This window comes from Lactuca sativa, chromosome 1 (assembly GCF_002870075.4).
Source record: "Lactuca sativa cultivar Salinas chromosome 1, Lsat_Salinas_v11, whole genome shotgun sequence".
NCBI classification, from domain to species: domain Eukaryota; kingdom Viridiplantae; phylum Streptophyta; class Magnoliopsida; order Asterales; family Asteraceae; genus Lactuca; species Lactuca sativa.
Genome location: NC_056623.2, coordinates 195,578,282 through 195,650,370, shown reverse-complemented (window position 1 = coordinate 195,650,370; position 72,089 = coordinate 195,578,282). Strand labels below are relative to the sequence as shown.

At 37.1% G+C, this 72,089-nt stretch overlaps 1 protein-coding gene and 1 pseudogene across 1 annotated transcript; one reads left to right on the top strand and one right to left on the bottom strand.

Annotated features, from left to right (window-relative positions):
- Positions 1-28,916: 28,916 nt before the first annotated feature.
- On the bottom strand, positions 28,917-30,914 carry LOC111891903 (GDSL esterase/lipase At1g28570). The gene is made up of 5 exons (XM_023887963.3): positions 30,644-30,914; positions 30,090-30,317; positions 29,852-30,000; positions 29,480-29,756; positions 28,917-29,290 (listed from the first exon to the last, which is right to left on the bottom strand). Exons 1-5 carry the CDS (start codon positions 30,912-30,914, stop codon positions 29,058-29,060), a joined length of 1,158 nt encoding a protein of 385 aa, XP_023743731.1. The 3' UTR covers positions 28,917-29,057.
- Positions 30,915-58,095: 27,181 nt separating this feature from the next.
- Positions 58,096-61,339, top strand: LOC111891902 (uncharacterized; annotated as a pseudogene).
- The last annotated feature ends 10,750 nt before the right edge of the window (positions 61,340-72,089 follow it).

Below are 72,089 nucleotides of genomic sequence, written 5' to 3'. Positions count from 1 at the left end.
TATAACTGCAATATTTCAGGAACCGATCGGCAATCGTAGCTCTTTCAAGGTCTCTCGGAACTGAGAAGATGTTGATACGCCTTTTAAGATAAGTGATCATATAATCCTCTGTTCTAGATATCAGCCGGACAATTACATGGAACAATGTCTTACTTATTGTCCAGTAGTTTGTTTCCCGATTCCCGATTCGTTTGACAAAGAACTTAATTGAACACATCAACTTAGTTCTGACCGGGCCCGGTACATAGGTCAAAACAAAATCATCGAGGGGCCCAGATATCAGCTTCTAATCCAAGAAGGAATAGATAAACTTCGACTCATATGTTTGTTCTACTACTAGTTGAATCATACACAAAAGCACGTTTTATAACATCGAGTTACCAATGCGTTTTCGTACAATCAATTCATAATCAATTCATTGGCAACAAATCATATCTCTAGGTTTGAAGACTTATATGATATTACCGTCTCACGATCACTCGAGATAAAATTCCATGAAGTGATTCCAGTGAGCGTCGGTTGATTCCAATACTCAGAACTTATGAGCACTCATGATTGTTGTAGCCATGTCCAACACTTTAGACCTCTGCAACCAATCATGACAGTCTTGATTCATACCTACTTCTGACATATGATCGACTGTGGAGGTTCGAATAATGTGATATACCAAACATAATTATTCTGGAAGTCAAAACATGCAAAAGAAATATAGTAAACGATTGACAAAAGATAGTAACACTTTACTCATAAATAAACAAACCTTTAATTCTTCATCAAATGTCAATTACACTTTACAAATTTCATAATTTATCTAACTACTAAAACTTATATCGTCCTTCAGCCCTATGCTCCGAGCATGCTGGAGATGCTTAACCCTACTCATTCCCTTCGTGAGGGCATCTGCTGGGTTCTCATCTGATGATACCCTCTTTGCCACGAGGATTCCTTCTTCTATGCGATGTCTAATAAAATGATATTTTCTGTTGATGTGTCTGGATCTCTCGTGATCCCTTGGTTCCTTGGCTAAGGCAAAAACACTTTCACTATCACAGAAAATTTCCATGGGCTCCTTTATAGCTGGTACTACTCCAAGGTCTCCTATGAAGTTCTTCAGCTATATAGCCTCCTTTGCTACCTCGCTCGCTACTATATACTCTGATTCACAAGTGGAATCAGCCACTATCTCCTGCTTGGAACTCTTCCAAGTGATTGCTCCTCCGTTTAGGGTGAAGACCCAGCCCGACTGAGAGCGGAAATTATCCCTATCAGTCTGGAAGCCAGCATCCAAAACCCTACAACTCTCAAATCATCACTTCCACCGAGGGTAAGGACCCAGTCCTTAGTCCTCCGTAGGTACTTGAGGATATTCTTTACTGTAGTCTACTGAGCCTCACCTGGGTTCCCCTGATACCTGCTAACCATGCTCAAGGCAAAGGCTACATCAGGTCGAGTACAAATCATAGCATACATGATCGAGCCTACTGCCGAAGCATAAGGCACTCGACTCATTTCTGTTATCTCAGCCTCAGTACTAGGGCTTTGTGTCTTACTCAATCTGGCGTTAATCTGGATGGGTAACTCTCCTTTCTTGGAGTTCTGCATGCTGAATCACTTCAACACCTTGTCCAAGTAGGTACTTTTACTAAGTCCAATTAGTCTTTTACTCCGGTCTCTCAAATCCTTATCCCTAGAATATAGGCAGCTTCTCCTAAGTCCTTCATAGAGAAACACATCCCAAGCCAGGACTTAACTTCCTGCAGAGTTAGGATGTCATTTCCTATGAGTAGTATGTCATCCACATACAATACCAAAAAGCTAACTATACTCCCACTAGCCTTGACATACACACAAGATTCATCTTCACTCCTAGAAAAGCCAAATTCCTTGACTTTCTCATCAGAGCAAAGATTCCATCTGCGAGGTGCTTGCTTTAATCCATAAATGGATTTCTCAAGCTAACACACTCTATTAGGGTACTCGTTACTGACAAAACCTTCTGGCTAACACATGTAAACATCTTCAGTCAACTTTCCATTAAGGAAAGCGGTTTTGACATCCATTTGCCATATTTCATAGTCATGAAATGCAGCTATGGCTAACATAACCCTAATAGACTTAATCTTGGCTACTGGAGAAAAAGTCTCATCATAATCCACTCCAGGAGTTTCAGAGAAGCCCTTTGCAACCAGTCGCGCCTTTTAAGTGTGTACATTACTATCCATGTCGGTCTTCTTCTTGAAGATCCATTTGCACCCTACAGTCTTACGACCTGGTACATTCTCAACCAAGTTCCAAACTTGATTGTCATAAATGGATTGTATCTCGCTATCCATAGCCTCTTTCCATTTAGCAGACTCAGGGCCTACCATGGCTTCTGCATAGCTGTTAGGTTCATCCAAACCTACTAGTGTCTCATCACTAATAAGTGTCTCACCTTCCGCAGTAATATGGAAACCATAGTAATCCTCAGGTGCATTCCTAACTCTCGTGGAACGCCTCGGAGGTTCAGACTCGTCAATTGGCTCAACAGGAGTTTCCTCCTCAAGTTGAGGGCTAGGGTTTGAAGTTCCTTCACCACTTGACTCTTGAAGTTCTTCAAGGTCAATTTTCCTCCCACTGTCTCCTTGGCTTATAAACACACACACACACTCTCTCTCTCTCTCTCTCTCTCTCTCAATACTCCTCTTCTTGCTATAAAGTCTACATTATCACTAGGTCTGTAGAAGAGGTAACCAAAGGATCTTTGTTGGTAGCCGATGAAAATACACCTCTCGCTTCGGGGTTCTAACTTATCATGAGACTCGCGCCTCACAAAAGCCTCGCAACCCCAAATCTTGATGTGGTCTAGTTTGGGTACTTTACCAGTCCACATCTCATGAGGAGTTTTAGCAAATTTCTTTGTAAGGACTAGATTAAGGATATGGGCGGCAGTCTCTAAGGCATACCCCCATAATGAGATTGGTAGCGAAGCTCGACTCATCATGGAACGAACCATATCCAAAAAGTTTCGATTTTGCCTCTCAGCCACACCATTCAACTGCGGTGTCCTGGGAGGTGTCAATTGTGAGTCAATCCCACATTCCCTAAGATAGTCAAGGAACTCTGAACTAAGATACTCACCACCTCGATCGGATCGAAGCATCTTAATGTTCCTGCCCAATTGATTCTCGACTTCCTGTTTAAATTCCTTAAACCTTTCGAAAGTATCTGACTTATGCTTGATTAAGTAGACATATCCATATCTACTGTAATCATCAGTAAAAGTCAAATAATAACGATTAGCATCCCTTGTGGCATGCTTGAATGGTCCACACACATCGGTGTGTACAAGATCCAACAAACCTTCACCCTTCTCACAAGAACCTGTGAAGGGTGACTTTGTCATTTTTCCAAGTAAGCATGATTCGAAACTATCATCTGACTTTAGGTCAAATGACTCCAAGACTCCATCCTTTTGGAGTTGGCCTATGCGTTTCTTGCTTATGTGTCCAAGACGACAATGCCATAATGATGCTTTATCCAAGTTATTATTATTAAGAGAATCAATACACAAAACATTATTTCCTAAGTTATCAACCACATATACAGTTTCATACACACCATCACAAGGTAATGCTTTAAAATAAAGAATATTATTAAAGAAACCATTAATCGAACCAACTTCATTATCAAACGAAAAGATAAAACCTTGTTTATACAATGAATGAAAGGAAATAATATTTCTTGCCATTTCTGGCAAATAACAACATTTATTCAAATATAAACTACACCCACTACTTAGCGATAAAGTATAAACTCCAATCTTGGTGACAGGTGAAGCTTTCCTGTTTCCCATGATCAAGTTTATTCTTCCTTGCTCCACATTCTCACTTCTTCTTAGTCCTTGCCAATCAGAACAGATATGAATACCACAATCGGTATCAAGGACCCATGAGTTAGAATGGGGTGAGTTATTAGATAAGATAGTGTAAATACCTGCATGGTTGGGTTTGACTTTCCCATCCTTCACATCTTGCTGATACTTTAGGAAGTTCCGCTACCAATGTGCCTTTTCATGGCAATAGAAGCATTCAGCCTCTTTTTGGTCAGAAGAAGGAGTGATGAAACCTTTCTTGGTTCCACTTTAAGATTCCTTGAAATTTTCTGAGAGTAACCTCTTCCTTGTTCATGTGGTATGTCATACGGAATTGATCATAAGATGAAGGTAAGGAGTGCAAAATGATATCTATTGGAAGCTCCTCGGGGAAGTTCACATTAAGCTTCAGCAAGCGGTCCACAAACCTTTGCATTTTCTACATGTGGCCCGTGATGGGTTCACCATCCTTCATTCGGGTTGTTATCATGGAGGAGATGATTTCATACCTCTCTTGTCTTGCACTTTGATGGTATCTTTCCATCAAATCTTGGTGCATTTCAAAAGGGTATGCCACCTTGGTGGCATCCCTTTCATGTGCCCTAAAGTCAGCGATCTCTTGAGGAGTAGCAACTGTCTCATGAATCTCCTTAAGCTCCTTATCGAGGACATATTCTTTGTCCTCGCAGAGGGTAATCATTCGGATGTTTCTGATCTATTCATTAAAGTTGGATCCCTCAAAAGTGACTTTCCCACACAAGTACATTAGAGAAAATGAGCCATTAGGATTAGAGCCAGAAGCAACAGTGTTTGCAGACATCTGAAAAGAAGAAAAGTTTAGTTTAGAAATAGAGATAGCCCTTAATAAAACACCCAAATGTAGTATTAAGGCTAGGACCCAATCACAATATATTATACTTAGAAGAGGTATGTCGTAATCTAAGTAATAACATATTTGAAAGGTAGGTGAATGACGATTTAGCAATTTCCACCAAAGACGAAATATTAAAAATATTTAATTTGGTTCTTAGAAACACCTAGATTCTTTTGAGATTCAATAAACTTTTAAAAGGCATGTTTGAATCTCGAGTGTGCCCTCCAAGTTCTGTGACTGGGATGCCGAGGATCACAAAACGAGGTGTGAAGTAACCATGCAAATTACTTGGTACCCTTAATGTATTACCCCTCAATCGATGTGCCGGTTAACCACACACGCTCCATCGATACTATGATAAACATTAAGTCACCCTTTACCTACCTTGTTAAGTTCAAGTTAGTGTGCCGGTTAACCACACACGGTCCACTAATGACTTAGACAAAGTGTAAATTGTTATTTCATGGATTAGCACCTTATTCACATTTTTCCTAAAGTAACTAAGATTGGGAATTTAATAAAACATTTAGTTACTTTATAATTATCATTATACTTTTAATGAGAATTTATAAGTCCTTGTCCTACCCATTCGGCTAACGACCCTCCACCAGTCAAGCAAGCAGTGGGTGAGAGTGGACACCCATTAAGTTGCCATTTTATAGGCAACAACCTTATATCCACCATATAGACTGGCTTCATGAATGAGGCGTACTAGCGGTAAGACGACTTTGATCTTATACACATATATATTATTATTAACTTATAATATTATAAGTATAAGGGTTGAATTTTAACTTTTAAAATTCTAAGGGTTGGAACTAAAGTTTTAATATGACTTTACTTGTTCCAAAACTTGAGGGCAAGTTTTGTAAACTTTCAAAACTTTTCATTTCTTGTAACTTATGAGTTAATTAGAGTATTAAAAATGAAGACTCTTCATTTTTATAACCCATGTGTTCTTTTAATGGTTTTAAAAACAAAGTGACTTTTGGTTTTCCATAAATTGAGGACAAGTTATGGACTCCATTAAAACACATAATGATCATGAATTAATCTACCACATAGGTTACAAATAATTCCTATGATCATCTAAACATCATAAGATCAAGAACATGAATATGAACACTTTCATGAATCAAAAATTACACTTAAAAACTTGTAATTTTGATAATTTGTCATTGTAAATGGATTAAAGTGAACATTACACTAACTAAAACAAGTTTTAAAATACCAAAACAGTTTAGGGTAATGTTCCTAGTCCATTTCTAGCAACAAAAATCGAAATTCTGAAAACTGCAGCCTTTATTCGTCGAGTGCAAGAACAGACTCGATGAGTAGGTTGCATTTGGTCATGGACTCGTCGAGTCCCCCCATGGACTCGGCGAGTTCATACAGGCAGAAAGCAGAAAACTCGATTTTTCAAGTAGTTTGCACAAAAATCAAACAAGCAAGCCTAGGCTCTGATATCACTGATGGGTTTTGAGCATTCTAACACTTCCTAAGTGTATATGCAACCCTAATAACCTTGGATTTATGTTTGTCTAATAATCATGCAAAGTTGTTTTCCAAGGTTATGAACCTATCTAGCATACATGGGGTACAATTTTCTTTGTATAAAAGATAGAACTACATACCTTGTTGTTGAAAGTGTTCCTTGAAACCTTGTAAGCCTGGCACCTCAAGTGTGTTGCCTCAAATGCTTCACACAACACCAAAGGCAAAGAATAAACTTGAGAGAATACTCTAACACATACAAAATCGGCCAAGCCCTCTAGTTTCTTAGTGTAGCCGATTTCGAGGAGAGTTACATTGCTTATATAGTGTGTTGCATTAGGTAAAACCTAATGTAACATGACTCTTCATTTCTTGATCCATGGGTTAACTCCATGGAGCATCCTATGGGTGGAACCCAACTTGATAATCCATGGAGCCTCTTAGCCCACTATATAAGATATGGAAGATTTACATAATCTACCCATATATCTAATTAGTTATTTTTTGATCACTTAATTAATTCCAAATTAATTCTTGATCAAAACTAATTAAATAATATTATTAATATATTAGAACTTATACTATATTAATAACCATATGTGTTATTTCTCTCATTTAGTTTATCCAATTGCATGGTGCCATGCAACCCAAATGGACCATGCCGGGTCAGGTCAAGTACTTACAAGAAATAGTTATGGACTTAGACACCTTATCCAATAGATAGTGCTTCAGAAGACAGAGTATATACAACAGGTTAGACAGAGGTTGTTGACCGCTCAGAGTCGCCAGAAAAGTTATGCAGATAGGCGACGATCCGAACTCAAGTTCAGGTCGGTGATTTCATGCTCCTGAAGGTATCTCCTTGGAAAGGAGTGATCCGATTTAAGAAGAGGCGCAAGCTAGGACCCCGGTATATTGGGCCGTTTAGAGTGATCGCGAGGGTGGGAAAGGTAGTGTATCGCTTGGAGCTACCTACAGAATTGGACTAGATTCATGATACCTTCCACGTGTCTCAGTTGAGGAAGTGTATAGCCGACGAGTCGGCAGTAGTGTCGCAGGAGGATATTAAGGTGGATGCGGGCCTGAATTATGCTGAGAAACCAATTGCGATTCGGGATAGTAAGATCAAGGTTCTGAGGAACAAGGAGACACCGTTGGTGCAGGTTCAGTGGAAGCATCGGAGAGGGTCCGAGCAGACCTGTGAGCCAGAGTCGGAGATGTGAGAGAAGCATCCGGAGTTGTTCACAGCATGAGACTTCGAGGGCGAAGTCTGGTTCTAGTGGGGGAGAATTGTAACACTCGAAATCCAGGTTAGCTTTATGACCCTTCTATTTTGGAGAGTTGGCAAATTAGTCCCTTAAAGTGGAAAGGTGGATTGGTGAGTATGCTGGGCGTACTGGGGTGTACGTTGCGCGTACTCACGCGCTTAATTTGTCCGCAGGTTCATCCGGGTACGCTGGGCGTACCCAAGGTTACGCCGGGCGTAACCGGCCCAGATGCAAAACCCTAATTCCATGCTTTTGCACTATAAAAGGATCATGTAGTCCTTTTCCCTAGCCACCATATCCCCTTGAGTGAGTCCTTAGAGAGCTGAGATCCGTGCTTTAGCTTGTTTGTGTGTTTTTGAGCTTGAAGTTATCTTTTCAAGGTGAAGAAGGAGAAGAAGGAGACATTGTTGGAGCTAGAAGTTGAATAACAAGTGTAGATTCGAGTTCTACAATGGTTGGAGAACCTTTCTGAGGTAAAAAGCTCAAAGCTTTCCTTGTTCTTCATAAGTTTTGTTTTTTGGACCATTTCTAGGGTTTTTGGTTCAAAGTTGGAGACTTTGTGTGCAAGGAGTCTCCATGAGCTTAGATCTGACCTTTTCTAGTATATATTGTGTTGAGGATTCATAAAAATCTAGTCTTGGATGTGGATCTTGTGTCATGCATGAGTTATTGTCTCATTATGCAAAAAGGATAGGTGTTTTGAGCACAAAGTGACCTTTACAGCCATGCAAAGGCATAAAGGTTTCAACTTTATGGATTAAGTCATATTACAGGAGTCAGATCTGAAGTTTGGATGCAAGTCTTAACCGATTAAGACCTGAATGTGTTGGATAAAGAAACTGGGCATTATGCTGGGCGTAATCCCAGTACGCCCCGCATAGGGGTCGCGTTCCTTGTTTCTGGAGTGCAAGGGTACACCCCGCGTACAGGAGCTGGTACGCCCCGCGTACTGCTTGCTGTTGACTTTTGTTGACTTTTAGGGTTTTAGTCAACATGTGGACTTTTGAGTCAGGGAGGGGTAAAATGGTCTTTTACCCTTTTGTGGAATTTTAGAAAGGAATATAGTATAGCCTTGAGAGCCGTTAATGATTTGGAATAATTACTTGATGTGATTAGGCGAGGCTAGGTCATTGTTGCGAGATTCAAAGATATCGAGCACGTGAGACTCTAGATATCATACCAGGTGAGTCTTCTCACTATATTGTACCTGGGAGGGTACCTATGCGTGACTGGAAGGTCTGGTATGTTTTAATATATATGCATGGTATGTTATTAGTTGCCTGTTTTGTATGCGTTATGTATGTTATGCTTGATATGGGCCGGAAGGCATTATGTTATGGGCCGGAAGGCATTATGATGTAGACCAGAAGGTCAGGGAGTTATGGATCGGAAGGTCGACACGGGTAGAACCGAAAGGTTTACCGGATTCGGAGACACATGGACCGGAAGATCATGGCCAGGAAGGGTGTATGTGTGTAAGTGGTATATTGCGGAACCCATTAAGCATTTATGCTTACAGTTGTGGTGTTATGTGTTTCAGGTACTAGCGAGGACAGTGGGAAGGCGCCGACATGACTCGTACACACCCCCGTAGGCGGATTTGGATATAGTTGATCTTGGGATTTGACATGTTTTGTATTATGACTACGTTACATTGGATTTTTATGGTTTGTTTTTGAAGGAAATTATGTTTTAAAGAAATGAAAAAAATTGTTTTGAAAAATTACGTTGTTATAGCCGATAGCCTCCCTAAATGCAACAAGTGCAATTTTCACCACACCAGAAATTGCCAAGAAATGCAGTGCCGTAACTGCAACAGGAAAGGGCATACTGCCCGATTCTGTAGAACACCACCTTAACCACGTAACCAAGTATCTGTTGTTGGAGTAGGTCAAGCATGCTACCAATGTGGTGATGTGGGGCATTTCAAGAGAGATTGTCCAAAAGCTGGAAATGTCGGTGGGGTTGGGAGAATTTTAGCACTAGGTCACGAAGAAGCAGTGGTAGACCCTGCAGTGGTCACATGTACATTCCTTCTCAACCATACTTATGCATGCATTCTATTTGTTTATGGTGCTGAGAGGAGCTTTGTGAGCCATAATAATTTTAAACATCTACTAAATCAAAACTCCTAACCACTAAATGAAAATTTTACAGTAGAAATGGCTAACGGGAAATCTGAATCCACCAACGATATATACATAGGATGTACCCTTACCTTGAATGACTTGTCGTTCCCAATAGACCTTATGTCGGTCTCTATCAAAAATTTAGACGTCATAATAGGTATGGATTGGTTGTGCCCCAACCATGCTGACATCCTATGCTATGAAAGAGCTATTCACTTGAACTTGCCAACTAAAGTAACTCTTATTATTTACGACGACAAACCCGGAATGAACCTTCAGATCATTTCTTGCATCAAGGCACAGAAATACCTTCGCAGGGAGTATTATGCATTCTTAGCTCACGTGGTAGACGAAAAGCAAGAAGTAAAAGACATTGCGAGCATTCTTGAGGTCTGCAACTTTCCCGATGTATTTCTCGATGATCTTCCAGGGGTACCTACCGAACGACAAGTTGAATTCCGAATTGACTTAATCCCTGGAGCTACCCCTGTAGCCAAATCCCCCTATCGTCTTGCACCTTCTGAAATGCAGGAATTATCTAGCCAGCTTAACGAACTCCTAAGCAAAGGTTTCATAAGACCAATCTTCTCACCCTGGGGAGCACCGGTTTTGTTCGTAAAGAAGAAGGATGGGTCATTCTGCATGTGCATAGACTACTACGAACTGAATAAACTTACCATCAAGAATCGATATCCTCTGCCTCGCATTGACGATCTATTCGACCAACTTCATGGTGCGAACTACTTCTCGAAGATAGACTTAAGATCTAGGTATCACAAGTTATGAATTTTGGAGGAAGACATTCCCAAACCGCATTCAGAACTCGTTATGGTCATTACTAGTTTATAGTGATGCCATTCGGATTGACGAATGCACCTGCTGTGTTCATGGAACTAAGGAACAGAGGGTGTCATCCATTCCTGGACAAATTCGTCATAGTCTTCATTGACGACATCCTTATCTACTCAAAAAGCAAAGAGGAACATGACCAACATCTTCGTTAAATATTACAAACTCTTAGATCAGAGAAGCTCTATGAGAAGTTTTCAAAGTTTGAATTTTGGATCAGGAAGGTTGATTTCCTAGGTCACGTGGTCAGTTCAAAAGGAATACACGTTGAACCTTCCAAAATAAAGGCAATTGAAAACTGGTCAGCACCCAAAACACCTACAGAAATCCGTCAATTCTTAGGCCTTGCTGGGTATTATTGCAGATTCATTCAAAATTTCTCTCGAATAGATAAGCCTCTTACTACCTTGACCCAAAAGGGTGAAACATTCAGCTGGGGAGAATAGAAAGAATCAACGTTCCAAACGCTGAAGCGAGCTTTGTGTAGTGCACCGATCCTGTCTCTCCCTGAAGAGACATAGGATTTCGTAGTGTACTGTGATGCTTCTAATCAAGGGCTTGGATGTGTTCTTATGCAAAGAGGAAAGGTTATATCCTATGCCTCAAGACAGCTAAAGACACATGAAGTCAACTATATAACACATGACCTTGATCTAGGAGCAGTGGTGTTTGCTCTGAAGATATGGAGATATTACTTATATGGCACGAAATGCAAAATATTCACGGAGCATAAAAGTCTCCAGCACATCTTCGATCAGAAAGAGCTGAACATGAGACAACAACGATGGGTGGAGCTACTGAACGATTACAAATGTGAGATTATTTATCACCCTGGTAAAGCAAACGTAGTAGCTGACGCCCTTAGTAGAAAAGAATACTAGGGACGTCGGGTAAAGTCGTTGAACATGACAATCCATTCGCATCTGTCCACGCAGATCAAAGAAGCTCAACTTCAAGCCTTAAAACCCGAAAACATGATAGGTGAAACCCTGAGAGGAATGGATAAGAACTTCAAAATCAAGGATGATGGAGTCTATTATTTCATGAACCGGATCTGGACACCAAAGTTCGGTGGTTACAAAGATGTGGTTATGAATGAAGCACACAAAACCCGACACTCCATCCATCCAGGTTCAGATAAGATGTATCTGGACCTTAAGAAACTATATTGGTGGCCTAACATGAAGTCCGAAATCGGTACCTTTGTGGGCAAGTGCCTTAGTTGTGCCAAAGTTTAGGTAGAATACCAGAAACCTTCAACTTTATTACAACAACCTGAAATCCATGAATGGAAGTGGGAGCGGATTACAATGGATTGCATAACCAAGTTACCCAAGACATCGGGTGGTTATGATACTATTTGGGTAATCATCCACAGATTAACCAAATCCACACACTTCCAATCAAAGAGACCGACAAGATGGAGAAGCTAACAAGAACTTACCTCAAGGAGATTTTTAGACTGCATGGTGTGCCAATATCTATTATTTCGGACAGAGATAGTAGATTCACCTCTCTTTTTTGGCAGTCATTACAAAACTCTCTGGGAACTAGGCTGGACATGAGTACAGCCTACCATCCATAAACCGACGGACAAAGTGAGAGGATGATTCAAACATTAGAAGACATGTTACGAGCTTGCGTGATAGACTTTTGAAAGGCATGAGATATTCATTTACCCCTTGTTGAATTCTCTTATAACAACAATTATCACACTAACATAAAGGCTGCTCAATTCGAAGCCCTCTATGGCCACAAGTGCAGATCCCCTATGTGCTAGGCTGAAGTGGGTGACACGTAGCTAGATAGAGGTTAAACTCCTGACAGTGCTCTCACTGGTCCGAAAATTATTCAAGAAACGACCAAGAGAATCGTACAAATCCGGGAGCAACTTAAAGCTTCCAGAGATAGACAGAAAAGCTACGCTAACAAAATGAGAAAATGGTTGGAATTCCAAGTTGGTGACCACGTCTTGTTAAAGGTCTCACCCTGGAAGGGTATGATACGCTTTGGAAAGCATGGAAATCTAAATCCAAGGTACATAGGACCATTTGAGATTCTTGCCAGAATCGGTCCTGTAGCTTACAAACTTCGATTACCCCAAGAACTAAGTAACATTCATCCTACCTTCCACGTTTCGAACTTGAAAAAGTGTCTATCCGACAAGACTCTTGTGATACCACTCGAGGAGATCGAGTTAAATGAGAAACTCAATTTTGTGGAAGAACCAGTAGAGATTCTGGATAGGGAAGTTAAGAAAACCAAACAAAGCCGTATCCGATAGAGATGGTTCGCTGGAATGCAAAACGGGGACCTGAATTCACTTGGGAGCGGGAGGATCAAATGCAACAGAAATATCCACATCTTTTTCCCTAGTCTATCTGTAATGTTAATTTCGGGATGAAATTCTCTCTAATGGGGGGATAATGTAACAAACCGTTATTTCAAACCTATGTAATAATGTAGGTTAATTTGTAGTTCTTTTTAAAATAGTAAAGAGAAATTTTAACATACTGTGTATATTTACATAATTGACCCTCAAAACTAAAGTATTAAACAATCTCGATTTGGATGAGCAAAGTGGTAGAGATTGTAACAAGGTTTCCAAAAAGATAAAGAACACTAAAATCCGAGTTATAACGAAGAAGTTATGACCAATCGAAGATCTGTGACAAAACCGACAAAACACTGTTTAGTGTAAAAACTGAATTTTCAATAAAAGGCTTTTTAGCCATAACAATCTAAATGAAAGTTGTAGATTATGTTAAACCGAGAACTTTCATAAAAAGAACGCCAAAATCTGACTTCGTATGAGTAAGTTATGATTTTTTAAGTTTCAATATAGCAGTATATAGCTAAAAACTCGAAATAAAGATGGAGTGATCTTTAGCTGACACTACCTAAACGTGAATTGAAGGTTTTGTCAACAGTAGTACAACGGTAAAAAGACAGACAAAAACGGATGTCGGATGAAGAAGTTATGAATTTTTAACAGATTTTCTTGTCCCAGACTGTTAGAAACAATAATATTAAAAATAAATTCAAATTTAGCCGATGAAGTCTATACAAACAATTTTGACTCTATCTCCTGGCAGTATCCGTATAAAACTACGTTAGATCTTTCCTGAAACATAACCTAGAATCATATCTTCATTATCTAAACGAACCCGGAACATCCCGTTGGGAAGCGATTCAGTAATTAAACCTTCATGAATCCATTTTTGTTCTTTCATTACAAGAAACCCCTTGAAGTATCAACTAGTGGAAGAAGAACCCTATTAGACAACCCACCCCTACTCTTTTCTTTTTCACAAATAAGAAGTTTCGTATTGAATTCGGATATTAGAAGGATTACCATATCTAACACAAAATTTCTCTGCCTATTCTTTCTAGTCGAGCCTCTCGGTCTGTCATTATACCCTGAGAGGTAGAAAGAATTACAATCCCCATCCCACCTAAAATTCTAGGAATTCTTTGATAGTAAGAATAGATTCGTAGACCCGGCCGACTGATCCGTTTTCAATTTAAAAGATTTCTATACGTCCTTTTCCTATTCCGTCTATGTCGTAGGGTTAAAACCAAAAAAGATTTGTTGTTTTCTCGATGTTTTCTCACGTTTTCAATAAAACCCTCTCGTAAAAGTATTTTAACAATACTTTGGCTGATATTAGTAGATGCTACTCGAACCACACTTTTTCTATACATATCGGCATTTCGTATAGAGGTTATTATGTCAGCAATAGTATTACTACCCATGATTAATTAAAATTATTCGTGGCTCCAAGTTTGGATATAATCAACATGTTTTTCTTTTTTTTTACGTATTTGTTTATGAATATTAATTTTGAAAGGTATATACGTGAGACAAAATCTACTAAATGAATATTAATATATTTCTTTTTTTTTTAAATACCCTACTATAACCATATCATGCTCTGATTTTATAATACCTATAATACCTTACGGGCTAATGAAACTATTTTAGTAAAATTGAACTGTCTCAATTCTTGAGCAATCGCACCAAAAACTCGCGTTCCTTTTGGATTACCTTCTTGATCAATCATAACTGCGGCATTGTCATCGTAGAGTATAATTTTACCTACGCGTGCATATAAAGAATATCAAAAACGGAGATCGTATGCAAAAGTTATAAATTTTAGAAGTTTTTGGCTAAAATACCGAGAAATTATGGAAAACCGTGAAAAATTGCATGGTCATCCTTCGGCCACATCACCTCGCATGCCATGCCTCCCTGTGTCAGACACGTGTTCGCTTCTGATTGGACCGAAGTTACTCGTGGCAGCTTCTGATTGGACCGAAGTTCGGCCCTCTACTGATCCAACGCACGCCTCGCACTGGTGGCGCCTTCCGAACCTCGCATCAATGTCTCCGATTTCAGCCTCGTGGCCTTTGCTGCTGATGATGCGTGGCTGCTGACTCACCCTTCGGACCGCACTCTCGCAACCCTATATAAAGGGTGTGAGACTTCTCAGATTTTTCACACATTTCACCCCATTTTCCATTTGTTTCCAATTTTTTCATTTCCACAAACTTATATACAACCCCTAAAGCCCCGATATCAAGTCTAAAACCTTAAGCAAGCCTCAAATGCCCGAGATTCCCGAGAAAAACAACCTCTCTCCAGTCAAAACGTTGTCCAATTAAATCCGGTTTTTCACCAAATAAACTCCTTTCCAGAAAACGAAACGCTATCCAAATCACCACTTATCAAGTGAGTTCATACCCCTGTGTTTTCATAATTTTTTCAATTTTAAGGGGGGGGGGGGGGGGGGGGGGGAATACAAGTATAACATAAGAACTTTGTGTTACAAATAAAAGATTCCAAATCATGATTAAAAGACATTAATTCATCAAAAATACTCAAAATATTTAACTCTTTTATAAACTTATATTTTTCCCCAAAATTCATATTTGTAGATATATATATATATATATATATATATATATATATATATATATATATATATATATATATATATATATATATATATATAAGGTTTAAAAGGCTTAGGACTAATAACTCATTCTAGGTCCTTTTCCTTGTTTGGATGTGGACTTACAGTACCGGTTATTTGTCTGAATGTCATTTAAATTTTACTTATATATAAAATTGTATATGTATGTAAATATAAAAGTTATTTCATCAGTTTAATTACCCTTTGTAACATGTTGAGCAAAGGGTTACATGCAAAAATAGTTAAATAACAATTCATAAAGTACATATAAATTATAATAGGTATAATTTATGATACATAGAACAACAATTCATGATTCAAGTATACTAGAATACACCGTTTTACAAGAAACAAGGGCCTGATTCAAAACAAATCAAGGGTTTATAGTTTTCAAATACATGTTAATTCATGGGTATAAAATCAATCATTTATTTCAGAATGATTGGGTTTTCATTATACATGTAACGTTTATATGCTTTTTATGAGACATTCAATTCAGGTTGTTTAATTCATTTAGACAACCAAGGTAAAATATTGATATTATAACCAGAGTCTCCAGTCAGGGGATCAAAACAAGTTGTGTGTAGATCTATATCGGGATTGACAACATCGCACTCAGGCTTCTAGCTGCAGTCAGTCATACACGCCAATGAGTGGTAATTGTTATCAACAGTTTAAACGCCCACAAAGCATTTGTTTCAGGCCATCATGTCTTAGTATGGTTATAATAACTCATTAAAAAGATCTTAACGATAATCAAATAAACATAATTACACCTTCAAAGTACCAGTTTACAGAATACAAACTACAATAGTACAATACAGTTTTCAATAACATCTGGTGGAACTAGGCACACTCTCAGTTACAAGTTTTACATAAAGGAATACAAATACAAAACATTGATTTACAAATAGAATGGTTTTATGGAAATAAAACTACTTTTCGTATACAATAGAAAATATAGGATTTTCTGGAACAATTTACATATGCAAGATATAGAGACATCCTTTCAAAGATAAACACTTATACACTCACTCAACTTTATGTTGATACTCTCTTTTCAAATTACTTGTATTCTCAGGGAAACAATAAACTGGTACTCCTCGAGCTTTTTGAGAAGATGGAGCTATTTTGAGTCATATCTTCTTCTTTTGTATAACTATTTTGGTTTCAATGTACAATGATTGAACACATGTAAATACTTATACTTTTAAATACAATGGTTGTTTGTATTTTGATTACTATGATTCATGTGTTGTGATACTAAAAATGAAGTCCTCCACCCCTGGACATTTCTGCCGTCTAGTTTGGGGGTGTGATAGAGAGAGAGAGAGAGAGAGAGAGAGAACCTTAATGATAAAGAAATTATGGTGCGGAATTTTAAGTTAATCTCGTGGACCTGAACAAAGCTCAGCAATAATAAGTTAATAGAATTATAAAGAAAATATAGCAATAAATACATCAATAAATATAAGCAAGTTAAGAAGATATTTGTTGAATCATAACTTGGCTTGCAATCAAACACATGTTATTAACTGACGAACAACTAAGTATATGTGACATCCCCAATTTCACGGCCAGAAAAGACCAATTTGTTTATGCTTTATTTGAAAATCAGAGTATATACTTTTGAAGAAATATGTTGCGGAATTTCTTCCCAAAATATGATAAAGAATTTATCAAAGCATTTCCAAAGAAATGTATTTTCATTATATTAAAAACCTTGGGATGTCATTGTCAATACATATCAAAAGCTTAAATGGAAACAACATAGACCTTAGAATATTCTATTTATTTCTACTGGCCTATAATCCATAATCTCTTATCTGATCATCACATCTATGCTCTTGTACCGATACCTGTAATAAGAGAAACTGAGTTGGTCAGGCTTCGAAGCCTGGTTAGCACATAGGGTTTTCAACCCACAATAATTAAGTTTATAAATTTCATCAGATCAATCAACCCGATTACCCATTCCCATTATCCTCACTTTTTGTCCCTAAAGCATCTAAATTAAGGGACCTAGCCTAAGGATCATTGGGATGACAATATATCTTAGGGGATTCCTCCGAAATATATGTCAGTAAGGCAACCATGAGGGGGATTTAGTACACCAATGAACACATCGTTAAGAAACACCTACAGGTTGTGAGCCTGTTAGCGTTCCACTAGACTGTCTAGATTAGTCAATAGTCATCATCTATACTCCGCCAGATGACTAAGTCAGCTTGAACATTGAGGCCTATCATCATTTACTTCATTATCTATATCATCTTTCCCATCTTTACCAATCACCATTATAAGTACAAAATACATATACAGTTTAAATCAAGTAATACATGTATATTTTGTTCATCCAACATAAATATCAAGTACATGGATAATATGAGCACATAGCACATAATTTATATTATATACATCATATCTATGTGTAAGATGAAAGTAACTATGCAATCACTTGTCAAAGTGATGATTCAAAATTCGGGCAACACTTCACTTCTAATAATTCTATTTTCCCTCGGCGAAACCTAGTATCATTACCTCTAGATTTTAGTCTAATATTTATTGTGACTATTTACGAGTGATATTGTTTTATAAGTGTTAAACAATACTTTTTAACCACTATGTACAGACAGGGGGTAGACATGAAACACCGGAGGGCATGACCATTATGACATTATAGCACTTCTGAAATCCAACAACCCTATGCGACCCTTCAAACCAGATTCCCCGTACCGCGAGTAGTTAAAAGATATTATAATAACACTTTTTTATATTATATTTTATAATACATATATATTTTATAGGTTCATAATAACGATATTAAACTTAAAAATAAGCTATACTTAAAGTAGGGTAAGCATAACTCACTTACTAGGAGGTTTGGCTAGGAACCAGGATCTGCGGGGGCAAAACTTCTGAGCTGAAAGCTCTTCTTCTTAGAGCCTTCTAGCACTTCGGGACTCACCTATAGCACTTAGGAAGTACTATGGAAGGGGAGGAAAAGTTTTGGAGTGTTGAGAGAGAACGAAAGGTGAAGGTGTGAAGAAATAAGGAGAACCTCACACCTATTTATAGGAGTACTAGAAAAACAGCCTTTTACGACGCTCATTCCGCGTCGTAAAACGCTCAGACGACGCGCAAATGCGCGTCAAGGAAGGCCATGTCATAACGACGCGGATTTATGACACGCAATGCGTATCATTAAAACCCCTGTCAAGGAGTCATGTCATAAATGAAGATGACACACATTTTTGCATATCGTAAATTTAAATATTTAAAAAAAAATATATTTATATATTTATTAATTTTTAAATTAAATTTGCATTTCATGTCTCATAATAGAAATAAAATACCATATACAAAAAATACAATCCATTGCATAAAAGAAAATAAAATTTCATACACAAAAAATAAAATAAATTGCACAAATTATAACATGTCATACAAATAATCATCCAAATGTTAAACAAAAATAATACATTGCTAACATGGGTTAGATTCCTATAAAACTAACAAATAATCATCCAACTCTGTTGTTTCTTACTGGAATATGTGTGTAATTGTCTCCTTCATCAACCTCCATGTCCAAAGTCGGATCTATCTTCCTAATTTGTATGTATAAAAAAGAAACATAAATATATTGTGAATTTGTGATCTGATCTGAAATATAAATATTGAATGTTGGTTGTACATTGTGCTTAATTTCAGTAGCCAAAATAGCATCTTGCCTTAAGAAAACTACTAGGCCACAATTTTTAGAAATGTAATTCTTTTAAAGTAAAAAGCTGAAACTACCAGACCATAAAAGAAATGTATAATTGTTTCAATATATTACTAAAGGGGTAGAATAGTCTTTTTGTCTGTTATTATCCTTGTCCCAATCCCTAAAAGTCATGTAATATATTAACTTCACTAAATGAGCATCTTACCCTTACTTTCCAAAAGCTCATCCAAGGTCATATAAGTAGGCATATAAACAAAGTTGACTTTTTTTCATCAAGAAAGATATGACCATCAACAACAGATAGTTAAGTATTAAGTCCCTGTTTGTTTTTTTACCTGATTTGTGCAGCATGTCAGTGCAACACCTCCACCTCCACCTGCAGCCACCTGCATACTAGAAGGTGATGTGGTATCAGCAGGAGCACCAGTTATTTTCTTAGCTTTAGAAAGAACCTGAAACAAAAAGCTTATGTTCCATATTAATACTAAAAGAAAAAAAGGCTTTGATTATTTGAAGGGAAATGCATACCTCAACATCTTTAGCTTCAGATGCTTTCTTACAATCCTGCAATGGGGAGTCCCTATATGCTTGGTGAAAGTTCAACATACAGAGAAAAAAGATAAATGAATTGCATGGGTTTATAAGCATCTGATATGACAAAACACAAAAGATCAGATATGAACAATTATGTTAGGATTTAGAAATCCTAAGTTATGATTCATTTGAATCATTTGAATTGATGAAGCTGGAGAAAACACATTGTACTTGGTACCAAAGAACATAATGTAAGCAATTCAATATGTAATAATTTTAGTATCACCCAATGCAAAAGACCTGACCATTGCTCAGGATAATCAACATGTATGATTGTCTTGAGACACTCGCCCAACTGTGCCCTGTAAAGTGTAAAAAGAATATGATGATTTGTTGATAAAGAACAAAAGAAGCAGTATCTAAAGTAATTGACTTTACCTCAACAATGTAGGGACTTGTTCTACAAAAACAAGGATGTTCTGCCTCACCAAATCCTTATCACTTGGCAAAATCTTGGATTGTTCATCTATGTTAGCAAAGAATGTATTAAAGGATATTTAGAAGTTGGTAGGCTTTCAAGCTAAATTTTCTCCAAAACAGGAGGCATTAAGTTGTATGGATGCAGTTCAGTAGGATCAAATTAAAGTGTATTAGAGAAAACATTTACCTAGATCATGAGGTGACTAGTTTTCTGCTATGAAGTTCTTAAAATGAATGCTTGCAACCTGCCTCATTGCCAAATCACAAGTTCCATCTACTATTATCTGCAACAGCCTCACCAAATGCTGAGGAGTATACTGATACTGAAAAGGAAAATTATTTCCAAATTAACATAGTAAACTCGCACAAAACAAACGGAAAACTAAAATTACATGACTCCTTCACTATAACAAACTGTTCAATTCATCGTGAAAGTAAGATTCCATCCACAAACACAAATTTCGTGATATTTGGCCAAAAATCGAGTTGGAAAACAAAATTGAGATTCACAGATAAGTAACACAATGAAATAGTGTACATCACTACATAATCAAAACTAACGAAACAACAAACACTTGTATGCAAGAGAAAGGGAGTAGATGAACTTATTATTACATAGTATACCATGACAAGAGATCTAGAGAAGAGAACAAACTTGAGAATCATGCTGATTGAAGCCACTAAATTGAGGAGCAAAATGAGCAAGCTTGGACTTGAATGTTCGTGGTGGTACAGATTGAAGCCACCTGCATTTCACGAAGCTCTGTTGGCCTGAAAAAGAAATCAAGAGAAGAAAAAAAAATCCAGCATATAAAGAACTTACAGTAAGCAGAAAATAGAGACAAAATCGGTGAGGTGCAGATCTTTTGCCTTTTCTTCAACGTCACTGTGCAACAGATCTTGGGGCAGGTTTTTGTCACCAATACGCACCGATTGACCTTAGAGAACGGTAGATTGCGTCTTCCTCCAAATTGCATCTTCCTCTTCTATTGAAACTTCGAACACCGATGGCTTAGCTCAACCCTCGATTTATAGTTTTGTTTTACTCCACCGAGTTCCTGTGTCTACTGAAGAACCCTACAACTTGGAAGTCACTGGTAGAGTTATTATTTCATATGATTACATATATTATGTATATTCCAAAATTGATTTGGACCGAGACGCAATTTGGAGGAGAAGTTTCCCAGATCAATTATCGGTGGATTGAAGCCATTGACCTTAGAGAACGGTTGTTCAACCGTAATAATCAGCTTAGGTTTTGAATCGCTGATTTGGTGGGAGAGTATAGGGGGTTAGCGGTGGTGGCGATGGCGCCAATGGATGTAACGGCGAGAAAGGCTAGGCTACAGGGAAGAGGATGGATTTTAGGTTAGAGAGAGAGAAAGGAAGACGAATATCCTAGGCTTCTTTCTTGCTGATTGGAAAGGGGGGTGGGTGGGTTTAATTTTTCACAAAGGCGGGGTTTTAATTTTTAAAGATTTCATTTCACAAGCTGTTTTAGAGAGAGAAACTAGAGAGAAGAAGAGAGTATTTGAGTGTGTGAATCTTGTAAGGAACTCAATTCTAATCAAATCATACAAGATTCAAGTTATTCTTCTTCTCTTTCTCTTCTATTTTGATCTGGCATCATCCGTTTGATTGGGATTCTGCACCATCAAACGGATCTTATTGATACACAAACAGATTGGGGACTTACACTTGGTATTAGAGCTTTGTTGTATCAATCAGTCTTGTCAGATCTGGAGCTTATTTGATCTTATTTTTGAAGGATTTTTGCGTTTTGGATAGATCTTGGTGGGGGTTTGTTCTTTGCGTTTTTGATAAAAAGGGATTTTTGATCGAGTTTTTGAGCTAAAAAGTCGAAAAAACGTTGTTTTTGGTCATAACCAACGAGAGGGTGGCGGCGTGTATGGCTATGAGCTAGGGTCTCCGGAGTTTACGGTTGGAGTCGCATGTTTTCGGTCGGCGTTCACGGTCCGTGGTGTGCAGCCAGCCTCGCACGTGTTCGGCCCAGCGAGTCTTCGTTCATCAGCCTCGGTCTCGCATTCGCATGGCGCCTCGTCCTCGCATCCTCGCATCCTAGCACATCTTATTAAAAATGGGGGGATCGAAATTGAGGGTGTTGGGGATCGAACCCGGCTCCCTTGGTATATCAAACACGCGTCTTTCCAATTGGACTAGCAAGTCCTTTGTTCCACTCCTTCTAAATTTAACTCATAAGGCGTCCCTATGTCGTTCCAAATTTCGTAATTTTGACATATTTAGCCCAAAAATCAATTTCTTTTTATTTTTAAATTACATTTTCAACCCAAAATTTTTAGCTTTTATTTTTAACTTTTGACCTTAAATTGACTTTGACTTTCAAGTTTGACCTTTGACTTTCTCGTTTAACTTTCAAATTTTCAAATTTAACTTTTCGGTTTGACTTTTAATTTTGATTTTTTAAATTTGACTTTTGAGTTTTTAAGTCAAAGGGCATTTTTCATAAAAATGAGTTCCTCATCCCTCCCGGTCGAGGAAGTTTTATGTACTTTATCTTGTGAAGCAACGATTTAATTTCTTCGTGAATATAATGATTTGCTAAAAAGGGAAGTTGAGGACCTAAAATACGAAGGATATCAACTTAGGAAGGACAGAAGCCCCTGAAGGCTGAATTAGAAGCAAAAACCAAAGACTTTAGGAAGCTTCAGGAAGAATATAACAATAAATGTGAAAATTATGACTATATTAAGAGACAACTGGTTGAGTTAACTGTTGAACTTGACACATTGAAAAATAAGTTTGAAAATGCAGATTTTAATTTCAGAAAATTTGATGTGTCAAGTGAAGTAGTTGCTTCAATGATGGAAAATAGTTTGAGATTTAAAAATAACTAGCAAAAGGGTTTAGGGTATGATAAAGTGCCTCCTCCTTTTAATCACACCTATCAGTATAACCCTTTGACAAAAGAGGAAATGGATAGAGAGGCACATCTCAAATATGGCAAACCAGCTGGATTTATGTCAAGAGGTATTCAGGTTGAAAATACTAATGTTTCTACTTCTGATCAACCTGCTATTGAGAAATACAGACCACCAAAACAAGCGAAACAGAGTGCTTGCTGTAATTGTGCTTGTAGGAACAACAAGAGACAAGGCATGGACACGCCACCAGGGGCAGGAAGAAACAACTTGACAGTCAAGAAAAAGACTTGCTTTCACTGTGGAACACCTGGACACATTGCCAAAAATTGTCCAAATCGTGCATACGTTCCCTACTACGCACAAGGCTGGCAGAACGCGCAAAGTGGGAGATTCTACAAAAGAAATCATTCGAGGTCACAATCGCACAATGGTGACTGGAATACGCAGAAGGGTTAGAGTTCAACTCCCAAGGACAAAAAATCAACTCCCAAGGGCAAGAAGGGAATGCCAGACCAAAAGTCAAGTTCAAAAGATGCTCCTGTAAAGCCAATACCAGTTAGGTCAAAGTTATCTCGGCGATCGACTTCAAGTTATGAAACAAGTGTTGGGGCACCCATCGGATCGAAAAAGAAATGGGTTAAACCCAACTACAGATGGGTTCCGAAGGTTCACTCTCCCAAATCTCCTAATGCTTCTAATATTTCTACATATTCTCTTTGTGATAAGCAGGATATGTCATGGGAGAGAGTTCCTTGCGTTGATGACAAAGGTCAACCCAGTTTCAAAATGGAATGGGTTCCAAAGACCAACTGATCTCGCTTTGTGCTGGAGCAGCTATGGAGGCATATCATCAGTCTTCGGATTGTTGGTACTGGTTGTTCTAGGCACATGATAGGATGCATCTCTCAACTGTACAACCCTCAGAACTTTGTTTGAGAGTATGTGTCCTTTGCGGGAAAGGAAGAAAGGAGGGGATCACACATTGGGGTTTGTACTTAACAATGTGAAGAATTTTTGGATCTTTTCTAAGATTATGCGTGTTGTTCTCAGACCTTCGGGATGCAAATTCAATCGGTGACTTACGGTTTGAGTTTTCTTCTCTATACTCCTAAGCTTATCTTAAACTGAGTCATTTTGAAGACAATTTTTTATTTCCTTAGATGTCTTTCTTTAGTAGGTTGTTTTGGGAAGTTATATTAAGATAAAGTGATAACAGGCAGTCTAAAATATGTGTAAGGGATTGAATCTGAATTGTCTAGACTCTGTGTTTAATGTGCTGGTAGGCACGAAGGATTTTACAGTGTGGATTTAGATAGAATTGTTTGGACTGAACATACGACGCTCGGGTAGATTGAGCAGTGAGATAAACACGGGAACACACAGGATACACTAAATTAATACGCATCTAGAACAGTGGTTCAACTTTTATTTGATGTACGGACATATGTCCTTAATTCTGGTTCTGATAGTGCGACTGGGGGGTTCTGATAAAGTAGGTATATAGGAAATTATTTTCTTGCTTTCTATCTGTCAGTCATATGTTGCTTCTTCTGTGTGATTAGAAGAGATCCGATCTGGAATGCAACATATGCAACTCTCTTTATACGCACCTCCTTATCTATGCAATTCTTTCTATCTTTTAGTCATATGTTGTCTCCTCTGCGTGATTGAAATGATCCGACCTGGAACACAGCATATGCAACATTCTACCACTCAATCCTTCTATCCTAGTTAGCCATATGTTGTCCCCTCTGCGTGATTGAAAGAGATCCGACCTGAGACACAGCATATGCACCTATTTCTAAATCTGACTTCCTCCTTAATAATTGTCTATTCACCTAAAATAAGGAGTCCTTTGGAAGTTCTTGATAACCAGGGTATATCGGGAAGTGGGGAACATGTTCTAGTGCAAATAAAATTGAACTATTTAGAGGTTGTCTGTAGATCTTGCTGCTTAATTTAAGTGGACAACAATACCCGTGGTCGTCGTCAGCTAAATGGTTTATTTAGAAAAGTTTGTCGATATCCTATGTGCTTAAGTGGACCATAATACCGGTAATTGACCAGATCTATTCATGAAGGTGAAGGTACTGATAAACAAAGTTAAGACTATCTCACAACTTTGATCCCAAATATTTTTGTTTTTGTTAAATTTGTTGATAGTTTTCCTCTATGCACAAATTAGGGAGAGAATTAAAAAAAATTCAAAAATAAAAAAAATCAGAAAATTAAAAAAATCCAAAAATAGTGGTATTTCTTGTTCAGAAAAATCAGAAAATTCAAAAGTATTTTTGTTTCTGTTTTATTTTTTCAAAAAATATGAAAAATCCAAAAATATTGTGTGCTAAGTTGTCTTTTAGTTTTGTTTGTCTTGAAAAGTGAATTCAGATGTAGATGAGACTCGTGGAGACTGCATCAAGAATTTCTGAGCCAAGACTTCATCCGTGAGTGTTGAAAAAATTTCATTTGAAGGAGCAAGAAATGAAGACTATTCTTTCAACTTTCAATCCTTCAACCCCAGAAGCAAGGTGAAACTGACTTGAAGATTATGTGACAAATTGCATTGAAGCCTCCTCAATCAATTTGCTGCTATCTATGTACCTGCTGAAGTGATCTAGAAGATTCGTTTTCATTGTTCTGTCTAAAGATTCTCAAGCTGAAAGCACCATCTTTCAAGAATCTTATCAAGAAGGTTCCTCACCTAATGTGCGTTTAGAGTCAAATTTGAAGAACAACCCAACTTCTCAAGATGAAGTCATTCATTGAAGATTCATCAAGCTCATCTTGAAGTTGTGAAGAATTTGAAGATTATTGTTGAAGCCAAGCTCCCAATGAAGATTAATAAGAAAGCCAGCTACTTTTTAGGGGGAGTTTGTTGGGTCAATTAGAAAAGAAATTGTTGGGTCAAAAATATGGTTTATACTTTGCTTTTCTAGGAAAATGTATTTTTATGTCTACGACCATAAACAGCTTGGTGTTTACGGCTGTATATGTGTTTACGGTCGTAAACAGGTTTACGGCCGTAAACCCATTTACGGCCCATGTCTAATATATATAGATGGTAGTCAAGTGTGAGGAGGGTACGGAATTAGGAGCTTAAGTGTGTGAAATCCAAGGTGTTTTAGAGAGAGAAACTAGAGAGAAGAAGAGAGTATTTGAGTGTGTGAATCTTGTAAGGAACTCAATTCTAATCAAATAATACAAGATTCAAGTTATTCTTCTTCTTCTTCTCTTCTATTTTGATCTGACATCATCCGTTTGATTGAGATTCCACACCATCAAACGGATCTGATTGATACACAAGCAGATTGAGGACTTACATTATAAAAACATTTAGTTACTTTATTATTATCATTATACTTATTAATGAGAGAATTAATGTCCTATCCTACCCGTTCGGCTAACGACCCTCCACTAGTCAAGAGTGCGGTGGGTAAAAGTGGATACCGAATGACGTTCATTTTATAGACCACTTCCTTAAACACCCCTTATAGACCAACTTCGTGAATGAGGCCTAATAACGTTAATACTGGCTCATCATATACATACGTATACATATTAATCTTTTAATATTATAACAATATAAGGGTTGTATTTTAAACTTTTAACACACTAGGGTTTTAGAATTTAATATTTCAAAATTAAAACTTTTAATCAAATTTTAAATTCCAAAACTTGAAGGAAAATTTTGAAACTTTTCAAAACTTTCTAGATCAAATTTTAAATAATTAAACCAAGGTTGTAAAAATCGCTCGATGTTAGCTAGTCGGTGGACTGGGGTCAAGGGATTAATCGGCTAGGCGGAGATTAATCGGGGACCATTAATTCCTAATTTGTTAGATTTTAATAAATTAAATATGACTAATATCATATAAAAGTTCATAAATACCACTAATATCATAACAAAATAGGTTAATATGATAAATACAACACTAATCATATCTCAAATAGTTTCTATTGAGATATAACTTCTTCAAAGTGTTAAAATTTCATCGGGTTCTATTGTTTCAGTCATTTTGTAGGCATGGATTAATCGCTAGGCACTCTCTAATATGTCAAGTAGTGCCTAAGGATTAATCGGAGATTAATCAGGACCTAATCGGGATTTTTACACCACTTTATTAAACTAATCACATAATTTTGAACATTATCTTATAATTTGACCATTATTTTTTAATTAGATGAGGATATTCGTTACCATATCAAAAAAAATGATTTTAAACAGTTAAAACAATTTAAGGTAATGATCCTTATTTAATTTAGGCCTGAAATCTGAAAAGCCTGCCAACAAACGAACCAACTCGTCGAGTCAGACCATGGACTCGTCGAGTTCATATTTGGACTCACCGAGTTCAGCAGACAGTGAGCAAAACGATTTTGATTCAACTTTGAACAAATTACAATTGCATCATATATAACAGAAAAACATCCTATGCTTTGATACCACTGATGGGTTTTGAGCATTACAACATTCCTATGTGCACATGCAACACTATTTGCTTTGGATCTAGGTTTTCTCAAGTTATACATGCAAATTAATTTTCTAAAGCAAATCCCTAATCTAACATACTTGCGCAAATTAGAATATATATATATATATATATATATATATATATATATATATATATATATATATATATATATATATATATATATATATATATATATATATATATATAGGGTTAGGTTCATGTGAGACGGTCTAATTTTGTGAGACCGTGAGACGCATTTTTTTATTTTTTTTATTTTTTTTAAATTTTTTTTAGTTAATTCAAGTTCCGAAAATAATATTTAAACAAATAATTTTTGGATTTTTCCATTTATTTTGCATTTTAAAATTCTTTTTTAGAATATATGTACAGTGTAATATTCTATTAGAATATTTCACCTATTTTTAAAAAAAAAAAACAGGATTTTTTTATTTAGTTATTTTTTTTAGTTAATTCAAGTTATGAAAATAATATTTAAAAAAAGAATTTTTAGATTTTTCCATTTATTTTGCATTTTAAAATTATTTTTTAGAATATGTACTGTCTAATATTCTATTAGAATATTTCACGTATTTTTAAAAAAAAAAAACGGGATTTTTTTATTTTTTTTAGTTAATTCATGTTCCGAAAATAATATTTAAAAAAAGAATTTTTGGATTTTTCCATTTATTTTGCATTTTAAAATTATTTTTAGATTTGGTCTCATAGTCTCACAAGATTAGAATGGTCTCAAATGAACCTGAACCTATATATATATATATATATATATATATATATATATATATATATATATATATATATATATATATATATATATATATATATATATATATACATACTAATAAAAAGTAGTCATTTTGCCATATGTCACTATATTATACCTCTTAATTAATATGATGTCAATTGTCAATCTATTAGTTCTTCATTTTAAATTTATTAGACCTCCTAATTAATGTGATTTATTTGTCAATGTATTTATTCTCTATTTTAAATTTTAAATTTTATATTATTGTTTTCATTAATTCACAAATAAAAAATTTCTAATATATATTAAATCTTAATTATATATATTTATTTGAATCAATGATTATAATTTCACAAAACTAATAAAAATATATCGTAATTAATAATTTATTTAAGATAATTAATTATTAATTTTGAGGTTTTACTATAAAATTTCAATTAATTTTATAACCGTGGTTTCCACGGATTATATATATATATATATATATATATATATATATATATATATATATATATATATATATATATATATATATATATATATATATATATATATATATATATATATATATATAACGATTTAGTAAATATTTATTGCTTTACGAGCTTAATTAAAACCCCCTAAAAGAAGAGCTAAAGTGACTCCACTATTTATAATCAATCATATTTAACTAGATATTTTTTGTGCGATCGAAAGTTGATGCTACCGAACATATTTGGTCCCACGTATCGGCATCTAGCTTGCAATGGCAGGGCACAGAGAACTGAATCGAGGTATACTGTATGAACCTTGAAATACACTCTTGTATATCATTCTGTATGCGGCCTCTGTCAAGTGAATTTCATCCCAGTTAACAAATGTATTCGGATGAGCACATACAGTTGATGATCGCTCTCCACATAATGCTGATGGGTTGTAATCATAGGGCCCTCCACCACCACAACATGCTCTCAAAGGTTGAACAAATCCTGTAATAGTTAACATCATGTTTAGACATTTGTTCTATCCTTAAAGAAAAGTGTTCTCTTGTCTAGTGTTACTTGTATTTATGTCCTAAATCCACAAATCTTGTGTGATATGACATTAATACCATGACCACTTCTAGAAGTTCTTTAACATTTATTACTGATTAGATAATTTTAAAGAGAAAAAGTTACCAAATTGTTTTGGGGATCGATACAACTGTAGCGCAGCATTGTAGTAATCCGCATAAATAACATTAACCTTTGGGTAATTCTTTCGGATTTTGTGTAATTCCCTTTGGAGTAGTTGGTTGTGATACTCCTCAAGCTTTTTTATCGAGATTAGACAACCAGTTGTGTTATCGTACATTCTGGCATCTGAGGATTTAAACAATGTTAAAGCAAGTGGGGTGCATTCTATGGGTAAAAGATTTGGAACAACAAATATTTTTCCACCAAGTTCAATGAGTTTCTGCAAGCATTTTAATTAATCATAAAGTTAGCCCAACGACACACAAGCCACATTCATAAATATTGTTACTTATATTATATATATAATGTACTTACTTTTACTGTTGTGGTGATCTTATCTATAACAAGAGGAACAAATGACTTGACTTGTTTAATGGATTTACCGGCAACTAATTCCATACTGTAGTCATTACCTCCAATCTCTCCCACAAGAAATAAAGAATGTCGAATCTTTTGTTTGCAATCTGCAAATCATACCATGATGTAAAAATCAAAGGGTTCTTGATAATTATAGCTCCTTAATGATAAAAGTTGTGTAAAAAGTAATCATGACCTGAAGAACTGGTACAGAAGGAAGACAATGATCGTTTAAACCATTCAAGTTCATCTCCTAAAGATACATTTGTTAAAGAATTAAAAACTCCTCTCGCTTCATGAAATGATGTATTCAAAGCGTATGCACCCACCACCGCATAATTCACACCTTGTTCTAGCTCAGTCTTGTTGCCATTCTCCTTGCTGCCAACATATGGTGGTATAAACGGAAATCCCAAACCCTTAGCTTCATGTAGAAGCAAACAAAAATAAGTTTAATGTGGCCTAAGTAATATTTTGAAATGGGAATCATTAAATAACTAACAAACCAACCTTTGCCTAGCTAATAAACAATTTTCATTTCCACTGAACTTTTTTAAAACTATAGAAAAACCGAACTCGTACATGCATTTAGTCAGTTTCAAAGGGTAAAAGCAATTGGAAAATGATTCATAGAAGTGTTATAAGCTTTTGTGTTAATAGAAGTTTTATAATATTTACACATTTGCTACATTAGATTTCTTGCTACATTACTAGTGATGTAGATTTTCACTCAACGAAATAAAAGAGTACCGAAAAAATCAATGATGAGTCGACCATCGGAGCATCGACCTGTGGGTTTATGAAAGAAGGTTTCGCCATAAGGTGGGAAAAAATACTGTGGTGGAGTGATGTTAAAAACAGAGTCTATATTTTTTAGGTTACCGGTATCAGTTATTGAGTTACCGAAGGCAATAATGGAGGTATACCTGCAATCATTGCTAGCATACAAGATGGTAGGCAATAACAACTGCAAAATGAGAAAGAAAATTGTATAGGAGAAGTACCCTGACGAAATGGCCATTTTGAGAATTGGGTTTGCTCAAAATGGGAAGAAAGAGAGTGTGCCGGATTTATAGAAGGAAGAAAATTTGTTTGCTTCCTAGACATGCAACTTCCTTTTGATCACGTTTAATCTAATCATAAACAACACATTTTCCGATTCTTGATATTGATACATTTAATACAATCGCCAATAATTCTAAAGTCGAACATGCGTCTTTTTCTGTCACCCTAAGTACAATCCTTTCAAGTGTGGTATGTGGAACAAGTAAATTTGTTAATTTTTGTTGGTTCCACCATAAATTTGGTTTTCAATTTTGATTTGAGTTGAATTATCTTATTATATAATAATTTTCAAGGAAACTCTAAATAGGTTCATTTTTCTCTATATAAAGTCTTGGATTTGACATGTGATGCACCTAACTTTTAAATAGACATAAATTAATTTTAAGGAGGTGTTCGATACATTCATATCACCACCCGCTCATGATTACCCATTTCCTTAAACTTGCATCTATCGTGATAATCTCACTATCTCTATATTATTGATATGTTCTTAAAATTAGATGGGATTACTAATCTAGCCTAATTAAGTAATTATTAATATTTTTAGCTGAAAATTAGCAATTGTTCAAAAATAGACCAGCAAACCATAGATAATTAGAGGGGCTACTGTTTCGACTAATGGTCTACTGTTTCGTGATAAGCATAATTTTTTTTTTCATTTTGTATTATTATTATTTTTTTCATTTTGAACATGTAAAACTGTATGTTATAATAAAACCTACGATTTTATCTTAACAATTTACGGTTTCCCAAACCGTAGCCTACGACTCTGGTTATAGTCTACGGGGTTTTTTTTATATAAATAAATGGAGAGTAGTTTTTTTCAGAATTATTTTGATAAAAAAATATTGTTTTTAAAATGTAGAGTAGTTTCTTGACAATTATTTTGTTAAAAAATATTTTTTGTAAAATATAAAATAGTTTTTTAACAATTATTTTTATAAAATTATTTTTTGCTAAAATGTTGATTATTTTTTTGAATTTGTTGACTACTTTTTGGGTAATTTTGATTATTTTTTTTTTGCTAAATTATCTATTTTTTTGTCATAGTTGACTACTGTTTTGAAACTACTATGAATTATAAGTATTCTATATTTGTGGAATTATTTCATATTTGAAAAGTTTTCTTCTCCAACTTCTTTTTTCTCAAATTAACATAATGAGTTGTAACAAGTATTTTGTATTGCTTATTACAGATGGAAGATGAGAGTTTATTATTTCCTAATTATCATATGTTTGGCCACCGAGATACAATCCGAGAATGTTCTATTTAGGTTGTGAGTTTTACGAAACCACGACGTTCATTGAATTTGTTTATTTGGTGAAGTGCAAGATGGGTCTTCCCGGAGAATCAAAAGTCGGTATGGCTTATCAACATCCCAAACAACTCTATTATTGTGCTATTGTTGATGATCGTGATATTAGAAAGCTGATCAAGGTAATAAATGTTGTTAAAGATAAATTTGTGTATGTCTATGTGGTGGTTGAAGAAGGTGTTTGGGGTAATGAAGTGGCTGATAGAGGAAAGGCATATGCAGCTAATTTATCAAGCAGAAAAGGGAGCAACACCCCAATAGGTAATTTTAAAAGCCCAAGTAAAAGTCAACATCATAGTGTCACTGAAAATGTAAATGTAGTGTTTGAACCGATTATGTATGTGACACCCGAGAATTATAAGTATATCAGTGATAATGATGTTGGTACATATGTCAATGATGTGGGTGAAAATTGTTACTTTAACCAAAAACCACTAGTCATGGTCAATAAGGTTGGTAATGAATCTGGAAAACAAGAAGTTTCATTTTTACATGATGGTGAACTAAAAGGATACGACGAGTTTGCGGATTGTGACAAGTTGGATATAACCGGCCTAGAGAGTGATTCGAACGGAGAAGAATTTGATGATGAACCTAAAGTTATTTATTCAGATACCATGTTTCATGGTATGCCTACATTGCCTTTGTGTTCTATAAACGATGATGTGAACATTCCATGTCAGAGGGTGGATATAAATGAAGAGATTAAGGTTCTAGACATTTTTTATAACAAAGAGTTGATCAAGCTTGCAATTGGAAAACAATGCATGGAACAAGGTAAGTAGTATAAGACTACTAGATCGAGCAAAGAAAGGTTTGAGGTGGTTTGTTTGGTAGAAAATTGTTTTTGGATGGTTAGGGCAAGGGGAATCAAATCGACTACTGCTTTCCAAGTCACAAAAGTTGTTAACCAACAAAAATGTTGTGCAACAAACTTGGAGTCTAATCATCGACAATCAAAGAAAAAGGTTCTCGACCACTTTATTGTTGAAGTATTGGCCAGAGATTATAATAGATTTTATCGGAGTAATGATGAAATTGTGAGGGAATCAATTCGAAATTTCCAATCAATATCACATACCAACAGGTATGGCGGGCAAAATAATATGCGTTGTTGATGTTAAGAGGTACCAAAGAGGATTCATTCACCAAACTACCGGCGTATTGCACATCTTGGTCAACCATAATCTACAAACTATTACTCAGATAAGAACAGTTGATGATGATCGGTTTAAGTTCGTGTATATCGCGATGGGTTGCTCGGTAAGCAGTGATAATTTTTATAAAAAATATAACATATGAATCCTATTTAATATTTGTTAATGAAATTACACATAATTGTAGGTACAAGCGTTCATCAAATATTGTAGGCCGACCCTAATAATTGATGTTGGTCACCTAAAGGGTGAATTCAATGGTACAATGTTGCTTGCATTGACAACGGACGGTCAAAACTAAATCATGCATGTTGCTTATGCCATATACAAAAGTGCATGTACGGAGACATGGTCATGGTTCCTTCAAACACTACATGAATGTATAGGCAACATGGAGGACGTTACATTTATATCTGATAGGGCTCCATCCATAGTGACGTCAACTGCAAATATATTTCCTCATGCCCATCATGGAAGATGTGGTATCCATTTGTATTTTAACATTTCAGCAAAATTTTGAAGCAGCGATACAATACACACATTATTTTCGGAGACTTGCAAAGCCTATAATTGTCACACCCCAAAACTGGAACAACGGAAATGTTCTGGGGCGGAGGACGTCATGTACAGTATCACAACACAGAATAATAGTAAACAAGAAAACAACATCATCCATTTCATTAATAATACACTTTACTACAAGTGTGTTATGTGGTTTATAAGACACCAAAAATATGAATCAAAATATAAGATGAGTCTTGAAATTGCTCCATCTTCTCAAAAGTTGGCATCAGTACCTATCTACTGATGACCGGAGAATACAAGTTATTTTGAAAGAGTTTAACAGCTTTAAAGCTGGTGAGTTCAAAAGCATTTTATTGTCATTGTTTGTATGAAAATTTGTGTAAGTGTATGATGTGTAAGTTTGTAAAGTTTGTAGATGTTTGTAGTAATTGTTTGTAACTCCTAAAAAATACCATATTTTCTACTATAAGTAGCCTTCTACCAAGGCATCAGATGTTCTGTATGTTTGTTTATTGTAAAGGTGTGTATTTCTCCCAAGTGTGAGTATCATTAACAAAATATAGTTTTTACAGTACCGTTTATGTGAGAAGATCACAAATGAATGCAATGGGGAAATAATAATAGTACTATAGTGTTGTATTATAGTAACTACTATTGTACTAACTACCTTAAACTAGTTGTTAATTAAGGTATAATATGATATGATTGTATACTATCGACTGAAAACACGACAATGAATGATGTCGGAAGAAATGACATTTGGCACCCGTAGACTTGCAAGTCCTGCTGTAGTGAGTCAAGGTGTAGGATAGTCAATCCAGTATAGATCTATACGCAAATTCATGCTCTCCCTCCAGGAGACTCTAGATACAAAACGAGCCATGGCAGTGATGCCATCCCCCAAAATAATGATTCACATTTATGTTATAGTATTCTTGTATATGTATTGTATGTACTAGTGTAGTGTATGTTCTCTTTGTCTAGTATGTAGTGTGTTCTCTTTGTCTCTCATCATAGTATGTTCTCTTGTATAGTATAGTGTATTGTATGTATTGTTTCTCGTTATAGTATTCTCTTAGTTTCTCATAAAAGTATGTTCTATTAGTTTCTCGTTATAGTATGTATTGACTCATGTATGAACTGACTCTTTGTATGTTTCATTGTACTAGAAGTAATGAGTAATGTCTTCCTAAACTATACCTATTATATTTTACTAGTAGGGTTGTTTGCATAACTGGGTGTATTGAACTGAGATAAAAAGCTTTTATGTCTATACATATACACATAATATATAACTAAGGATCAAACGACACTCGGACAAACAACAGGGTACTCTAAGTCCACAACCAAACAAGCAACAAAAAATCGAGTGTATTATCAGTCCTAAGTCCTTCAAACCTTTCTTATATAACTATATATGCATTAGACATGGTTTTGACAATATATAAGTTTAAGTTAAAGGAAAAGGTTTGTCATGAAAGAATAAGTTTGATAATGAGTTTAAGGTGTAAAAAGAGTTTGATAATCATTTTGAAGTAGTTTGCTTGATAAAACAACTAAAAGTAAGCATTTCAAGTTGTTTGATAGTCATTAATCACATGTGATTGATGTAATAACTATAATGTTTCACCTTGTATCCCCCCCTCCCATAAAAGCATTTAAAATCATTTAAAAGTAAGATTAATGGGTATGAACTCACCTGTTGTGAGTGATTTGGATGAACAAGTGGTATAGAATGATAAGTGTCAAGTGAAGTCTTGAGCACACACACGGATCCTATTCATCATACAATGATACATATATGTATACAATTAGTGTTTAAACAGCTAATTATGCAAGTAAGGACACCCTAGGTCATATAAAACACTTAGATTCAAGTGCTAGAAGTACACATGCTTTCATATAACGGGTGTATGGCCACACATAGGAGTGTAAGACCAGAATATTGTGTTTCATGGGTGTGTACGACCAGAGTGTACGTCTCAATTGACTGTACGGCCGTACACTCATGGTGAAACATGCCATTTTGTGTTTAAGGTCCTCTTAAGCATCTAGTGGGTGTTTCTTGTCAAATGCTTAACCTTATTGAAAGTTAAATGCCATTTTGGACCCTAAAAATGGTGTGTATGGCCATACAAGGAGTGTACGGCCGTACACCCTTGTTAATTATGTAAAAAGGGTCGACAGTGTTTTCTAAATTTCTATCTTTCATTACCTAAGTGTCCTTGATCAAGTGCTAGCCTAGAACATGAGTTTTAAGGCCTTTCAGCACCAAATGGAGGGGTGTACGTCCACATGGGGTGTGTACGGCCATACACTCCTAATTGATCATATTTTGGGTATTTTCTAAGGACTAAATCAGTAAGTAACAAGTATAAGGAGTGGTACTTACGATATAGAAGCTTTTAGGGGTGTTTGTGGTCTAAAAACTTAGTAGGTGTTCTTGGTTATCTTGGTGTTCTTGATGAACACTTGAAGATCTAAACAAAATGAGTAGTTTCATGGATGAAATGGTAGATCTTGATGGGTTTTGAGCATTCTAACACTTCCTAAGTGTACATGCAACCCTAATAACCTTGGATCTATGTTTGTCTAGTAATCATGCAAAGTTGTTTTTCCAAGGTTATGAACCTATCTAGCATACATGGGGAACAATTTTTCTTTGTATAAAAGATAGAACTACATACCTTGTTGATGAAAGTGTTCCTTGAAACCTTGTGAGCCTAGAAACTCAAGTGTGATGCCTCAAATGCTTCACACAACACCAAATGCAAAGTATAAACTTGAGAGAATACTCTAACACACTCAAAATCAGCCAAGCCCTCTTATTTCTCTTAGTGTAGCCGATTTTGGGGAGAGACATGGTCCTTATATAGTGTGTTGCATTAGGTAAAACCCTAATGTAACATGACTCTTCATTTCTCAATCCATGGGTTAACTCCATGGAGCATCCTATGGGTGGAACCCAACTTGATAATCCATGGAGCCTTTTAGCCCACTATATAAGATATGGAAGATTTACATAATCTACCCATATATTTAATTAGTTATCCTTTTGATCACTTAATTAATTCTAAATTAATTCTTGATCAAAACTAATTAAATAATATTATTAATATATTAGAAATTATAATATATTAATAAACCATATGTGTTATTTCTCTCATTTAGTTCATCCAATTGCATGGTGCCATGCAACCCAAATGGACCATACCGGGTCGGGTCAAGTACATACCAGAAATAGTTATGGACTTAGACACCTTATCCAACAGTCTCACACTTGGATAAGTCTAATAACTATAACTGCAATACTTCAGGAACCGATCGGCAATCATAGCTCTTTCAAGGTCTCTCAGAACCTAGAAGATGTTGATACGCCATTTAAGATAAGTGATCATATAATCCTCTGTTCTAGATATCAGCCGGACAATTACATGGAACAATGTCTTACTTATTGTCCAGCAGTTTGTTTCCCGATTTTTGATTTGTTTGACAAAGAACTAAATTGAGCACATCAATTAAGTTCTGATTGGGCCCGGTACATAGGTCAAAACAAAATCATCGAGGGGCCCAGATATCAGCTTCTAATCCAAGAAGGAACAGATAAACTTCGACTCATATGTTTGTTCTACTACTAGTTGAATCATACACAAAAGCACGTTTTATAACATCGAGTTACCAATGCGTTTTTGTACAATCAATGCATAACCAATTCATAGGCAACAAATCATATCTCTAGGTTTGAAGAATTATATGATATTACCGTCTCACGATCACTCGAGATAAAATTTCATGAAGTGATTCCAGTGAGCGTGGGTTGATTCCAATACTCAGAACTTATGTGCATTCATGATTGTTGTAGCCATGTCCAACACCTTAGACCTCTGCAACCAATCATGACAGTCTTACTTCATATCTACTTCCAACATATGACCGATTGTGGAAAATTTGAGTAATATGTAAAATCACAATATACTATTCTGGAAGTCAAAACATGCAAAAGAAATTATAGTAAACGATTGACAAAAGATAGTAACACTTTACTCATAAATAAACACAACTTTTATTCATCATCAAATGTCAATTACACTTTACAAATTTCATAATTTATCTAACTACTAAAACTTATATCATCCTTTAGCCCTATGCTCCGAGCATGCTGAAGATGCTTAACCCTACTCAGTCCCTTCATGAGGGGATCTGTTGGGTTCTCATCCGATGATACCCTCTTTGCCACGAGGATTCCTTCTTCTATGCGATGTCTGATAAAATGATATTTTCTGTCGATGTGTCTGGATCTCCCATGATCCCTTGGTTCCTTAGCTAAGACAACAACACTTTCACTATCACAGAAAATTTCCATGTGCTCCTTTATAGCTGGTACAACTCCAAGGTCTCCAATGAAGTTCTTCAGCCATATAGCCTCCTTTGCTGCCTCGCTCGCTGCTATATACTCTGATTCACAAGTGGAATCAGCCACTGTCTCCTGCTTGGAACTCTTCCAAGTGATTGCGCCTCCGTTTAGGGTAAAGACCCAGCCCGACTGAGAGCGGAAATTATCCGTATCAGTCTGGAAACCAGCATCATAATACCCTACAACTCTCAAGTCATCACTCCCACCGAGGGTAAGGACCCAGTCCTTAGTCCTCCGTAGGTACTTGAGGATATTCTTTACCGCAGTCCGGTGAGCCTTGCTAGGGTTCCCCTGATACCTACTAACGATGCTCAAAGCAAAGGCTACATCAGGTCGAGTACAAGTCATAGCATACATGATCGAGCCTACTGCCGAAGCATAAGGTACTCGACTCATTTCTCTATCTCAGCCTCAGTACTTGGGCTCTGAGCTTTACTCAATTTGGCGTTACTCTGGATAGGTAATTCTCCTTTATTGGAGTTCTCCATGCTGAATCTCTTCAACACCTTGTCCAAGTAGGTACTTTGACTAATTCCAATTAGTCTTTTACTCCGGTCTCTCAAAATCCTTATCCCTAGAATATAGGCAGCTTCTCCAAGGTCCTTCATAGAGAAACACTTCCCAAGCCAGGACTTAACTTTCTGCAGAGTTGGGATGTCATTTCCTATGAGTAGTATATCATCCACATACAATACCAAAAAGCTAACAAAACTCCCACTAGCCTTGACATAAACACAAGATTCATCTTCATTCCTAGAAAAGCCAAATTCCTTGACCTTTTCATCAAAGCAAAAATTCCATCTACGAGGTGCTTGCTTTAATCCATAAATGGATTTATCAAGCTTACACACTCTATTAGGGTACTCGTTGCAAACAAAACCTTCTGGCTGACTCATGTAAAAATCTTCAGTCAACTTTCCATTAAGGAAAGCGGTTTTGACATCCATTTGCCAAATTTCATAGTTATGAAATGCAGCTATGGCTAACATAACCGTAATAGACTTAATCTTGGCTACTGGAGAAAAGGTCTCATCATAATCCACTCCAGGAATTTGAGAGAAACCCTTTGTAACCAGTCGAGCCTTATAACTGTGTACATTACCATCCATGTCGGTCTTCTTCTTGAATATCCATTTGCACCCTACAGTCTTACGACCTAGTACATTCTCAACCAAGTTCCAAACTTGATTGTCATACATGGATTGTATCTCGCTATCCATAGCCTCTTTCCATTTCGCAAACTTGGGGCCTGCCATGGCTTCCGCGTAACTGTTAGGTTCATCCAGACCTACTAGTGTCTCATCACTAATAAGTGTCTCACCTTCCGCAGTAATATGAAATCCATAGTAGTGCTCAGGTGCATTCCTAACTCTCGTGGAACGCCTCAGAGGTATAGATTCGTCAATTGGATCAACAGGAGTTTCCTCCTCAAGTTGAGGGCTAGGTTTGAAGTTCCTTCACCACTTGACTCTTGAAGTTCTTCAAGGTCAATTTGCCTCCCACTGTCCCCTTGGCTTATAAACTCTCTCTCTCTCTCTCTCTCTCTCTCTCTCTCTCTCTCAAGACTCCTCTTCTTGCTACAAAGACCACATTATGACTAGGTCTGTAGAAGAGGTAACCAAAGGATCTTTGTGGGTAATCGATGAAAATACACCTCTCGCTTTGGGGTTCTAGCTTATCATGAGACTCGCGTCTCACAAAAGCCTCGCAACCCCAAATCTTGATGTGATCTAGTTTGGGTACTTTACCAGTCCACATCTCGTGAGGAGTTTTGGAAACTTTCTTTGTAGGGACTAGGTTAAGGATATGGGCGGCAGTCTCTAAGGAATATCCCCAGAATGAGATTGGTAGCGAAGCTCGACTCATCATGGAACGAACCATATCCAACAAGGTTCGATTACGCCTCTCAGCTACACCATTCAACTGCGGTATCCTAGGAGGTGTCAATTGTGAGACAATCCCACATTCCCTAAGATAGTCGAGGAACTCTGAACTAAGATACTCACCACCTCGATCGGATTGAAGCATCTTAATGTTCCTGCCCAATTGATTCTCGACTTCCTGTTTAAATTCTTTAAACCGTTCGAAAGTCTCTAGCTTATGCTTGATTAAGTAGACATATCCATATCTACTGTAATCATCAGTAAAAGTCAAATAATAACGATTAGCATCCCTTGTGGCATGCTTGAATGGTCCACATACATCCGTGTGTACAAGATCCAACAAACCTGCACCCCTCTCACAAGAACCTGTGAAGGGTGACTTTGTCATTTTTCCAAGTAAGCATGATTCGCAACTATCATCTGACTTTAGGTCAAATGACTCCAAGACTCCATCTTTTTGGAGTTGGCCAATGCGTTTCTTGCTTATATGTCCAAGATGACAATGCCATAATGATGCTTTATCCAAGTTATTATTATTAATAGAATCAATAGACAAAACATTATTTCCTAAGTTATCAACCACATATACATTTTCATACACACCATCACAAGGTAATGCTTTAAAATAAAGAACATTATTAAAGAAAGCATCAATAGAACCAACTTCATTATTAAATGAAAAGGTAAAACCTTGTTTATACAATGCATGAAAGGAAATAATATTTCTTGCCATTTCTGGCGAATAGCAACATTTATTGAAATCTAAACTAAACCCACTACTTAGCGATAAAGTATAAACTCCAATCTTGGTGACAGGTGAAGCTTTCCTATTTCGCATGATCAATTTTATTCTTCCTTGCTCCACATTCTCACTTCTTCTTAGTCCCTACAAATCAGAACAGATATGAATACCACAACCGGTATCAAGGACCCATGAGTTAGAATGGGGTGAGTTATTAGATAAGATAGTGTAAATACCTGCATGTTTGGGTTTAACTTGCCCATCCTTCACATCTTGCTGGTACTTTGGGCAGTTCAGCTTCCAATGTGCCTTTTCATGACAATAGAAGCATTCAGCCTCTTTTGGGTCAGAAGAAGGAGTGATGAAACCTTTCTTGGTTCCACTTGAAGAAGAGCCATCAAGGGTCCTAGCCTTGGTACCCTTCGAAGAACTCTTTCTCTTCTTCCCTCGTCCTTTCCCGATTGCCAAGACAGGGGCCTAGTTGGTAGGAGTAGGAGTAGTAACAACTGCCTTACCCTTAAGACCACTTTCCGCGGTCTTTAAGAGTCCTTGAAGTTTGCTGAGAGTGACCTCTTCCTTGTTCATGTGGTATGTCATGCGGAATTGATCATAACATGAAGGTAAGGAGTGCAAAATGATATCTATTGCAAGCTCCTCGGGGAAGTTCACATTAAGTTTCAGCAAAAGGTCCACAAATCTTTGCATTTTCTGCATGTGGCCCGTGATGGGTTCACCATCCTTCATGCGAGTTGTTATCATGGAGGTGATGATTTCATACCTCTCTTGTCTTGCACTTTGATGGTATCTTTCCATCAAATCTTGGTGCATTTCAAAAGGGTAGAAATCTTCATAGGATTTCTGGAGATCCGCGGTCATGGTGGCCATCATGATGCATGCCACTTTGGTGGCATCCCTTTCATGTGCCCTAAAGTCAACGATCTCTTGAGGAGTAGCAACTGTCTCATCAATCTCCTTAAGTTCCTTATCGAGGACATATTCCTTGTCCTCGTAGCGATTAATCATTCTGATGTTTCTGATCCATTCATTAAAGTTGGATCCATCAAAAGTGACTTTCCCACACAAGTTCATAAGGGTAAAGGAGCCATTAGGATTAGAGCCAGAAGCAGTAGTGTTTGCAGACATCGAAAAAGAAGGAAAAATTTAGCTTAGAAATAGAGATAGTCCTTAATAAAACACCCAAATGTAATATTAAGGCTAGGACCCAATCACAATATATTATACATAGAAGAGGTATGCCGTAATCTAAGTAATAACATATTTGAAAGGTAGGTGAATGACGATTCACCAATTTCCACCAAAAAACGAAATATTAAATATCAAGTTTTAATTTGGTACTTAGAAATTCCTAGATTCTTTTTGAGATTCAATGAACTTTTCAAAGGCATGTTTCAATCTCGAGTGTGCCCTCCAAGTTTTGTGACTGGGATACCGAGGATCACAAAACGAAGTGTGAAGTAACCATGCAAATCACTTGATACCCTTAATGTTTTACCCCTCAATCGATGTGCCGGTTAACCACACACGCTCCACCGATACTATGATAAATATTAAGTCACCCTTTACCTACCTTGTTAAGTTCAAGTTAGTGTGCCGGTTAACCACACACGCTCCACTAACAACTTAGACAAAGTATAAAGTGTAATTTCATGGATTAGCACCTTATTCACATTTTCCTAAAGTAACTAAAATTGGGAATTTAATAAAACATTTAGTTACTTTATAATTATCATTATACTTCTAATGAGAATTTATAAGTCCTTGTCCTACCCGTTCGGCTAACGACCCTCCACCAGTCAAGCAAGCGGTGGGTGAGAGTGGACACCCATTAAGTTGCCATTTTATAGGCAACAACCTTATACCCACCTTATAGACCGGCTTCGTAAATGAGGCGTACTAGCGGTAAGACGACTTTGATCTTATACATATATATAAATATATATATATATATACATATATATATATATATATATATATATATATATATATATATATTACTAACTTATAATATTATAAGTATAAGGATTAAATTTTAACTTTTAAAATTCTAAGGGTTGGAACTAAAGTTTTAATATGACTTTACTTGTTCCAAAACTTGAGGGCAAGTTTTGTAAACCTTCAAAACTTTTCATTTCTTGTAACTTATGAGTTAATTAGAGTATTAAAAAATGAAGACTCTTCATTTTTATAACCCATGTGTTCTTTTAATGGTTTTAAAGAAAAGTGACTTTTGGTTTTCCATAACTTGAGGACAAGTTATGGACTCCATTAAAACACATAATGATCAAGAATTAATCTACAACATAAGTTACAAACAATTCCTATGATCATCTAAACATCATAAGATCAAGAACATGAACATGAACACTCTCATGAATCAAAAATTACACTTAAAACTTTGTAATTTTGATAACTTGTTGTTGTAAATGGATTAGCATGAACATTACACCAACTAAAATAAGTTTTCAAGTACCAAAACAGTTTAGGGTAATGTTCCTAGTCCATTTCCAGCAACTAAAGTCGAAAAACTGCATTCTGAGCCTCCTACTCGCCGAGTGCATGAACCTACTCTACGAGTAGGTTGAAGATTCACATGAACTCGGCGAGTCCCCCCATGGACTCGGCGAGTTCATCATTCAGATTGCACAAAATCGACTTTTTCCAACTATTTAGCACAAATAACAAACAAACAAGCCTAGGATCTGATACCACCGATGGGTTTTGAGCATTCTAACACTTCCTAAGTGTACATGCAACCCTAATAACCTTTGATCTATGTTTGTCTAATAATCATGCAAAGTTGTTTTTCCAAGGTTATGAACCTATCTAGCATACATGGGGAACAATTTTTCTTTGTATAAAAGATAGAACTACATACCTTGTTGATGAAAGTGTTCCTTGAAACCTTGTGAGCCTAGCACCTCAAGTGTGATGCCTCAAATGCTTCACACAACACCAAATGCAAAGTATAAACTTGAGAGAATACTCTAACACACTCAAAATCAGCCAAGCCCTCTTGTTTCTCTTAGTGTAGCCGATTTTGGGGAGAGACATGGTCCTTATATAGTTTGTTGCATTAGGTAAAACCCTAATGTAACATGACTCTTCATTTCTCAATCCATTGGTTAACTCCATGGAGCATCCATGGAGCATCCTATGGGTGGAACCTAACTTGATAATCCATGGAGCCTTTTAGCCCACTATATAAGATATGGTAGATTTACATAATCTACCCATATATTTAATTAGTTATCCTTTTGATCACGTAATTAATTCTAAATTAATTCTTGATCAAAACGAATTAAATAATATTATTAATATATTAGAACTTATAATATATTAATAAACCATATGTGTTATTTCTCTCATTTAGTTTATCCAATTGCATGGTGCCATGCAACCCAAATGGACCATGCCGAGTCGGCTCAAGTACATACCAAAAATAGTTATGGACATAGATACCTTATCCAACAGATCTTTAGTAGATAGAGTAATGAATCATCAAGGAAATGGAAGAAACAGTTACCACTTGAAGATTTGAAGGCAAAATCGGATCATACTTGAGAGATAAGTGGTTTTCGGCCTTAAGAGTGTGAAGAGGGATGAAACGAGGCTAACACTCTCATTTATACATGAGAGTGTACGGCCAGAAGGGGTTGTATAGTCGTAGACTCCATGTGTACGACCGTACACTCCTTAAGTTGGAGTGTTTGGCCAATTTTTGAAGTATTGCACTTTTGGGACTTATTTCTAAACCCTAAATTTGAAGGTACTAGGCTTAGAACACTCTAATTGAATCCAAACAATGCTAGAAGATAGCTAAAAATGAGTCTGAACTTGATTGATTTCAATAAGTGTACAAGATAGAAATTTCGGGTTGTCACATCATCCCCCCTTTAGAGAGAATTTCATCCCAAAATTAGAGTTTAAGCAACTAAGTAGTTACAAACAACTAAGCGAAAAGATGAGGATATTTCAGTTTCATTTGATCCTCACGCTCCCAATTAAATTCTGGTCCTCGCTTGGCGTTCCAGCGAACCTTCACAATTAGGATGCAGCTTTGTTTCGTTTTCTTGACCTCTCGGTGCATGATCTCTACAGGTTCTTCCACGAAGTTGAGGCTCTCATTGATCTTGATTTCATCGAGTGGGATTACAAGAGTCTCGTCGGATCGACACTTTTTCAAGTTTATGACATGGAAAGTAGGATGTACCTTACCCTACGTATCTTGGATTTAGCTTTCCACGTTTTCCAAAGCATATCAAGCCCTTCCAGGGTGAGACTTTCAAAAGAACACGGTCTCCCACCTGGAATTCCAAAGGTTTCCTTCACTTGTCTGCGTAGCTTTTCTGTCAGTCTCTAGCGGCTTTCAATCGTTCACGAATCTAAACAATCTTCTCTGTCGTTTCCCGAATGATTTCTGGACCTGTGAGAGTGCTTTCAGGAACTCGTCCTTTAGCTAATTGGGTGTCACCAACCTTAGCCCAGCACATACGGGATCTGCACTTCCGGTCATAGATGGCTTCAAATGGAGCAGCCTTTATGCTCGTGTGATAACTGTTGTTGTAGGAAATTTCGACAAGAGATAAATGAGTATCCCATGCCTTCCCAAAGTCGATCACACAGGCTCGCAGCATATCCTCCAAGGTTTGGATAGTTCTTTCACTTTGTCAGTCGGTTTGTGGATGGTTGGCTGTACTCATTTCTAGCCTTGTTCCAAGGGAACTTTGTAGCGACTGCCAAAACCTCGAGGTGAATATGCTATCTCTATCGGAGATAACAGATATAAGAACACCATGCAGTCGTACGATTTCCCAAATGTATGTTCTTGTGAGCTTTTCCATCTTGTCGGTCTCTTTGATGGGCAGGAAGTGTACGGACTTGGTCAATCTGTTGACGATAACCCAGATGGTATCAAGTCCACCCGTTGTCTTGGGCAACTTGGTTATGAAATCCATCGTGATCTGCTCCCACTTCCACTCCGGTATCTCCAATAGCTGTAGTAAACCCGATGGTTTCTGGTATTCGACCTTAACCTTGGCACAAGTAAGGCATTTATTTATGAAGGTAGCAATCTCTGCTTTCATGTTAGGCCAATAGTATAACTTTTTAACATACAGATACATCTTATCCGAACCTGGGTGGACGGAGTATCGAGTGTTGTGTGCTTCAGTCATGTGTAACATCCATAAAAATTCAAACCAATTTAAACTTTTCAAAAACAACCCATTTTCATTAATTCATTACAAAAAGGTTTTCAATACGTTTATTATCAGAGTATTCCCAGATGCATATCATAAAAAAATAACATGAGGAGCGGTACGATCACGCATTTGCTTTGCCACGGTCTCCTGAAGTACCTGAAACATAAAACCACAACTATAAGCCCGAAAGCTTAGTGAGATACCCCCAAAATACCAACCGCAATACCATACACATATCATAACATAAAACACAGAACAGAACAGCCATGCACTTCGGGTCTACTGTGTAACTGGTCCGCTGCACCAAGCCATCAGTCCACCTGGTCCACCCTCCGAGTCTAGCCATATCCATCGAGTCTGCAGTGTGGTTGGTCCGCCCGCACCGGGCCTTCAACCCACCTGGTCCACTCTCTGAGTCTATAGTGTGACTGGTCCCCCTGCACCAGGCCTTCAGTCGGCCTAGTCCACTCTCCGAGCCTCGTCACATCTGGTCCGCCCTCGTGGGGCGTACAGCCTATTCGGACCGCTCGTTGGGCCTTCGGAATATCCGGTCTGCCCTGGGTATGTAGGCCTATAGCACAAAGTAGGACCTGTCTCAACCTAACCCTAGTCAACTAACCATGTGCACATAAACATATAACCACATAATAATTAATCATCAAACAACCGATCTAGCAGATCACATACATAGCATACCCTAAACAGGATACCGACCTAACCGGTTACTAATATAGCATCATCCTATGTACCAGGATACCGACCTCAACCAGGTCTCTAACATACACCACCCTAACTACCAGGATGCAAACATAGCAAAGCAATAACATAACAACAATATCCGGATTACAATCCGATAAAGGGTCGGCCTTGGTGCCTTAGACCCTGTCGATATAGTGAGGATAACTCACCTCGTAATTGCTGACTGAAGAGAAAAGATCACGCTGCTCCAACCTTCGACACGAACTTCACCACTGGCCAATACCAATTAACCAAAAACAATAATTACCAAAATACCCCTGGAAGTCAAACTGGTCAACTCTTGGTCAAATTCAAAGTCCTCAGTCAATGTCAAACTCCCTGACTGACTCTACTCGTCGAGTCAACCCGTTGACTCGTCGAGTCCCCATGCCCTGAAAATTCCCATATCACGACTCAACTCGCCGAGTCACCCCAAGACTCGCCGAGTCCAACAACTCTGAGTCCCTTCATGCTCAACTCGATCACCGAGTCATCCCTCGACTCACCGATTCATGACTTAGCCAGAAACGGTTGGGGGGTTCCACGATCAGACTCGCCGAGTCCAAGAACAGACTCGTCGGGTCCAAGGCGATCTTCAACAGACTCGCCAAGTTGTTCTTCCAACTCGTCGAGTTCCTGCCAATCATCAAGCAACTCGTCGAGTACACCCATGTGACTCGCCGAATCCCTACACGACTCATGCCTAATCTCTAGTCCGACTCGCCGAGTCATCTCCCAGACTTGTCGAGTCCATACGCGAAGTTCCATAATCTCGATCCACAGAGCCACTCCTTTACTCCAAACACTAGATCAGGGTTCTTATGGTTCATTAGCAACATAAAGCTGCTACCTTTACGTGCTTCCATGACCCATTCAACAAAAACCAAGTTAAAATGGAACTTAACTCATTAGGGCTGGCTTTTGCATGGCTAATCAAAGGGCTTTCTTCACATGGCATTCATATAGGACTCAGATCTGGTGTTTCAACTCCAGATCCAACTCATGCATCAAGATTTCAACATAATTTCTTCCAAACAAACTCTAAAGCTCCAAAAAGGTGGATCTAGAAGGAGTAAAGCCAAGATGACAAATCGTTACCTCAAAACAACCTCCAACTGAAGAGTAAACCGAATATCCTCAAGCCTCCTTGATCCAAGCTCCTTAGACTTCAATATTTCCGTCTTAAATCAATTATCCAAGCTCCAAAATGCACTCCAATCTCTCACTCACGACTATTAGGGTTTCTGGAACTCAACGGAGGTTTAAGAGGCTGGGAAGACGGATTTATGATCTTTATATAGAGCAAAATCCCCGGGATTAGGGTTTTCTTTATACAACACCAACTCGCCAAGTCCACACCTGCGATTCGCCGAGTTGGTAACTTAACACGTGACCCGTAACGCGACTCGACTCGCCGAGTTCATCCATCGACTCGCCGAGTCGACATTCTTATTTACATTTTAGCCCTTCAACTATATTTCTGAATTTCCGGGATGTTACATCATGACCAAGTCTCTGAAGCTACCGTGCTTCAGTGTCCAGATCCGGTCCATGAGATATAACGCTCCGCCACCCTTGACTTCCAAGTTCTTATCCATCCCTCGTAGGGATTTTCCCGCCACATTTTCAGATTTCAAGGCTTTGAGCTAAGCCTCCTTAATTTGAGTGGACAGATGCGAATGGATAGTCGTAGTCAATGATTTGACTCTTCGACCAAAATATTCTTTCCAACTTAGGGCGTCTGCTACTATGTTGGCTTTACCCGAATGATAACGAATTTCGCATTCGTAGTCATTGAGTATTTCGACCCACCGTCGTTGCCTCATATTGAGCTCCTTCTGGTTGAATATGTGTTGTAGGCTTTTGTGGTTTGTAAACATAGTGCTTTTTGTACCATACAGGTAGTGTTTCTAGATCTTCAGAGTAAACATAGCAGCTCCTAACTCAAGATCATGCGTGGTGTAGTTCACCTCGTGTGTCTTTAGCTGTCTTGAGACATAGGCGATAACCTTACCTCGTTGCATCAGAGCACAACCGACCCTTGATTGGACGCATCACAGTAGACTACGAAGTCTTCTATTCCTTCTGGGAGGGATAGTATTGGTGCAGTGCATAAGGCTCGTTTCAGCGTTTGAAACGTGTTCTCTTGTTTCTCTCCCCAGTCAAAGGCCACGCCCTTCTTGGTCAATGTCATAAGAGGTTTCGATATTCGTGAGAAGTTTTGTATGAATCTACGATAGGAGTCTGCGAGGCCTAGAAATTGACGAATTTCCGTAGGCGTCTTCGTTGCCGACCAGTTCTCAATAGCCTTGATTTCGGATGGGTCCACGTGGATTCCCTCTTCGCTAACCACGTGTCCTAAGAATTCGACTCTTCGGATCCAAAATTCACATATAGAGAACTTCGCGTAGAGCTTTTCTGATCGTAGTGTTTCTAAGATTAGCTGCATGTGCTTACTATGCTCCTCCTCGCTACGAGAGTAGATAAGTATGTCATCGATGAATACAATGACGAATTGATCTAAGTAAGGATGGTACACCCTATTCATTAAATCCATGAATACTGTGGGCACATTGGTCAATTCGAATGGCATCACTACGAACTCGTAGTTTCCGTAACGAGTTTGGAAGGTTGTCTTTGGGACATCCTCCTTTAACACCCACAATTGGTGATACCTGGATCTCAGATCAATCTTTGAAAGTAATTCGCCCCTTGCAGTTGGTCGAACAAATCGTCTATGCGAGGCAGAGGGTAATGATTTTTAACCATTAGCATGTTGAGTTTTTTGTAGTCGATGCAAATACAGAATGATCTGTCTTTCTTCTTCACGAATAAGACTGGTGCTCCCCATGGTGAGAAGCTTGGTCTAATAAAGCCCTTGTTGAGCAGTTCGTTAAGTTGACTGGATAGTTCCTGCATCTTAGCTGGTGCTACTAGGGTAGCTCCTAGAACTAAGTCGATTATGAACTCGACTTGACGTTGTGGAGGCAATCCTGGTAGTTCTTCTGGAAAGATGTCGGGAAAGTCGCGTACTACGGGGATGTTCTTCAGGGCTTTTGTTTCGTATCAACAACGTGTGCAAGGAATGCACAATATTCCTTGCGTAGGTACTTCTAAGCTTGAATACTTGAGATGATATGAAGGCTCGTGCTGGGTTTGTCGCCATAAATAATAAGAGTTTCGTTAGACAGGAGATTAAGGCTAACAACTTTTTCATAATACATGATGTCGGCACGTTGTAGACTCAACCAATCCATGCTGATGATGACGTCAAAACTTTTACTCGAGACCAGCATGAGGTCGATTGCAAATGAATGGCTGTCTAGAGTTAGAGTACATCCTATGTATATACTACTAGTGCTCCCAGTCTTCCCATTAGCCATTTCTACAGTGAACGGTTCTTTAAGTGAGCGTGGTTGTTGGTATAAGTAAGTGAGAAAATTTTTGGTTCACGAAACTACTCTCCGCTCCACTATCAAACAAAATGCATGCATAAGAGTCATTGAGGAGAAATGTACCAGTGACCACTGTGTGGTCGACAACTGCTTCCTCGTGGCCTATAGCCAAAATTTTGGCTACTCCACCGGCATTCCCTGTCCTCGGGCAGTTTCTTTTAAAGTGGCCCACTTCACCAGAACCGTAGCAAGCCTGGCCCACACCAGCGTTGGGAATTTGGTTGATTGGCCTTGCCGGAGCTTTACAGAAATGGACTGTGTGTCCCTTCCTGTTACAGTTAGAAAACTGCATTTCCCGGCAGGCTCCAGTGTGGTGGAAGTTGCATTTGTTGCACTTCGGCAAGTTTCCTGCGTACTGCTTTACCGAAGCAGTAACGGCAAGTACTATCGCAGCATGAACCGCCAAGACCTGCTGCTTTTTGGCAGCTTTTTGCTTTTTCTTGTCATTCTAGAACTTCCTCTTATTGTCAGCGGCGTTGTAGGGTTCTGAGATGGCTAGGGTTGGTGTTGTTGATGGGGTACGGAATCCATGATCGATGAGCCGATGTGCCAATTGCTTGGCACTATCAAACGTAGCAGGGTTTAAAGATAAGACATTCCCTAAAATGGAGGCACCAGCCCCCAGATGTACCTCTTTATTTTCTTTCCCTCCTTGGGAACCATGTTGGGACAAAGCAGCTCGTTGAATCTAGCGGTATAGGAAACTATATCAGAGCCCTTCATGGTTAGGCTCCATAGTTCTTGTTCTAACTTCTGGATTTCTCCCCGCGCGCAGTATTCCTCGATCATGAGGTCTTTTAGAGTTTCCCGACCCGTTTCATTTTCCACTATTAGAGTTAGTGACTTGACATGGCTATTCCACCATGTCATGGCTTTTTCCTCGAAGGTGCAAGCAGCAAATTTGACTTTGCTCCCTGCTAGGCAGGAGCAGATCTCGAAGATCGACTCCGTCTTTTCGAACCATTGTGAGAGGGCAATGACTCCGCCAGTCCCCTTGAAGGACTTTGGCTTGCAGTTGGTGAATTCCTTGTAGGATCACTCTCTCGAGCACACAAGGATTTCACCTTGAGTAGAATGAACAGGTGTTCCATCTCCACTGGCACCAGTAGATTGTATTGAGCCATGGCTATTACCACAGCTACAGCTACTGCAACATTCAGAGCGGACGTATCGATCAGTGGAGGAGGTGGTGGAGGTGTTTCAACGTCTGGAGGATTACGCCTTATTGATTTACAAGGAGGATCTTTCAACTATATGTTTATAGATGAACATAATGCTAAGAATTCAATAGTGCAATTAATGATTGAGTCCCATGAACTAAGCCATCATAGTTCAACAACTAGGTGAGAGTATGAGTTCAAGTGACACAAGAATGAAGCATTTGAATAAAGATTTCTAGAAGAGTAGACATCTGTCTATAATATTGGCAATAATGATGTAATAATTTCAGGAAAAATTGACCTAACAGTAGGTCTTACATCAAACCATATAGGGAAAAATGTTGACAGATTAGAAGTCTAGTTAATGTACTTGTAAGACAGAAATATTTTATAGACAAGTGCTACATAGAGCACAGATAAGAAAGGCTATTCCTTAAACCAAATGAAAAGTTGAGTCAGACATTTTCTACCGACGACCGGCATTCCTCGGGTGAACCCTAAGATCTACCAGCTAACGCACTACTTCTTGGAGATGTCACTCATGAGCTCTCTGACGAACTCGAAGTTCTATGACTTCAGCGCGGGATGCAGCTAGCTGTTGCTGCAGAGCCTCATCGGATCTTCTAGTCCCTTCCATAGACTCTTCAAGATGGCGTATGCAGACCGTGTTAATGCCTGAGTTGGCACCAATCTCCATGACTCGGTCTATGGATGCTCAACCTTGCTCATCATTTCGAGCAATCATGCGGATCATGATGGGTAGAACTCGATAAGATGAGCCACACTCATTAAGGTTGTAAAATCTTCGGTCCCCATATTAAGGTAAAGGTTGACCCTGTTCATCACTCCAACGGTTCAAGTTTGTCGCCCACAAGGGTGTGGGGGCCTTGAAATGCTAGTCGGAGGTTGGGATTTGGGACTTGACGCTCTTGGGGTAGGTTGTTGACTTCGGGCTCGGAGTCGGAACCATCCGAGAAGCCTTTTGCAAGGTGATCATCCAAAGGTATAGGGTGATCATCTTCTCGCTCTTCTTCAAGCCATCCATCATTCCCTTGATTCGGGAAGTACGGATCGACAGGAGGATGGAATCCAGCCATGATACCTACGCGAGAAAAGGGATATAGGAATCTTATATAAATATACATACTACTTAAGATAATTTTAAGATGATCCTTACCAGTTATTTCAATACTTGCATAGTGCATACCAGTTATATGAAATCAAAACAGGATAGTCGTTCGAGTAAGCGTCCTTAACTCCAAATCCACAACCAAACAAGGAACATAAAGTTAAGAAAAGATCACATATTCTAAGTCTACGACACCTTAATCTCATATAACCTTAGTGTATCCACATAGCAACTATTGACCCACTTAGCAAAGACCTTTTTAGTTCTCAAATAAGTAATTATAGTAACACAAAATACTCCTATAGTATTTAAGTTTATGTTTTGTTCTAATGTTATCATTGTAGTAGTATTGGTAAGTTTTTAGACTTGTTGTCATATCACAACCATTCCAGGGCATATGCTAGTCACTTCTCGGACCAACATAGTTGATCAGGCTATGTCACTCCCAGAACTGACCATACATACCCAAGGATACTTGTGATATTCAAAAATCGTAATACTTTTGTTATGTCCTAGTGACACTGATTTTAGTATGAATGCAGGTATGTATACTTAGTTAAATATTTTATTATTTAAAAGTATAAACTCTTGGTCAGAGTATTTTAATCCAATTGTGTTTATAGTTTGTATATCTTTTAAGGGTTGATATACTCAATTAAGTATAAACAATGCTCTGATACCAATCTGTCAAACCCCAAAACCGGAATGGCGGAAACGTTCTGGGGCAGAGGACGTCATGTACAGTATCATAACACAGAATAATAGTAAACAAGCAAACAACATCATCCATTTCATTAATAATATACTTTAATACAAGTGTGTTCTGTGGTTTATAAGACAACAAAAATATGAATCAAAATATAAGATGAGTCTTGAAATTGCTCCATCTTCTCAAAAGCTGGCATCGGTACATATCTACTGATGACCTGAGAATACAAGTTATTTTGAAAGAGTTTATCAGCTTTAAAGCTGGTGAGTTCAAAAGCATTTTAGTGTCATTGTTTGTATGAAATTTTTTATAAGTGTATGATGTGTAAGTTTGTAAAGTTTGTAGAAGTTTGCAGTAATTGTTTGTAACTCCTAGAAAATACTATATTTTCTACTATAAGTAGCCTTCTACCAAGGCATCAGATGTTATGTATGTTTGTTTATTGTAAAAGTGTGTATTTCTCCCAAGTGTGACTATCATTAAAAAAATATAGTTTTTACATTACCGTTTATGTGAGAAGATCACAAATGAATGCAATGGGGAAATAATAATAGTACTATAGTGTTGTATTATAGTAACTACTGTTGCACAAACTACCTTAAACTGGTTGTTAATTAAGGTATAATATGATATGATTGTACCATACTATCGACTGAAAACATGACAATGAAAGATGTCGGAAGAAATGAAATTTGGTACCCGTAGACTTGCAAGTCCTGCTATAGCGAGCAGCAAGGTGTAGGATAGTCACTCCAGTATAGATCTATACGCAAATTCATGCTCTCCCTCTAGGAGACTCTGGATACAAAACGAGCCATGGCAGTGATGCCATGCCCCGAAATAATGAATCACATTTACGTTATAGTATCTTGTATATGCATTGTATGTACTAGTGTAGTGTATGTTCTCTTTGTCTAGTATGTAGTGTGTTCTCTTTGTTTCTCATCATAGTATGTTCTCTTTTATAGTATAGTGTATTGTATGTATTGTTTCTCGTTATAGTATTCTCTTAGTTTCTCATAATAGTATGTTCTCTTAGTTTCTCATAATAGTGTGTATTGACTCATGTATAAACTGACTCTTTGTATGTTTCATTGTACTAGAAGTAGTGAGTAATGTCTTCCTAAACTATACCTAATATAGTTTACTAATAGGGTTGTTTGAATAACTGGGTGTATTGAACTGAGATAAAAAAGATTTTATGTCTATACATATACACATAATATATAACTAAGGATCAACCGACATTGGGACAAACAACACGGTACTCTAAGTCCACAACCAAACAAGCAACATAAAATAGAGTGTATTATCAGTCCTAAGTCCTTCAAATCTTACTTATATAACTATATATGCATCAGACACGGTTTGACAATATATAAGTTTAAAAGAATTAAAGGAAAAGGTTTGTCATGAAAGAATAAGTTTGATAATGAGTTTAACGTGTAAAAAGAGTTTGATAAACATTTTGAAGTAGTTTGCTTGATAAAACAGCTAAAAGTATAGCATTTCAAGTTGTTTGATAGTTATTAATCACATGTGATTGATGTAATAACTATAATGTTTCAACTTGTATTCCCCCTCCCCATAAAAGTATTTAAAATCATTTAAAAGATAGATTAAGGGGTATGATCTCACCTTTAGTGAGTGCTTTGGATGAAAAAGTGGTATAGAATGCTAAGTGTCAAGTGAAGTCTTGAGCACACACACGGATCCTATTCATCATACAATGATACATATATGTATACAATTAGTGTTTAAACAACTAATTATGCAGGTAAGAACACTCTAGGTCATAGAAAACACTTAGATTCAAGTGCTAGAAGCACAAAGGGTTTCATATAACGGGTGTATGGCCACACATAGGAGTGTAAGGACAAAATATTGTGTTTCATAGGTGTGTACGGCTAGAGTTTACGGCCCAAGTGAGTGTACGGATGTACACTCATGGTGAAACATGCCATTTTGTGTTTAAGGTCCTCTTAAGCATCTAGGGGGTGTTTCTTGTCAAATGCTTAACCTTATTGAAAGTGAAATACCATTTTGGACCCTAAAAAGGGTGTATACGACCATACAAGGAGTGTACGGCCGTACACCCTTGTTGATTATGTAAAAAGGGTCAACATTATATTCCAAATTTCTATCTTTCATTACCTAAGTGTCCTTGATCAAGTGCTAGCCTAGAACATGAGTTTTAAGGCATTTAAGCACCAAATGGAGGGGTGTATGGCCACATGGGGTGTGTACGGCCGTACAGTCCTCATTCATCATCTTTTGGATGTTTTCTAAGGGGTAAATTAGTAAGTAACAAGTATGAGGAGTGGTACTTACGATATAGAAGCTTTTAGGGGTGTTTATCGTCCAAAAACTTAGTTGGTGTTCTTGATGAACACTTGAAGATCTAAACAAAATGAGTAGTTTCATGGATGAAATGGTAGATCTTTTAGAAGATAGAGTAATGAATCATCAAGGAGATGGAAGAAGCACTTACCACTTGAAGATTTGAAGGCAAAATCGGATGATACTTCAGAGAGAAGTGATTTTTGTCCTTAAGAGTGTGGAAAGGGATGAAAGGAGGCTAACATTCTCATTTATACATGAGAGTGTATGGCCAGAAGGGTGTGTACGACCGTACACTCCATGTGTACGGTTGTACACTCCTTAAGTTGGAGTGTTTGGCCAATTTTTGATGTATTACATTTGTAGGACTTATTTCTCAACCCTAACTTTGAAGGTACTAGGCTTAGAACAATCTAATTGACTCCAAACAATGCTAGAAGATGGCTAAAAACGAGTCTGAACTTGATTGATTTGAATAACTGTACAAGATAGAAATTTTGAGTTGTCACAATAGTATTATAAAATTTGATAATGGGATGAAAAAAAATTAAAAAGTTAAATGTTGGTGCATTGGAATACCTACAAAACATTAATCCGGAAAGATGGGTCATGGCACATTTTTCCGGGAATCGGTATTTTCTTTGACATCAAATAGTGCCGAGTCGATAAATTCAATGTCAAGATTTGCAAAAAAGATGCCAATATTGATGTTGATTGAGCTTTTTCGTGCAACAATGCAACAATGGAGTTTTCAGAATTGTAATTTTACATGTACTACTATTTTGTATATAATAGTACTTGAAATGTTATTTTACTACTCGTATGATATTATGAACTTATGTCTATTTTTTTAGTTGAAGCAAAAACAACACTCAATGTCAAGATTTGCAAAAAAAGATGCCAATATTGATGTTGATTGAGCTTTTTCGTGCAACAATGCAACAATGGAGTTTTCAGAATTGTAATTTTACATGTACTACTATTTTATATATAATAGTACTTGAAATGTTATTTTACTACTCGTATGATATTATGAACTTATGTCTATTTTTTTAGTTGAAGCAAAAACAACACTCACCCTATGGGCTGCTACAATTATATAAGAAAATAAGAATGGTTGTAATAATTGGATGGTGTACCCTATCTCAAATAGTAGATTTGAAGTGAAAAGCTCAACTCACAATAGTGTCATTGTTGGTTTCCAATAAAGAACCTGTTCGGAATTTGCTTTACGAGCTTACTTACAGAGACACCGAGGAAAAATTACGAGGAGTGTGTAAATCCTTTGCTAAGTCCATCTGAGTGGGAGATCTCCGATGATTTAACGATTATGAAGCCACCCATAATGGAGCGACGCCAGCCGGGTAGCGCAACAAACACTAGCTGTATTCCGTCTCAAGGTGAGCATCCCATATGAAAAAATTGTTCTACATGCTGTCAATTTGGACACACGAGAAATGATTGTATGGGTAGGGGTTCGGGGAGCGGATCTAGGAGGACGAAAAATCAACACAAAAGTGGATAATGACTGATGAATTGGCATCCGGAAACAGATCACAGAACGAAACCGTGTACCGTACTTTTGATTTCGATTACACATTTGATTTAAATTGTCCTTAGATTATTGTAGGAAAGTAATGAATTCCCGTATTTTTAATTTATATTGCGTGTATTAAACTGCACTTCTGAGATTATTTATTAAATCTAGTACCATATATATTATCTACTTTATTCCATGAAAAATAAAACACAAACATAAAACAATATAGAAAACGAGATACACCAGTAGCAAACATTACATAAGATATTTCACATAAAAGAGCCTTCTACATGAAATATTTGTTATTTTTAACTAGCACTACTAGAAGATAGCCCTTTAATGATGCACAAACAATGACACTCGCTGATAGAGGACGCGCATTTGTGCGTACCTTAAAAAATAATGTCAGTTTTGCAAAATTTGAAGGATAGAGGACAAGCATTAGTGCGTACCCTAAAATTAGTGTCTAAAAAAAACACGGAGGGCGCCGTGTAAATGTGTTGCTTTATATTTTTTTAAGGAAGGCACGTGCGTTCTCTTGGGGGAATGAAATCCCAAAAAGTTAAACACCCCGCCTGATGCAACTCCTTCTTCTCCTTCTAAAATCCTCTACCAAAAAACCCTAATAATCCTTTAATCAACTCATCTTCCACTACCTCTGCATATTCTCTCTATATCTCTCTCTCTCTCTCTCTCTCTCTCTCTCTCTCCCTTCTATTTGCAAGCCTTAAGCCACCACCACCATCATCGAACCTCATAAGCTTTAAGAGTTCAAAGTGCATAAGCAAACACTTCCGCCATCTCAAGATGTTAGTTGAAGATCGGAACGCCACATCGCAGAACACGATGTCATCATCATCCCCACAAACCGCCGTCAACTGCGGAGAAAACGAATGCGTCTGGGTCTGGAATGAAATCAAAGCCAAAGCTCGTTGTGACGCCGAATCTGAACCATCCCTCGCCAGTTACCTCTACTCCACCATCATCTCCCACTCATCTCTCACACGCTCTATCTCTTTCTCGCTCTCTCTCTTTCTCTCTCTCTACATTTAGGAAACAAACTCTGCTCCTCCACTCTCCTCTATGATATTTTCCTCAACACCTTCTCCTCCGACCCATCTCTCCTTTCTGCCACCATCGCCGACCTACGAGCCGCCCGTCAACGAGACTCTGCCTGCATCTCCTTCGCTACAACAGGTAAGATATCATCATTAAGCTTCAAATGATTTCCTGATGGTCAAATCTGAGAATTAGTTTATTAAAATCATGGAATTATAGCCTGGTAGTGCAAAAGACTCAAATGGTTTTTTCTTTCCAATGACATCCTCCAGAAACTCAAAGTAGTGGTACTCGGCCTTTCACAATGTCACCGCCACGGTTGGTGCCGGTGTCCTCAGTCTTCCTTAATCCCTATCTCAACTCGGATGGTATCACTTTTCCTTCAATCCAAGTCTTCTCTGTAAGATTCTTTTTTGGTTTAAACAATGCACACAACATGTTCGATGAAAATCCCCACACAAAATCCACTTTCATAATATACAATCTGTTTGATTCAGAGGCTTTGGAATCATAGTACTAGTCCTATCCTGGGTGATTACACTCTACACACTATGGAAAATGGTGGAAATGACACGAAATGGTCCCAGGAAAAAGATTTGATAAATACCGTGAGCTAGGGCAACATGCTTCTAGTGAAAAACTCGGGCTTTATGTTGTAGTTACTCTACACAAGGACCACTATCCAATCCTCTTTCAACTTGTGTCTTTCCTTCTTATGATATATTCTTGATTGTGAGGAAGTTTACAGTCACTTAGGAGCCATTGGTGTTACCAGAAAGAAGGTTCCCCTGTTCTGCTGCTTACACCTATTTGGAAACTATTTTTAATATGCTTTTATATACTCACACATTACTAGAAGCTATTTTATTCACTGTTTTCTGTTATATGAAGATTTGATTCAATTTGTTTAAGAAACTGTGAGGCTTGGACATGCTTCATCTTCAATGAAGCTAATTTATATGGTTGGAGATTACTTTGGTGGATCTTTAGGTCTTGCAGTTGTTGCCTATAATCCTATAATTAATTTAGCATCGTCTTTCGAGAAATCACAACTGTGAACTCAGATGCTCATATAGAAAATGGAGGTCCTGTTTCTGATTTTGATGAAAGATGGATCACTTTTACTGCAATGGAGGTTTGCTAGTTAGTTTCATACTTAAAAATATCTTATTCTATTATTTATACAATTTATCATTTTAATTTTTTTCTTTTTTATTATTATTGAAAGAAGACTGAAGCACAAGGGTGTGCAATCATTGAGGTTCTTAGCAGAGAGAATCATAATGAAGTGCTTGTTGCACTCTATTCATACATCTCTTCATAGGGATCATCTTTACTTTCTGCAGATCTTTCTAGTTCTGATGTTACAGATTCTGGTTTGTTACATTTAAAGAATGCAAGAATGTTGAGGCTTTAAACCTTAATTTCTATGAACATATCTCTGATGTTGGGCTTGGATGCATTATTGGTAATCTCTTGTAATGATTCTTTATTGAATTTGAAGGAAAGAATCTTAATATTTTTTTTCAGGTCCTTCAAACTTGACAAGTTTGAGTTTGAAGAGGAACACAAACATCACTGCAAAAGGATTGAGTATGCTTTCAGGGTTTCTCAATTTGTCAAAGTTGGACATCGAAAGATGTTCTGGAATCCATGGTGGCCTTGTCCATTTAAGAGGTCTTTTTTTTTTCTTGTACCTCATAATTAATATTCAATAATTAGAATTAGATAATCAAGTATAAGGAATATATGGAAGGTTTAAAAAAGCTTGAGGCACTTAATATGAACTGTTGTGATTGCATTACTGATGCTGATATGAAGCCTCTCAGGTAGCTTTGTAATATAAACTTTATTATAAACTTGAAAGAATTTAAATATGGTGTATTATTTATGTTGATGATTCATTGTTGTTTATGTTTCATACCTATGAAACTTGAAAGAATTACAAATCTCCAGCAGCAAGGTCACAGATAATGGTGTCAAATTCTTGAAAGGTCACTTGAATTATTTCTAGTGAAAGATATTTTTTTATGTAAATTAAAATCTAAGTAAATTTACTTTTTTCAGGTTTACACAAGCTTGCATTGTTGAATATGGAACGTTGCCCTATTACTGCAACATGTCTGGATTCACTTTCAGGTTCTCATTATATATTCATTTTTGTAATCTCAATATACAACTAGATGTTTGACTTTTTATTTGACTCGTTTGTTTTATGTAGATCTTGTTGCTCTACTTCTTCTGAATGTAAGCAGATCTAATATCACTGATGATGGGTGTGACAAGTTTTCATGTAAGGATATGTATTCTTATATTTATTTTTTTCATTAATTTATCTTAAAAATCATTAATTTATAAATATGGAGGTCTACTTATACATAATTAAAGTCTCTAAAAGTGCTGAACTTGGGATTCAATGATATGTCAGATGCTGTCTTGTCACACCTAAAAGGTGAAATCTCTTAACATTCATATGTACTTAACATTCATGTGTATTTTCCAAAAGTTCAGACACACAAACTTTTGCAAATGCGGGTTTGATAAATTTGGCGAGCTTGAATCTGGATTCATGTAGAATTAGGGATAAAGGACTTGTTCACTAAGCAGGAAATTCTTTTAACAACCATCTTTATTATATATTGATATATCCATATCCATATGTTGATAGTTTGATGTGTGTGTGTGTTACAGGCCTTGTTCATTTGAAATGTTTGGAGTTGTCTGATACAGAAGTTGGAAACAATGGTCTTCGTCATCTCTTTGGTTAGTAGTATATTTGATCATGATCCAATCTTGTTTGACCTTTTAACTTGGAGTTGACTTTTACATGATCTAGATTTTTGCAGGTTTGGTGAATTTGGAAAGTTTGAATCTTTCATTTACACTTATTACAGCTGGAGGTTTGCGACACTTGGTAGTGAAACGGATATTTGCATTAATTTCACAACCCCTTGAGGACTTTAAAGATCTTTATTATCCATCATTTGCATAATGGGTTTCATGTATGGTATAAATCTTTTCCTTCAATCATATTTATCTTATTAGAGGGGCTTTGTTTCTACTATATGCCAATATGCTTTCCTGAGAGTCTAGTTCTTTTGGGTTCTACTTGGTGGATGCAGGTTTTTTCGTACATCTTTATGGTTAAGGTTAAACTTATGGACGCAAGTTATTTATGATAGTGATCAAGATACTTCCGTTTATGGTAGTGGGTTTCCACGTGCAACTGATGAAAGGGCATCACCATTGGTATGTATAGATTGAGTGCATCTGTGGCTTAATGTCACACCCCAAAACCGGAACGGCAGAAACGTTCGGGGGTGGAGGACATCATGTTTAGTATCACAAGAGATGTATCATAGTAAGCAAGTAAAGAACAACCATTTCATTAGAAACAAAGTGTTTACAAAGTATGAGTTCACACAACATAGAGTACATAAGCAAATAACAAAACAGGACTTGAAGCTATATTGCGCCATCTTCTAAACTCCCAGCGTGAGTACCTGTCTACTAGTTTCCAGAGAATACAAGTTATTTGAAAGAGTTTCTCGGCGATTAAGCTGGTGAGCTCATAAGATTTTAGTGATGTAAGTATGTTGTGGAAAGTTGTTGTAAAATGTAGTTGAAAGATGTAGTAAGTTGTAAGTTATGTTTAGAAAAGATCGCATGTTCCTTTAGAAAGTCCTATATTTCCTACTTTAATGAATACATAAGTAAAAATAACTCTACAATCCTTTCTATGAGTACTAAATGGATACAAGTTATATAAGACTCAGAGTAAACAAACAATTGATTGTGCGTATCTGGCCAAAGGCGGAAAACACACCTCCGATCGTTTGTTTGATCATTGTTGTATATAACACTGATGTATTCACTTGTTACTCATGGAGTTAATTGTAATGGTTCCTATATATTTGATGGAAAAAAATTCTTTAAGAAAACCCTTATTTCTTATTACAAAATGGTGACCACTGTGATTATTTCTATAATTACTTAGTTTACACTGGCTATATATAATCTAATCTCGAATAGATAGTTAGTTGAGTGAATCTGCCCTAAGCCCACAACCAAACAAGGAACAAGAAGTAAGGCAGAACGCACACATCCAACTAGCTATTAGGTATTAATGATATATAACCATGATGGATAAGCTAAGGTATTATAGATTTAATCACCAAAAGTCCTTTAAATTTATACTGGTTTAATAAAATGGATTAAACCCTTTACTGGGAAGTTTCTAGTTTTGAATACCAAAAGTTCTGATTTAAAAAGTATGATTTGAACTAGAAAAGTTGTGCATTGAATTCGTGTCCTATAACCCGACCCATACTTGGTACCCTTATGATGACTTAATGTATAAGAAACATATATATATATATATATATATATATATATATATATATATATATATATATATATATATATATATATATATATATAATCGAATAGATGATAGACTGGGCGAATCCGTTCCAAGCCCACAACAAAACAAGGAACAGGAAGTAAAGTGGAGAGCACACACACTATTATCTGTCGGATATATATATATATATATATATATATATATATATATATATATATATATATATATATATATATATATATATATATATATATATATCCTTTGATGTATACATTAAGGAATCATAAGGTTAGCATTATGGTCCCCTTTTCACTAAATGTAGCCTTCTACCAAGGCATCAAATATTATGTATGTATATAAAATGTAAGTTTTCCCTAATTTATAAATATCGTAACTCGAAAATACTTTGTATTTGACTTTCAAGTGGTACCAACACTTTATGAAAGAAATGGGAAAATGTAAGAACTCTAGTATTATAAATAGTACTACTGCTGTACTGATTTCCTTAAATTTGGTTATTAAGGTATAATGTGATGGAACGATCCCTTACTAAACGCTCTCCCTGTCGAAAGATTCTGGGAGCCAAATGCGACCGTTGCAATAATTGCAAGCCCTGAACATCCACATTAAAATAATATGATCATGTATACCTAATATAACTATCACCTTTTGTTTAGAACAACGCGATAGTGATTCATTGGTATAGTTAGATCTTGTAATAGTGCCATGCTATAGCAAATTCGTATGTTCGTTCTGTCATAGTGTCTTAGTATGTATTGTATGTACTAGTGTACTGTATGTACTGGAGTATTGTATGTACTCACTGTCTAGTATGTAGTATGTTCTCTTGTATAGTATAGTGTATTGTATGCATTGTTTCTCGTCATAGTATGCTCTAGTATCTAGTATGAACTGAACCCCTAAACTATACCCATTATAGTTTACTAGTATTCCACTTGAACCTATTATTGAAAAGACTCATTTTAATACGAAGTTATTCTTGTACTTAAAAAACGGAGTTTTTTAAAACTATAAAGCAGCATAACTGTAACATAGTTTTTGAATTGTTTTGACCACTTATAGAAGACATAAGGAATATTTTGAAAGATGTTTATAACAAATAATTTACACAATGACCATTGTGTTCAACTTGTATCCCCCCCCCCCCTAAAAGCATTTAAAATAGCTAAAAGATTCATTATGGGGTATGAACTCACCTGTTGTGGGTGATTCAAGCGAATACATGCGCGTAAGGATGAGAAGTTCAAAAAATGATGTCCAGAGACTTTAACAAATCCTAATTGACATATAATTACATATATTGACATAAATATAGTGTTTTTAAGCAACCAATTGCCAAGAAACACCTCACGGGACAAGGAAACACTTTGTCCAAGTGTTGGAATCACATGTGATTGGACTAAGGGGTGTGGAATGGCACTAACAAGAGTTTACTTCCATGGGTTTACGGCCAAAGGGATTTTACGGACGTAAACTCGAGGCCAAAGATTTATATGAGGATGTTTGAAGGCTAGGGAAGCTTGAGGAAATTTTGCTCTACCCAAGGATGTAAAAGACCCACTCAATGGAGAGTGTTGAGGAGTTTACGGACCAGGGGAGTTTACTCCTAGCCGTAAACTCTCTAAATGGTCACATTTTGGGTTTTAAAGGTAGGGAGTCTCAAGGGTTCAAGTGTTCTAAGGCTTAGCAAGGGTCTAGAAGTGTTTAAAGTCCAAGACTTGACCTTAATTGGAGTTTATGGCAAGGGGTGTCTACTCTTGCACCGTAAACTCTCTAAATGATGAGTTTGGTGATTGTTCAAGGTCTTACAAAAGCACATGGGAGTTTAGGGATCAAATGGCACCTTTATAGGGGTTTACGGCCATCAGAGATGGCTTGGCCATAAACTCCTTTTGGTCTTGCATTCTTGATGTTTTCAAGGTCCTAATCATGAGTCTTAACTAGATATCAAGTGTAGGGAGAAGGAATTACGATATAGAAGCTTGAAATGGCTGATTTTGGCCAAGAACACTTGTGTGTGTTCTTGGTGAAACTTGAAGATCTATGAAAACATGATTTTCGTGAATGAAATCATGAGAGGATGCTAGATTAAGAGGTGTATCAACAAGACAACGAAGAATACTTACCACTTTTGGAGATCTAGAATGAAGATTGGGATGATATTTGAGAGAGAAATGGAGTGTTCTTGAGTTGGGAATGAAAGAATGAAAAAAATTGAAGGAAATGGGCCTATATTGATGGAGATTACGGCCCACCTTGAGTTTACGGCTGTAGACTCAAGTGTTGTGGCCGTGAACTCTAAATGAAAAGGGTAAGGCTTGATTCTTTGTTCAGTGTCTCTAGCAGGTTCATTCTAACACTCATTCCTTAAGTGTACTAGGCTTAAAACTCCTTAGAATGACCTTTAACAAGGCTAGAACTCATTAGAAATGAGTCTGACTCTCAGTTGAGTTGACTTACTGAGCTTTTAAAGCAAAAAAATTTTAGGTTGTCACCTCATCCCCCCGTTAGATGGAATTTCGGCCCGAAATTAGCTTTCTTACAGTACTACAGGGGTTGCACTACTTTAATTTGTAGAATACCCACTCGTAGACCTGGCAATTTTTGCCCTCGTGTTCATGATAGGATTTGTACTTGGTTCATCTATCATTGCTTTTTGTATAAAAGTCATATATAATTACGATTAGTAAGACGGTCGGATGTGCGACTCTACCCCAGGTCCACATCCAAACAAGGAACAGGAGAAAGGGTGGAAACACACATACTAGATCTGCGTAATTATAATCATATACCACCCTCGCGTATACACTGAATAGTGATAATTGAGCTGTATTCTTCCTTAGCCTCTATTCTCGAACTTGGGTTGCTGGACGAGTGGTATTTCGTGACGGTCTGCGGACATATGACGAGAAGGCTTCGGAGGACAAAGTACCCTTCACATGAGTACTTCAAGGTTTAGAATACGATAGCTAAAACTAAAGTTTTAGGTCGGACTGTCGATACGAATGACGAAGGTTTCGAGAACTTGACGATCGAGGCGATAGAAACATATAAACTTAGTATGGTGAGGACCACACTAACTCATGACGAATGATAGTAACGAACTCTTTGCTGAATAAAGTTTTGGCTAATTTGAAAGAAACGTCTATTATACGGTGATGTATCCCTAGTGTGTTCGACAATGTACTCCTAGTGTGTTCGATGGTGTACTCTTTGTAAATGTTCTAGCACTTTCCGTTTCTCCTTTTGATGTTAACACTCATATGTATCGTATCGCTATGTGTGCATACATACAAATGAAAGTGATTTGATAACTGGTGATGATACTTAATATCATGATCCTCCTCGGTACCACTACGATCGCCTGTCATATACAAGTTATGAATAATTAAGATGAATAAGACAGTCGACTGAGTAACTTTGCCTCAAATCCACAATCAAACAAGGAACAAAAATTAAGGCGGAATCACTCCCTCTAAGTATGCACACCTTAGTTATGCACAACCCTGATGTATATGCTAAGCCATCATAGCTTCTCTAAATAGATCTTTTAGCTCTCTTGAATACCGTGATCTATTTCAATATGTGAGTGAATAAAATTACTTTTAAGTGTATTCCCCTTAGTTTTAATCTTATATAAATATAAATTAATTTTTAAAGCAATTACTAAGGCGAAAACGTATCGCTGCTAGAAGACGACTCCGGGGTTGACTCTCCAGCGGTGATCATCAGAATGCGTCCATCCATGTGTGAGTTCTTTGTTATCGGGCAGTCCCTCTGGTAGTGTCTAGTCTCACCACAGCCATAGTAGGCTTGGTTTTATTCAACTCCGAGGACTTGGGAGATCGGTTGAGCCGGTGCCCTACAAAAACATATTCTGTGTCCCTTTCTGTGGTAGTTTAGACACTGCATTACCTGGCATACTCAGGTGTGGTGATAATTGCAATTTCCACACTTCAGGAGGGTTCCAGCATATCGGCTAAAAGGTGCTGGAGTAGCAGGTGTTGTAGCGGTGCACATAGTACTTGCTTGTTGCTCTTGCGGGGGTTCCTGTGTCGTTCGCTTCTTCTTCCCCTTTTTTCCTGACTTCTGATTATAGTCCTCTCCCTTTGATGGCTCAGGAACGAGGATTCCTACACCGTGGCGGACTTCATGGTCAATGAGTCGCTGGGCCAGGCATTTGGTGCTATCAAATGTGGCTGGGTTAGAAGATAAAACATCTCCTTGGGTCGGAGCAGCTAGACCCCAGATGTATCTTTCTATATTCTTTCTCTCCGGGGTAACCATCCCGGGGCATAGTGCTGCTAGGTCGCTAAACCTATCAGTGTAGGCCACTATGTCTAAGCCGAGCATCTTGAGCTTCCAGAATTCTTGTTCTAGCTTTTGTACTTCGCCCCTTAGGCAGTACTCTTCCAGCATTAACTCCTTTAGGTTTTCCTAACCTATTGAGTTAGCCACTGATAGGGTCAGTTCCATAACATGGCTGTTCCACCATGTTAGGGCTCGTTTGGAGAAGGTACAGGCAACAAACTTCACTTTTCTCCCTTTTGGGCACCAACAAATTTCGAAGACCGAATCTGTTTTCTCGAACCATCGCATCAGAGCGATGACTCCACCATTTTCGTTAAAGGAAAGGGGTTTGCAGTTGATGAAGTCCTTGTAGGAGCACTCACTCGAGCGCACATGGACCTCACTTTGAGTAGCATGAATAGGTGTTCCACCTTCGCTGGAACTGGTAGGATGATATTGAGCGATGGCTGTTGCCACAGCCGTAGCTACTGCAACATTTAGAGTTGTTGCATCGATTTATGGAGGAGGTGTTGGAGTTATTGGAGTGGTGCTTCTATTTGATTTGCGAGGAAGCATCTTTGCTAAAAGAATACAAAGATGAGATGGGAATAAGACTATAGCAGTGGAGATAAGCCGAAAGCTAAAAAGACAAGGTTATCCTAGTTCTGGGTGTATCGGGTCCTGACTTCCACAGGATTTTGGAAACAATTCATAAAAATTCTATACCAAATGAACTTTATGAATTAGAAATGTCTATCCTTAAATGAATATATGTTACTTGAATAGCTGTTACCAGCTGCATGTAAAGAAAATAATCCTAACACATAGGGCGAGTTGTGTTTCCACTAACTCATAAGTTAACCAAGATTATTATTTATTAGTGTGACGCATATGACGTTTTGGTTACTCCTATTGATCCTTCGTTGAATACTTCTCATGAACTTGTCCTTGTTCCTTCTTGACTCTTCTCTCGTCTATTATGAGGAAGTGGTTAGATCTATCTAGGTTTTTCGTGCGAGAATGGGAGTGACTAGAGAACTTATGAGATTTAAGGTAACTTTATGGGGTGATCCTTACAGAGTCCTTCTATAATTGTACAATGCGTACAATTTGTATATAATTTAAGATTAAATAGTCCTTCAAATGAGTGATCCTACTTCAACACTACAATCAAATAAGGAACGGGTGGTGAAGCGTAGATCACAAATTTTGAGTCTATAAAATCTCTATTATATATAACCTTGGGAGTATACATTGCAAGATTATAGACCTATCCGTAAGGGTCTTAAGTTATCACATAAGTTATTCATATAGAGCCTAAAATACTCCTATAGTATTTTAACGTAATGTACTTAATCTAGAATTCTCTTGACTGATGTTAGGTAAGTTTTAAGACTGTTGCAACACCTCATCACTCCCAAACACATGTTGTTCACATCTCGAATGAATATAGTGGATTAGGCTATAATGATCCTAGCTATGATTACATAACTATTCAAGTTTGAAGACAGTGTTCAACCTTTAAATACTTTAGTTCTGTTCTCCTCGTGATACTCGTTCTAGTATATATACATATATCAGCAAGTACGTTTATTTTTATAACTTATCGTTACACTCTTAAAATATATCATTATCCAGAGCACTTAAGCCCCATTGTATTTATAGTTGTATATCTTCTACTGGTTGATCTACTTCGTTCACTATAAACAATGCTCTGATACCAATATGTCACACCCCAAAACCGAAACAACGGAAACATTCGGGGGTGGAGGACGTCATGTTTAGTATCACAAGACATGTATCATATTAAGCAAGTAAAGATCAACCATTTCATTAGAAAGAAAGTGTTTACAAAGTATGAGTTCACACAACATAGAGTACATAAGCAAATAACAAAACAAGACTTGAAGCTATACTGCTCCATCTTCTGAATTCCCAACGCGAGTACCTGTCTACTAGTTTCCAGAGAACACAAGTTAATTGAAAGAGTTTATCGGCAATTAAGCTGGTAATTTCATAAGATTATAGTAATGTAAGTATGTTGTGGAAAGTTGTTGTAAAATGCAGTTGAAAGATGTAGTAAGTTGTATGTTCTGTTTAGAAAAGTTCTCTTGTTCCTTTAGAAAGTCCTATATTTCCTACTTTAATGAATTGATAAATAAAAATGGATCTACAATCCTTTCTATGAGTACTAAATGGATACAAGTTATATAAGATTCAAAGTAAACAAACAACTGATTGTGCGTATCTGCCCTAAGGCGGAAAACACACCTCCCATTGTTTGTTTGATCGTTGTTGTATATAACCCTGATGTATTCACTTGTTACTCATGGAGTTGATTGTAATGGTTCCTGTATATTTGATGGAAAAGATTCTTTAAGAAAACCCGTATTTCTTATTACAAAATGATGACCACTATGATTACTTCTATAATTACTTAGTTTACACTGGCTATATATAGTCTAATCTCGAATAGATAGTTAATTGAGTGAATCTGCCCTAAGCCTACAACCAAACAAGGAACAATAAATAAGGCAGAAAGCACACATCTAACTACCAATTGGGTAGTAATGATATATAACCATGATGTATAATCTAAGGTACTATAGATTTAATCACCTAAGGTCCTTTAAATTTATACTGGTTAAATAAAATGGATTAAACCCTTTACTGGGAAGTTTCTAGTTTTGAATACCAAAAGTTCTGATTTGAAAAGTATGATTTAAACTAGAAAAGCTGTGCATTTAATTTGTGTCCTATAACCTGACCCATACTTGGTACCCTTATGATGAATTAATGTATACGAAACATATATATATCTAGAATCGAATAGATGATAGACTGGGTGAATTTCTTCAGAGCCCACAACCAAACAAGGAACAGGAAGTAAAGCGGAGAGCACACATCCTATTATCTGTCGGATCCTATTGATATATATATATATATATATATATATATATATATATATATATATATATCCTTTGATGTATACATTAAGGAATCATAAGGTTAGCATGATGGTCCCCTTTTCACTAAACGTAGCCTTCTACCAAGGCATCAATTATTATGTATGTATATAAAATGTAAGTTTTCCCTAATTTATAACTATCTTAACTCAAAAATAGTTTGTATTTGACTTTCAAGTGGTACCAACACTTTATGAAAGAAATGGGAAAATATAAGTACTCTAGTATTATAAATAGTACTACTGCTGTACTGATTTCCTTAAATTTGGCTATTAAGGTATAATGTGATGGAGCGATCCCGTACTAAACGCTCTCCCTGTCCAAAAGATTCTGGGAGCCAAACGCGACCTTTGCACTAATTGCAAGCCGTGAACATCCACATTAAAATAATATGATCATGTATACCCAATATAACTATCACCTTTTGTTTAGAACAACGCGTTAGTGATTCATTGGTATAGTTAGATCTTGTAATAGTGCCATGCTATAGCAAATTAGTATGGTCGTTCTGTCATAGTGTCTTAGTATGTATTGTATGTACTAGTGTACTGTATGTACTGGAGTATTGTATGTACTCACTGTCTAGTATGTAGTATGTTCTCTTGTATAGTATAGTGTATTGTATGCATCGTTTCTCGTCATAGTATGCTCTAGTATCTAGTATGAACTGAACCCCTAAACTATACCCATTATAGTTTACTAGTATTCCACTTGAACCTATTATTGAAAAGACTCATTTTAATACGAAGCTATGCTTGTACTTAAAAAATGGAGTTTTTTTAAACTATAAAGCATCATAATTGTAACATAGTTTTTGAATTGTTTTGACCACTTATTGAAGACAAAAGGAATATTTTGAAAGATGTTTATAACAAATAATTTACACAATGACCATTGTGTTCAACTAGTATCCCCCCCCCCATAAAAGCATTTAAAATAGCTAAACGATTCATTACGGGGTATGAACTCACCTGTTGTGGGTGATTCAAGCGAATACATGCACGTAAGGATGAGAAGTTCATCAAATGATGTCCAAAGACTTTAACAAATCCTAATTGATATATAATTACATATATTGACATAAATATAGTGTTTTTAAGCAATCAATTGCAAAGAAACACCTCACGGGTTTACAACTAAAGGGATTTTACGGACGTAAACTCAAGGCCAAAGATGCATATGAGGGTGTTTGAAGGCTATGGAAGCTTGAGGAAATTTTGCTCTATCCAAGGATGTGAAAGACCCACTCAATGGAAAGTGTTGACGAGTTTACGGCCCAGGGGAGTTTACTCCTGGCCGTAAACTCTCTAAATGGTCACATTTTGGGTTTTAAAGGTAGGGAGTCTCAAGGATTCAAGTGTTCTAAGGCTTAGCAAGGGTCTACAAGTGTTTAAGGTCCAAGACTTGACCTTAATTGGAGTTTACGGCCAAGGGTGTTTACTCTTGGGCCGTACACTCTCTAAATGATGAGTTTGGTGATGGTTCAAGGTCTTACAAAGCACATGGGAGTGTTCTAGCCTCAAATCCAAGCTTAGGGAGAGTTTAGGGCTCAAATGGCACCTTTATAGGGGTTTACGGCCATGGGAGATGGCTTGGCTGTAAACTCCTTTTGGTCTTGCATTCTTGATGTTTTCAAGGTCCTAAGCATAAGTCTTAACTGGATATCAAGTGTGGGGAGGAGGACATATGATATAGAAGCTTGAAATGGCCGATTTTCGCCAAGAACACTAGTGTGTGTTGTTGGTGTTCTTGGTGAAACTTTAAGATCTATGAAAACATGATTTTCATGGATGAAATCATGAGAGGATGATAGATTAAGAGGTGTATCAACAAGACAATGAAGAATACTTACCACTTTTGGAGATCTAGAATGATGATCGGGATGATAGTTGAGAGAGAAATGGAGTGATCTTGAGTTGGGAGTGAAAGAATGAAGAAAGTTGAAGGAAATGAGCCTATATGGATGGAATTTACGGCCCACCTTGAGTTTACGACCGTAAAATCAACTTTTATGGCCGTGAACTCTAAATGAAAACGGTATGGCTTGATTCTTTGTTCAGTGTCTCCAGCGGGTTCATTCTAACACTCATTCCTTAAGTGTA

What these genes read in the sequence shown, in the direction of transcription:
- LOC111891903 (XM_023887963.3), bottom strand. Translation starts at nt 30,914, where the DNA reads ATGGCCATTTCGTCAGGGTACTTCTCCTATACAATTTTCTTTCTCATT. An exon ending in ACTCATCATTGATTTTTTCG is followed by an intron (nt 30,318 to 30,643) that starts GTACTCTTTTAT and finishes TTCTACATGAAG; the next exon opens with CTAAGGGTTTGGGATTTCCG. An exon ending in TCGATCCCCAAAACAATTTG is followed by an intron (nt 29,291 to 29,479) that starts GTAACTTTTTCT and finishes TAACTATTACAG; the next exon opens with GATTTGTTCAACCTTTGAGA.